Source organism: Pan paniscus, chromosome 1 (genome assembly GCF_029289425.2).
Source record: "Pan paniscus chromosome 1, NHGRI_mPanPan1-v2.0_pri, whole genome shotgun sequence".
Lineage (NCBI taxonomy): Eukaryota > Metazoa > Chordata > Mammalia > Primates > Hominidae > Pan > Pan paniscus.
The window spans coordinates 174165210-174236832 of NC_073249.2; the positions used below are offsets into that span (position 1 = coordinate 174165210).

At 45.7% G+C, this 71623-nt stretch overlaps 1 protein-coding gene across 5 annotated transcripts; it reads right to left on the minus strand.

Annotated features, from left to right (window-relative positions):
• Positions 1–26918: 26918 nt before the first annotated feature.
• SHISAL2A (shisa like 2A) lies at positions 26919–51181 on the minus strand. Of its 5 annotated transcripts, none has more exons than XR_008619929.1 (5): positions 50988–51181; positions 41471–41580; positions 41024–41163; positions 35336–35510; positions 27058–27194 (listed from the first exon to the last, which is right to left on the minus strand). XR_008619929.1 is itself a non-coding variant. In XM_003815031.6 (3 exons), the coding sequence occupies exons 1-3, from the start codon at positions 50531–50533 to the stop codon at positions 26944–26946; spliced, it is 573 nt and encodes a 190-aa protein (XP_003815079.1). In that variant the 5' UTR covers positions 50534–50973; the 3' UTR covers positions 26919–26943. The 5 variants fall into 5 exon arrangements, 1 of the variants encoding a protein (XP_003815079.1); XR_008619931.1 differs by lacking the exon at positions 50988–51181 and adding an exon at positions 50352–50452; XR_008619932.2 differs by lacking the exon at positions 50988–51181 and adding an exon at positions 42911–43946.
• Positions 51182–71623: the final 20442 nt, after the last annotated feature.

Genomic DNA, 71623 nt, shown 5'->3' on the forward strand with positions numbered 1-71623 from the left:
AAGAATTGAAAGCAGGGTCTCCAAGAGGTATCTATACCCATATTCTTAGCAGCACTATTCATAGTAACCAAAGGGTAGAAGGAACCCAAATGCCCATCAGCAGATGAATGAATACACAAAAGGCGGGATGTACATGCAATGGAATATTATTCAGCCTTGAAAAGGAAGGAAATTCTGACACATGCCACAAAACATGGCTGAATCTTGAGGACATCGTGCTAAGAGAGTCACAAAAAGACATGCTGTATAAGCCAGTCACAAAAAGACATGCTGTATATGAGGCATCTAAACTTGGGTATGAGTTGTATATAAACTCAGAAACAGAAAGTAAAATGGTGGCTGCCAGGGCCTGGGGTGAGGAGGAAATGAGTTTTTTGTTTTTGTTTTTGTTTTGAGATAGGCTCTTGCTCTGTCGCCTAGGCTGGAGTGCAGTGGCACTATCATAGCTCACTGCAGCCTCTAACTCCTGGGCTCAGGTCATCCTTCCACCTCAGCTTCCCAAGTAGCTGGGACTACAGGTACACACCACCACGCCCAGCTAGTTTTTGTATTTTTTGTAGAGACGAGGTTTTGCCATATTGCCCAGGCTGGTCTTAAACTCCTGAGCTCAAGTGATCCTTCCGCCTCGGCCTCCCAAAGTTCTGGGATTATAGGTGTGAGCCACCATGCCTGGCCAAAATGGGTTGTTTAATAGGTAAAGAGTTTCAAATTTGTAGGATGAAAAAATAATGGAGATTGTTACACAGCAAATGTGAATATACTTAACACTACTGAACTGTATGTTTAAAAATGGTTAACCCAGCCTGGCTTACATGGTGAAACCCTCTCTCTACTAAAGATACAAAAATTAGCTGGGTGTGGTGGCATGCGCCTGTAATCGCAACGACTCAGGAGGCTGAGGCACGAGAATCACTTGAACCTGGGAGGTGGAGGTTGCAGTGAGCTGAGATTGCACCACTGCACTCCAGCCTAGGCAACAGAGTGAGACTCCATCTCAAAAAAAAAAAAAAAAAAAAAAAAGAGGTTAAGATGGTAAATTTTATGTTTTACCACAATTAAAAAAAAAAAATATTGACTTTTAAAAAATGCAAGGTTTGAAGTTTTTTATTATAAAATTAGTATGTTCTCATAAAATGCAATTTGAAACAGAAGAAACCATCGCCCCTCACTATTCTTTATCACCTATGGGCATTCTTTGGCACAATAGTGTTCTCGCTATTTAACCATTTTTTTAAAGGATCATATCTTTTTTTTTTTTTTTTGAGATGGTGTCACCCAGGCTGGAGTGCAGTGAAGCGATCTCAGCTCACTGCAACCTCCACCTCCCAGGTTCAAGTGATTCCCTAGCCTCAGCCTCTTGAGTAGCTGGGACTACAGGCGAGCGCCACCACAGCCGGCTATTTTTTGTATTTTTAGTAGAAATGGGGTTTCACCATGTTGATCAGGCTGGTCTCTAACTCCTGACCTCAGCTGATCCACCCACCTTGGCCTCCCAAAGTGCTAGGATTACAGGCATGAGCCACTGTGCCCTGCCAAGAATCATATCTTTTCAACTAACAGGTTTTGTAATTTTTTTTTTTCTTTTTGAGATAGGGTCTTTCTCTGTCACCTAGGCTGGAGTACAGTGGTGCAATCATAGCTCACTGCAGCCTCAACCTCCTGGGCTCAGGTGATCCTCCTACCTCAGTCTCCCGAGTAGCTAGGGACTACATGGTGCGTGACACCATGCCCAGTTAGTTTTCATATTTTTTGTAGATACGGGGTCTCGCTGTGTTGCCCAGGCTGGTCTCAAACTCCTGGGCTCAAGCGATCCTCCTGCCTCAGCCTCCCAACATGCTAGGATTACAGACATGAGCCACTTGCCCCGCTGGGTTTTGTAATTTTGAAGAACTAAGTTTGATTTTTGGGTGGCAGATGTACTGGATTTTTTTTTTTTTGAGATGGAACTTCACTCTTGTTGCCCAGGCTGGAGTGCAATGGCATGATCTCAGCTCACCACAACCTCCGCCTCCCGGGTGCAAGCAATTCTCCTGCCTCAGCCTCCTGAGTAGCTGGGATTACAGGCATGTGCTACCACACCCGGCTAATTTTGTATTTTTAGTAGATACAGGGTTTCTCCATGTTGGCCAGGCTGGTCTCGAACTCCCGACCTCAGGCGATACACCTGTCTCGGCCTCCCAAAGTGCTGGGATTACAGGCGTGAGCCCCTACACCCAGCCTTTTTTTTTTTTTTTTTTTTATGGACGAGTTCCTACCCGGGACTTCTGGTACTTGCCTTCCTGAGTCACTTACTTAGTGGGGCAGGGAACAATAGAGTGAGCATTAACTGTGTCAAAATGTTATATTTCCCTAAAGTTATTAAAATGCAAAGAATAATAATTTACTGTTCAGAATGGTCCAAGGCCATTTCATACCCAGGCTGCTGTGGGAAGCAGTAGGTTGGTAAGAGCCAGCATGGATAAATTTCTCACTTTAATGCAGCCTTTGAGGCAAGGTTTGAAAATGGCTTTTCAGACTCTGGTCACAGCAAGCAGTATCATTACTGTGTCTTCTAGACAGCAGGCATTGGATCATCATTAACAACTATTTCCTACATTTTTCCTCCACGCTAGGCTTGGGCTGGATACAGGACATTCAGAGCTGGCCTGATGGTCTGTCTAATGGGGAAGACGGTTCATAATTGACTCTAGTGGTTTGTGTTCTCACTAAAATCTTTTTTTTTTTTTTTTTTTTTTTTTTTTGAGACACAGTCTCACTCTGTTGCCCAGGCTGGAGTGCAGTGGTGCGATCTTGGCTCACTGCAACCTCTGCCTCCCGGGTTTGAGCGATTCTCCTGCCTCAGGCTCCTGAGTAGCTGGGATTACAGGCCACCACGCCCAGCTAATTTTTGTATTTTTTAGTAGAGATGGGTTTCACCATTTCACTATGTTGGCCAGGCTGGTCTTGAACTTCCAACCTCAGATGATCTGCCTGCCTCTGCCTCCCAAAGTGCTGGGATTACAGGCGTGAACCGCTCTGCCCGGCCAATGCTCTCACTAAAATCTGACAGTATGGTGCTCAGTACTGTGAGGAAGGAAAGGAAGAGTCCCAGAGAGGGAAGGGAAAACCTGAGGGTATACAGATTTGGCTTTTATCTTGTGGGTAATGCAGAGTCACGAAAGGGTTTTGATCAGGTTTGGAAATTAGAAAGATCATCCCCAGTGCAGAAAATGAATCACGGGGGAAAGACTGGAGGCAGGAAGACCAATGAGGAGATGGCTGCAGATGTCAAGGTGAGACATGGTGGGGCCTGAGCTAAGGCCTGTCAAGCAAGGAAGGGAGCACAGGTGAGAGGCCAGACAGCTGAATAAGCAAAATTGAGCCATGCAGGGGTGGGAGGAAGGTGGGGTTGAGCATGAGGTTGAAAAATATAAACCAAAACAGGTTTAGCTTGGGCATCTAGGTGGACAGTGGAGCTATTCATATTGATTTGGAGCCTGTGGTGTGGGGATGGGGACAAGAACTCTGAGCTGTTGGGTGATTTTTTAAATTTTATAAATAAACAGCATTTTTATTTGTTTTATGAAGTTGCTTGAAAAATTTTATGAAGGGCAGCGTGGCAGAGGGAAAATGCCTAGACTTCAGATCCTACAGATGTGGACAATTCTGGATTAGTCAAAGGCAGAATATGCATGTATATTTAGGACACCTAACAAAGAATGAGAAATATATACATTTAAAAATAGTAATGTTATATTCCTTTTTTTTTTTTTTTTTTGGAGACAGAGTCTCGCTCTGTCACCCAGGCTGGAGTGCAGTGGCTCGATCTTGGCTCACTGCAAGCTGCAAGCTCTGCCTCCCATTCTCCTGCCTCAGCCTCCCGAGTAGCTGGGACTACAGGCGCCCGCTACCATGCCTGGCTAATTTTTTGTATTTTTTTTAGTGGAGACGGGGTTTCACCGTGTTAGCCAGGATGGTCTCGATCTCCTGACCTCGTGATCTGCCTGCCTCAGCCTCCCAAAGTGCTGGGATTACAGGCGTGAGCCACCGCTCTTGGCCTACATTTCTTTTAAAGCATCAAGTAATCACTTTGTGGGGGGAATGAAGACTTTTTTGGGTTATGTTCATTTTGCAGTTTAGATCTCTTTTATTGTGAATTCTATATTAGTGTTGGTGGGGGCGGGGTGTACCAGACTATTTTCAGTTCTTAGGTCTAAAGGTCTTAGCCTAGGTTCTGACCTGAGTTTTGCTTTTTATTGGCTGTGTGACCTTAGACAAGTTACTCTACCCTCTTTTCGGATTTTGTCACCTCTCAGGTGGGGATAACAATGTCTTCTAGTAGGGTTGTTAGGAGGAGTAAATAGTAACTCTTATCGTAGAATGATAAATGCTGATTTAAAAAGACTTTTGTGGAATGAAATCTTACAATTAGATAATTGTCTTTTTTCTGAGTGGTATTGTTACCTTGTGAGGGAGTCTAGCTTTTAAAACAGCCTGCCTTTGCTGCCATTCTTTGAATATCCAGGGAGCTGACGGTGAGGCTCTCCAGGGGTACTGATGGCACAAAACAGCTGCAGGGGGCATGCCTGGGGCAGGGGAAAAGTAGGGGGCTGCCCCTACTTTTTCCCTTTTCCACTGCCTGAGCACAGTCACTGAGAAGACTTGCACCTGCTGGGGGCCCAGAGTGGAAACTATTCCCAGCTGGTGCCCCTCCCCAGGCTTGAGGAATGGTGATTGTATTACAGTTTATAAATCAGGCCTCCCCACTGTCTAAAGGGGAAAGGCCAAAATTATTTGCCCAATGTGTCTCCCCACTCCCATGAGATGATCCCTGCCTGCATATTTAGCCCCATCTTATTCCTAACTCAGGCATCTTTGCATCAGGGAACTGCTTGTGGTCTCTGCACCACCTGCCCCACCCCCAAAATATCCCTATCTCTCTCTCTCTCTCTCTCACACACACACAGAGAAATTAAGTGGTGATGGATGTGTTCATTAATTTGACTATAGTAATCAGTACACAATGTATATCAAATCATCACACTGTATACCTTGAATATATACACTTTTTGTTTGTCCATTAAATATTTTAAAAGAAAAAGTAACAACAAAATACCCAGGCTGTTTCTTACAGCCAAGCTTTTGCTGATGTCTGGGTCCACCAAGACCTACGGAATGAAAATCTGGATTTTAAATAAGAAAACCACGGGAAATTCTTATTCATACTAAAATGGGCAGCCCACTCAAGTGGTGTAAAGCCGCAGCTCCTTAGCTTGTCACTACAAACCCTCTGCAGTCTGGTTTCCACACCTTCAGCTCTTTACAATTCCTAATAGTCCTTTAAAACTTAGCCCACATGTCACCTCCTCCAGGAAGTCATCCTGGACCCTCAAGTTCCGTGGTCTTCTGATAGTCCTTGTGCTTCTCTCAGTTCTTTCTTTCCTTTTTTAAAATTTAGGGTTTTTTTTGTTGTTTTTTTTTTTGTTTTTTTTTGAGACAGAGTCTCACTCTGTTGCCCAGGCTGGAGTGCAATGGCATGATCTCAGCTCACCACAACCTCTGCCTCTCAAGTTCAAGCGATTCTCCTGCCTCAGCCCCCCAAGTAGATGGGATTACAGGCACCTGGCATCCTGACTAATTTTTGTATTTTTAGTAGAGATGGGCTTTTGCCATGTTGGCCTGTTGGCCAGGCTGGTCTCGAACTCCTGGCCTCAAGTGATCCATCTGCCTTGGCCCCCCAAAGTGCTGGGATTACAGGCGTGAGCCACTTCGTCCAGGCTTAATTTGATTTTTTAAAAACAGAGACAAGTTCTCACTATGTTGCCCAGGTTGGTCTCAAACTTCTGAACTCAAGCGATCCACCTGCCTCAGCCTCCCAAAATGATGGCACTACTATGCCCAGCCTGTCTCTGTCCTTTTCACATGGTTTGGGACAGGCTGTTAAGTGCCTGTCCCAATAGATTATGTCCTAATAGATTATGTCTCATTTCTATTCCCTGTGCCTAGCTCAGGATCTGGTACAGATGAGATACATAATAAATCTTTATTGAAGGAAAGGGAAGGGAAGGGAAACTCTCAGAGACAAATGCTATCTTCCAGTAGATCAACTGAGCATTGAAAAGGTAGCGTTTTGGAAAAGAATCTGGATTTAAATAATTTCTCTGCAAATGTGTTATGTTTCCTCTATGAGCCTCATTTTCCTCATCTCTAGAGTAAGGATAATGTTTACTTTTCAGGGTTAGTGTAAGGGTTAAAGGGTTTAATGAGATAAAGTAAGTGCAGTGCCTGGCTCGATGCCTGGCACATTCTAAATTGTGTAATAACTCACTGGAGGGCTATCTTTCGGAAGCAGAACTAGGCTTGTTCTGTACAGCTCCAGAGAGCAGAACTAGGCCCAATGGATGGAAGCTGCTAGGAGACAGAACTCAGTTCATCGACATCTGAGTGGAAGAAAGCATTTTCTACTTGGCAGAATGAGAAGCTCTGGGAGGAGGTGAACTTCCTATTACAGGGATATGCAAGAAGAGAGTAGATGCTCGCCTGTCAGGGCTGATGCAAAGGGGACTAACTCTATATGAGATTTGGGTGGAGTGAGTATGCAAAATCTGAACGATGGGAGCCAGATAAGGCATTTCCATTCAGTGCCCTCCATAATTCATTATTCATATGGTCAACACTGAGGGCTTCCTCTAGGCTGGGTGGCCCTAGGTTGGGCGCTGGGGATGCAGGGCTGGATTTGACAGAGTCTTTATCATTTAGGAGATTACAGTCTAAATTTTGATCATTTATTGAGCAACTACTTTGTACCAGATGCTCTAATCATCTCAGGAAACTTTCATTCTCACTGTTTTTCAAAGAAACTGAGGCTCAGCCAAAGTGGCTTACAGAAAGACTCACAGACCAATGAGTATTGCAGCCGGGATTAGAACTTAGTCCTGCTTGTCTCCTAAACCCTCTTCATATGACTCAAGGCTGCCTCACATCCTGATGTTGGAAACACTTTGCAGTCTCAGGGAGACCCTCAAACAGCACCCGAGGACCTTTTGGGTACCAAGTAGATGCTGATGAACAGGAGCTAAAAGGCTAAGGTCAGCTGCAGGAGGACATGGACTCCCTGTAGCATGCTCTGTGCCCGAGTTCCCTCCAGCTGGGGCCATGCGGAGAGTCCAGGAGAACTTGCTGAGGTCAGACTTCACTGCTCACATGACCAGCCAAGCTGCCTGGGCCAGGGCTCCCTGAGGGAACTTGAAACCCGGCTGGGTTCCATCAGCTCCAAGAATAGCAGCTGACCCTACTCTCCCCAAGATGATGGTGTCCGATCAGGTTCCAGGAGGCCCCAGTGGACTCCAGACATCAGTGGCATCAAGCTTTGACCTTGAAGCTGCCCTGGGGTGGTGTAATAACAGCAACATTCATTAACTGCCCACTGTGTGCAGGGCGCCTCCTGAAGTGGGGAACATCCTGTAAGGGAGGTCTAAGTATGGAACCCATTTTACAGGTGAGGAAATTGGGGCTCAGAGATAGTGAGAACTTACCCAAAGTCACAGTGAATATGCGGCAGAGCTGGGTTGGAGCCTGGGCTCCCTCTGCCAGTGACCCTGCTTCTGTGAGGAGAGAAGAGCACTCTCAAGACCTCAGAAGACTCCTGGGCAGAGGAGACAAATCCCATCAGCTTCTAAAGGAATGAAGGCAGGGTGCAGTGGCTCACATCTGCAATCCCAGCACTTTGGGAGCTGGGAGTCTGAGGCAAGAGGATGGCTTGAGCCCAGGAGTTCAAGACCAGCCTGAGCAACATAGTGAGACTTCATCTTTACAAAAAAACAAAAACCAAACAAACAAACAAACAAAAAACAAATAAAGAAACTGAAATTAGCCAGGCATGGTGGTGCGCACTTGTAGTCCTGGCTACTTGGGAGGCTGAGGATCATTAGAATCATTAGAATCCAGGAGTTCAAGGCTGCAGTGAGCCGAGGTTGTGCCAGTGCACTCCAGCCTAGGTGTCAAAGTGAGACCCTGTCTCTAATAAATAAATGAATAAAAAAAAAGTTGCAGGCCAGGCGCAGTGGCTCAGGCCTGTAATCCCAGTACTTTGGGAGGCTGAGGTGGGTGGATCACCTGAGGTCAGGAGTTCGAGACCAGCCTGGCCAACATGGCAAAACCTCATCTCTACTAAAAATACAAAAATTAGCCAGGCATGGTGGTGGGTGCCTGTGATCCCAGCTACTCGGGAGGCTGAGGCAGGAGAATCGCTTGAACTTGGGAGGCGGAAGTTGCAGTGAGGGGAGATCAGGCCATTGCACTCCAGCCTGGGAGACAAGAGTGAAACTCTGTATCAAGATTTGAGAGCATCAAATCTTGTGTTTCTAAGAGACACATGAGAGTGTCCTCAGGAAGGCAATGGAAGGTCCCAACTCTTAGTCTAGTGTTTGTACCACTAATCCACCAAACCTAGAGGGCTGCCTCTGACAAAAGGGGCCCGAGAGACGGTGGGCAGCCTGAATCTTATAGCCAGTGAGGTTCAAGGCAGACTTACAGTTAATTGATGGACTTGAGGGCACAAGTGAGCTGTAACTCTCTTGGTGCTAAATGTTTTCTGTGTTTCTCTGGTGTACCAGGAACTTCCCAGGCTCAGCCTCCACATGAGCACATGGTGGGATGGGATGGTGGTGGGATGAGGTGATGAAGAACTGAAGATACAGGATGCTGCTAGGGCTGATTCATGGATGTGAGTCCTGCACATTTGCAAGGGCCCCATGCCTGGTTTAAGCCTCTACTATCACTGTCTTGAAATTCTTAACAATGTTGAACAAGGAGCCCTGCATTTTCACTTTGCACTGGACCCTGCAAATTATGTAGTTTATTTATGTAGCTGTTGGGCTCTGGGGTAGGAGGCAGCAGCCCCCGACCTGCAGTGCTCCTGGGACTTATCAGAGGCTTGTCAATCCATCAACCAATGGCTGAGTCACCAACAGACAGGAAGGAAGCCAGACTAAGCCCCACCAGACAGGTTTGGCCTGTAACTGCAAATCCCTAAGAGACTGTAACAAGGCAAGGCTCTAAGGAGATTCTGGGGGTAGAATTGGAACCCATGGAGGAGGGGCATGGTCTGAGGGGGATTTTAACTCAGTGTCAGAAAGATTTTCCTAACAGTCAAAATGTAATCATAATACATAAAATATACCTCAATAAAGCTGTTGAAAATGTAATCATCTTACTGGCAACTGACATTGAGTGCTTACCGTGTGCAAGGAGCTGTGCTAAACACGTCATTGAAAATATGGAGGATAGGCTGGGCATGGTGGCTCACACCTGTAATCCCAGCACTTTGGAGGTGAAGGCAGGCAGATCATCTGAGGTCAAGAGTTCAAGACCAGCCTAACCAACATGGTGAAACCCCCATCCCTATTAAAAATACAAAAAATTAGCCGGGCGTGGTAGCACACGCCTGTAATCTCAGGTAGACGAGAGGCTGAGGCAGGAGGATTACTTGAACCCAGGAGGTGGAGGTTGCAGTGAGCTGAGATGGCACCACTGCACTCTAGCCTGGGCAACAGAGTGAGACTCCGTCTCAAAAAAATAAAAAGAAAATATTGAGAGTGGTCAAGAAGAACATAGTTTCTGGAGCCATATTGCTCTACTGCTTATTAGCTGTGTGAGCTGGGGCAAGTTACTTGGCCTCTCTGTGTCTTAGTTTCATCATCTGGAAAATGAGGATAAGAATAATACGTCTCTCTCACAGGATTAAATTATTGTGAAGAATGGCCAGGCACAGTGGCTCTGTAATCTCAGCACTTTGGGAAGCCTAGGCGGGTGGATCGCTTGAGGCCAGAAGTTCGAGACCAGACTGGGCAATATGGCAAAATCCCATCTCTACAAAACATATGAAAACTGGCCAGGGATGGTGGTGCATGCCTATAGTCCTAGCTACGTGGGAGGCTGAGATGGGAGGATTGCTTGAGCCCAGGAGGTCGAGGCTGTAGTGAGCCAAGATCATGCCACTGCACTTCATTCTTGAGTGACAGAGTGAGACCCTATCTCAAAATGTTCTTGTGAGGATTAAATGAATTTACATATGTAAACACCTAGAAGAGTGTCTGACATATACTAAGTACCATATATAAGTTAGTTATTATTTAATCCTCAGAACAATCCTATGATGGAGGTATTATTATTATTTTACATTATTCCCATTTAACAGACAGGTAAACTGAGCCTTAGAAGAGGTAAGTGACTTGTTGATCCCAGAGTTATTGGGTGGTGGAGCAGGAGATTCTGCTATGGGAGTTAGGTCAGACTTCACGATCGTCACGCCCAGTGCTTACACTAGAGCAGGCATCTGGTGAGTTTTTGTTAAGTTAATCAATTAATTATTATTTCTTTCAGCTCTGAGATTCTAAACCTGTAAGAAATGTGTGTTCTGGCCGGAGAAGGATGCAGGGACCTAGACATCTTAGGATTTCTTGCCAATTGTTGGCCACAGCATAATCAAATATCAAGTATGTTCCACTCTAGGCCTTCTGAATTAATTGCCTGTTTGCTCCCTCTCCATCCCTGCAGGCACTGCCCAAGTTCTAGTCTCATCACCTCTCTGGACTCTGAATTCAGCAGCACTATATCCTAACTCATGTCTCTCACATCTGCACAGCACTTCACAGTGTACAAAGTGCTTTCAAATTCAATGGTTTGTTGGTTGGTCTGTGTGGCAGACTTTGTGGCACACAGCTCAGTACTCATGCCAGGCCTCCAGACAGATCGCAGCCAGCGAGGGCTTCCTGCCTCAAGAGGCCAGAGCCGACTGCATGGGAACAGGGAGTGCAGTCTGGACATGCCATGTGGGGGTGCTTGTTGAGTTGTTGCTCTCTAGATGGAGTTTGAGGATTTTCTAAGCCAAAGCATGGAGTGAAAGGGGCCAGGCCCTCACCAGGGAATGTTCACTGCCACTCCTCACACTTACCAACTCAGATTCAAGACCCCTGCTTGGGGAGAAGTGGCTGAAGGCAGGCAGTCCTTCAGCTCCTCTACAAGTTTAAATAATATCCCAGCCGGCCGGGCACGGTGGCTCACACCTGTAATCCCAGCACTTTGGGAGGCCAAGGCAGGCGAATCACCTGAGGTCGGGAGTTTGAGACCAGTCTGACTAACACGGAGAAACCCCGTCTCTACTAAAAATACAAAATTAGCCTGGTGTGGTGGTGGATGCCTGTAATCTCGGCTACTCAGGAGGCTGAGGCAGGAGAATCACTTGAACCTGGCAGGTGGAGGTTGCAGTGTGCCAGGAGTTCGAGACCACCCTGGGCAACATAGTGAAACCCCTGTCTCTACAAAAAATAAAAAAATTAGCTGGGTATGGTGGTGCATGCCTGTAGTCCCAGCTACTTGGAAGGCTGATGTGAGAGGATCACCTGAGCCCAGGAGGTCAAGGCTGCAGTGAGCCATCTGCACTCCAGTCTGAGCAAGGACAGAGTAAGACCCCATCTCAAATATATATATATATAATATATGTCTGTGTGTGTATATATATATATATATATATATATATATATATATATATATATATAATATGTATCTCCTGCATGCATCTGCAACTACAAAGGGCTGGTGTGCTAAACCTCATCCCTGCCACAGAATGCATTTTTCCCAAATTGCCATGAAGGATTATATGCAAGATTTTGTAGAAAATATAGTGGAGTGCCACTATATCTACCTTAAATACAGTAAGAGCAAACACTTATAGAGAGCTTACCCTGGATCAGGAACTGTTTTGAGTGCTTTATAAATATTAACTCTTTTGGCCAGGCATGGTGGCTCACGCCTGTAATCTCAGCACTTTGGGAGGCTGAGGCAGGCGGACCACCTGAGATCAGGAGTTCGAGACCAGCCTGGCCAACATCGTGAAACCCTGTCTCTACGAAAATACAAAAATTAGCCGGGTGTGGTGGCGGGAGCCTGTGATCCCAGCTATTCGAGAGGCTGAGGCAGGAGAACCATTTGAACCCAGGAGGCAGAGGTTGCAGTGAGCCAAGATCGCACCACTGCACTCTAGCCTGGGTGACAGAGCACAACTCCGTCTCAAAAACAAAACAAAACAAAACACAAAAACCTAGGTCTTTTAATTGTCACAACCCTATGAAATAGGTATTATTTCTCTTTAGTTTACAAAAACTCAATTATACTTGCTGTGGAGAAACTAGAGATGGAAAGAGAAAGAGTAATACTATATTAAATATTATTTTACTCATATACCATAGGCCCCAAGTGTGTCGTGAAAGAGGTAAATCTGCTGTTCCCCTCATTGGTCTCAGTTCCCAGGTGCCTCATAAAATCTTCAGTGTGTGTGCATGTCGCCATACTAAGTATGGGTCTATTGTGTAAGTCCCCAAGCAAGCCAATCTCTTTATCAGTTATCCACCGAAGAAACAGCAATCTGTTCCATTGCTAGAGGAAAACTTGGCTATGCTATTGGGAGATGGTTCTGTACTTTAGGAGTGATAAAAGGGGTTTCCAAGGATAATTCTGATTATACATGATTTTTTTTTTTTTTTTTTGAGATGAAGTTTCACTCTTGTTGCCCAGGCTGGAGTGCAATGGCGCCATCTTGGCTCACCGCAACCTTTGCCTCCCGGGTTCAACGGATTCTCCGGCCTCAGCCTCCTGAGTAGCTGGGATTACAGGCATGCACCACCATGCCCGGCTAACTTTGTATTTTTAGTAGAGATGGGGTTTCTCCATGTTGGTCAGGCTGGTCTCAAACTCCTGGCCTCAGGTGATTTGCCTGCCTCGGCCTCCCAAAGTGCTGGGATTACAGGTGTGAGCCACCACGACCGGCCCCTAGATAAGTTTTGACTGAACTGTAACTCATAGATAAGGTGACCAACCTTCTCGATTTGCCCGTGACTAAAGAGTTTCCTGGGATTGAGACTTTCAGGGTTAAAACCAAGAAAGTCCCAGGCAAACCAGGACAAGTTGGTCACTCTACCACAAAATACATCTCTGTATCTATTGTGAGGGCTCTGTTGACGCCATGGTCTATTATATTATTCTTTATGAGGCTCTCAGGAGAAATTCTTGTCTGGTCTACATACCAAGAATAGTTGTATATCCTCTAAGGAGTAAGTGGTTTGTTTTTATCCTGTGAACACTGTGAACTGTGTGAGTGAACAGGTTTCCCTTTTTGCCTTGGCTGCTGGAAGTCATAGAACTAAGTATGTATGACACAAATTTAGCTGCATAGGTCACTATGTTCTGTACTTTTTGTATCATTCCAGGCTCCACTTTTTCCCTACCTTGTTTTTTTTTCTCTTTCAATTTTACCTTGCCCTGTCTTAAATTTAATGATCTTGTTTTGTTTTATTTTATTATTTTATTTTATTTTTGAGATGAAATCTTGTTCTGTAACCCAGGCTGGAGTGCAGTGCCACGATCTCAGCTCACTGCAACCTCCACCTCCCAGGTTCAAGTGATTCTTCCACCTCAGCCTCCCGAGTAGCTGGGATTACAGGCGCGCACCACCAAACCCAGCTACACTTTTTTGTGTGTGTATTTTTAGTAGAGATGGGGTTTCCCCATGTTGGCCAGGCTGGTTTCAAACTCCTGACCTTTAGTGATCCACCCACCTCGGCCTCCAAAAGTGCTGGGATTACAGGCGTGAGCCACTACACCCGGCCGATCTTATTTTATTTTAAATGTCTTTCTGGATCAAGGCAGGGTAAAATTGAACAGTTCTTAGAGTCTAGGGACTCTGCCATGAGTCACTGAATATATGGAATGATATGTAAAATTTATGTGTATAAACATATTTTTCTAGGGAGATGGAGCCATAAATTTTAATAATTTCTCAAAAAAGTCTACATTCCCCCCAAATATTAAGAGCCTCTGGTATAGATGAACCAAGAAACAAATAAATGCTTTTAGTTGGAAGCTTGAAAGTTTGACTTACAGTGCTGATATTTTTAAATGTTGCAATGATGGCATGGAGGAATGTTGGTGGGATGGAACATTGGAATGGCAGAGAGAGGAATGTTGGTGGGGTGGAGTGCTCCCCAGAATGGAATGACAACATGACAGAATGTGGTGTGCTGGAACATTAGTGTGTCAGAATATTAGGATATTCTAGAATGTTGATGTAACTGGGCCTACACAAATGTAGCTGTGTAGGTCACTATGTTCTGCACTTTTTGTATCATTCTAGGCCTTCGCTTTTGTCCCTACCTTGTTTTTTTTTTCTCAATAGAACACCACCTTCCAGATGTCTTAGCATCCTCTTTTTTTTTTTTTTTTTTTTTTTGAGACAGAGTCTCGCTCTGTCACCCAGGCTGGGGTGCAGTGGCATGATCACAGCTCACTGCAACCTCCACCTCCCAGGTTCAAGTGATTCTCGTGTCTCAGCCTCTCAAGTAGCTAGGTTTACAGGCATGTGCCACCAACCCCAGCTAATTTTTGTATTTTTAATAGAGATGGGGTTTCACCGTGTTGGCCAGGGTATTCTCGAACTCCTGGCCTCACATGATCCACCCGCCTCGGCCTCCCAAAGTGCTGGGATTACAGGTGTGAGCCACTGCGCCCAGTAGTATCCTCTTGCCTGTAGCTCAGTTGTATCTCAGGGTTGGGCTGCTATCTGATTCAGCCTCTGAATCTTCAACATTCCCTAGCTCAGTGCCCTGTAGGGGTCCAGTAAAGATCCAATTGGTGGTTCACGCCTGTAATCCCAGCACTTTGGTAGGCCAAGGTGGGAGGATCGCTTGAGCTCAGAAGTTCAAGACCAGCCTGGGCAATAAGAGAAGCCCCATCTCAAAAAAAAAAAAAAAAAAAAAAAAAAAAAGATCCAATTGGCTGCTGGTACATGGGCTTGTGTCAGCTTTATTTTACACTGAGCCACTTTTTCCTTTCTGACTGTGCCCACTCTCCTTCAAGATCTGTCTCAACTACCTTGCAGGCTCAGGACTCGGGTAGATTACCTTGTCCATTCCTGTGTTTTCAGAGCCCGGTTCAGGGGCTGCCCAGAGGGCATGCCAACCCTGTGGCTTAGTCAGGGTAGCCTGACTAAGCTCTTGGCCAGAGGCCTGTCTGCAGCTGGGGCTCTTAGGGCTGGAGTTCAGCTTCTGGAGCTGTTAGGCTGAAGGAGACTCAGGATCCTTGAGGTTAGTCAGGAGCAGGGTAGGCCAGATCAGAGTTAGTTGGGGGAAAGGTGAGGCTTCATTACCAGAAGAACCTGATCCAAAGGCCAAATCCAAGAGCTGGGGTAGGGCATAGATTGGAGTCCAGAGTAGGAGCGGATGGGGAGGAGTTGGGGTAAGGGCTGGTCTCCTAGACGTTCACTCCTCCTTTGCTCCATACACTCATTCATGTGGCTGACACTTGCTGAGGCCTCCTCTGAGGAAGATCTGTCCATGCCCTGGAATTAACAGTCCATAATGGTGAGATGGACACATAGAAAATGACAATCCATTGTGGTCGGGGCTATGACACAGAGAAGCTGTGGGAGACCAGAGGAGATCCCAACTCAGCTTGGGAGTCAAAAACAATTTCCTAGAGGAATACTCTCTAAGCTGACGCTGGAAGGAGTCAGGGAGGGGTGGGGGGCATTTTCAAATGGGAAGGCTGCCTCAAAAGCCAAAGTGCATGGAAATTTCCCAGTACCTACCTGTGGGCCTCAGAGCAAGGTGCTAATCACAGACTGTTCAGTTCTTTGGGCCACACATGTTTGGTCTATCCAGGTCTAATTACCTTCAGACTTTCCCCAGCTATTCCAATAACCCACAAATTGAAGTATGTTGCAATCAATTCCAACCAGAAGAGGATAACTGCATCTTAAAGTGTGGAGACTTCCTGATTTTGAGAGAACAGAATTTTCTGGACGTGCAAAGCCTGCTACCTCCCAGCCACCCTGCTGCCATGGCCTTTCTTCTGGGCCCACACATTAGCTATGTACTCATCCCAACAGCTGGGTGGGCCATTTACTCCCGGGGTGACCATCTCAGTTACTTCAACTTTGAAATGAGCTCCATAATGGTGTGGGGAATGCTTACTAAACTGGGTGGCAAGAGAACTATATTCAAACCATGGAGGCTTCACCGATGGCACTGTGTGAGGTTGGGCAGGGCATTTCTCTCTAGAACTCAACTTTCCTACCAGTGAAAAAGCAGAAAGGATGCAAAGGGGCTAGGATCTCCCTGCCTTGATGGTCCATGTCTACGTCAAATGCTGTATGTCCTGTTTTTGGCCTGCTTCTTTGAAATAGAGGCCACGTGATAGAGTGGATTCTGCAGACAGAAGATTTAGATATGATTCTGGTTCTGACTTGCTTGTAAGTCTGGGACAGCCATGAAACCCCCTCCGAGCCCCAGTTTTCTCATTTGGTAAACTGAGGTAATACCTACCTCACAGGGTTCTGTGAGGCTCCAGTGAGCTAAAAGCAACATAATGATGACGATGACAATGATGATGATGGTGGTGGTGGTGATGGTGATGGTGATGGTGATGGTGATGGTGATGATCTGTCTCCACAGCAGTCAATCTCTTTGAACGAATTACAATTGTGGTTGTTGCCAGGAAGTTAGGAACCACCTGCAGGGTCATAGAGAATGTGAACAAATCTTTGAAAGACTTCCCCATGGTGGAGCAAACATTCCCAGCAAGAGCTATTACTGAGGGGAAAAGAGGAATGAACTCGTGCTGACTAACTACGCCCATTTACTTCTTCCATTCCTGCAAGGTAGGTGTTCGTGTACCCATACTAGCTGGGTAACCAGTATATAAACCTTTCAGAGCCTCAGTCTCTTCACCTGTAAAATGTAATATTACCAGACTCAGAATTGGTGAAGCCTATAGTGGACATTGATTGCTCTGGGCCACCCAGCATCCAAACACTCCCTATCTGGAGGAATTCCAAGCTATGTGGGAGCTGAAGGAGGCAGCAACTCCTCCTGACCCTTGTGGGCTTGTGATTGGCCAAGTCAATGCCCTACATGGGCTGAGTCTGGTGGCGGTTAGCAGAGGGGCAAGGACAGTCAGAGATTACTTCAGGTGGCTGCGATGGGGCAAGAGCCTAGCAGTGCAGTGGTGATCAGCAAGTATCTGTGTGGCTAGAGGCAGAGTCTGTCCTAAACACATAGTTCCCATGGCAGGACTTTGGCTGTGCCCACCTGCCCTTGATTCTCATCTAGCTTTGTGGTCTCCCTGTCATTTCAGTGAGACATCCAATAGCTTTCCAGTAAAGACTCTTTTTGCTTAATTTTGCCAGAGGTAGTTTCTGGCAACTACCTCTGAGAATTTGTTTACAACTGAGAATCTTGACTGGTACAGCGTAAACCCCATAACATGCCAGACACAATGCTCAGCATATAGTAAGCACTCAAAAAACTATAGACACACACACACACACACGCGCGCGTGTGCACAGAAACAAAAGTTCAGAGAAGTAAAATGATCTGCCTAAGGTCACACAGCAGGTGGTGCTATGGGGCTGGACATGGACATCTTGGTGGTACACTGCATTTAATTAATTAATTAATTAATTTGAGACAGAATCTCACTCTGTTGCCCAGGCTGGAGTGCAGTGGCGCAATCTTGGCTCACTGCAACCTCCGCCTCCTGGGTTCAAGTGATTCTCCTGCCTCAGCCTCCCAAGTAGCTGGGACTACAGGCGCCCGCCACGACGCCCAGTTAATTTTTGTACTTTTAGTAGAGGCACGGTTTCATCATGTTGTCCAGGCTGGTCTTGAACTCCTGACCTCAAGTGATCCCCCCGTCTCAGTCGTCCAAAGTGTTAGGATTACAGGCGTGAGCCACCGCTCCCAGCTGGTACACTGCATTTAGATATCACTTTACTTCATAACACATTGTAGAACAATGTATTATTAACACATTTGTTCCTAAGTATCCAAACAACCTAGTGAGGCCAGAAGGGCTGGGATATTCTCTAGAGACAGAGAGGAAGGCATTAGCTCAAGGTAACCCTGTAAATAGTGGTGGCCTAGAATCCAGGTCTCAAGTCCACAGCCCAGGGCTGGTGCTCTGGTCATGTTCACACATGTGAGCTCACACATGCACACGCTGCTACATTTTATGAAGCAGCTCCATCGGAATACATGGCTACCTGATGCATTAGCAACCTGGGGTGAGTCAGCAGCTGCCTGTGAGGCCATCAGGGAGGGAACACCATGTACCAGAACTTGCAGAAAGGAGTGCTTCTGCAGCTTCCATGTGATCTGGGGTACAGGGAAGTGGGGGGGGGGATGGTGCTTGAGAAGAAGGATGGGAGGGAGGAGGGGATGGGTAGATTTGTCCTAACTTAGGGCCTCCTCTGGGCCCCAATAGGGCCCATACTTATTGAGGGAGATTTTGGTTCCTGCAGTGTTGGCAAAGTGGCTTAATTCGACTTAATGGAAGAAAAATGTGTAATGAATATGGATAATGCATACAATGAGGCCCCAGGGAGGGCTGGGTGGAGGAAGGGTGATGAGCTCATGATAAGTCTGAATGATAATGAGGCTGTAGCTCCAAGGGTGAGCCCAGGTAGAAGACATCGGGGACAACTGCTCCTCCCTAGGGGAGTGGGATCCTCCTGCTGACCTCTGTCCCCACCCTGCCCTGGCCTTCAGACCTTGACCTCCCACTTGGATAGAGTTACAGAATGTCAGATTCACAGGATTCTGGTTTCACAGGATTAGAATCAGGCTCAGGATTCCACAATCACAGACCTTTAGCACCACATATGTTAACAATAGAAAATTTCAGAATTGAACAATCTGACAATTGGAGCCCCTTGGGAAGAAATCTAGGAGATCCTTCCCCAACTTTCATTTAATAACAATAAATAACATCTGTCGAGCACATCACAACTTCCAAAGTCCTTTCACATCTGTACAGACATCGCATAGGGGTGGGTGGTATTATACCTTCAGCTTAAGTATTGTGCAGAAGATCAAAATGGGCTGGCTGGCGGATTGCTTGAGCCTGTGAGTTCGAGACCAGCTGGGCAACTTGGCAAAACCTCGTCTCTACTAAAAATACAAAAATTAGCTAGGCGCGGTGGTGTGCGCCTGTAGTCCCAACTACTCAGAAGGCTGAGGCAGGAGGATCACTTATGCCAGGGAGGTCAAGACTGCAGTGAGCCATGATCGCACCACTGCACTCCAGACTGGGCACAGAGCAAGATCCTGTCTTAGAATAAAAATAGCCGGGGTGCGGCGGCTCATGCCTGTAATCCCAGCACTTTGGGAGGCCGATGCAGGCAGATCACGAGGTCAGGAGATGGAGACCATCCTGGCCAACACAGTGAAACCCCGTCTCTCCTAAAAAATACAAAAAATCAGGGCCAAGCGCGGTGGCTCACGCCTGCAATCCCAACAACTTTGGGAGGCCAAGGCGGGCAGATCACCTGAGGTCGGGAGTTTGAGACCAGCCTGACCAACATGGAGAAACCCCGTCTCTACTAAAAATACAAAAAAATTAGCCAGGCATGGTGGCACACGCCTGTAATCTCAGCTACTCGGGAGGCTGAGGCAGGAGAATCGCTTGAACCCGGGAGGTGGAGGTTGCGGTGAGCCAAGATTGCGCCACTGCACTCCAGCCTGGGCAACAAGAGCAAAACTCGGTTTCAAAAAAAAAAAAAAAAAAAAAAAAAAATTAGCTGGGCGTGGCGGCCGGCGCCTGTAGTCCCAGCTACTCGAGAGGCTGAGGCAGGAGAATGGCGTGAACCCGAGAGGCAGAGCTTGCAGCGAGCGGAGATCGCGCCACTGCACTCCAGCCTGGGCGACAGAGCGAGACTATGTCTCAAAAAAAAAAAAATAAATAAAAATTAAAATTAAAAAATAAATAAATAAAATGGGCTAGTCTTGCAGGACAAATTCTATTTTCCATATGCCAAGGTTTCGATACCTTTGTCTTCTGTAGTTATATAAACACTTCTATTTGGTATAATGTGTTCAAATTCTCTGTTGTGTAAATTCTGCATGGTCAAGTATGGCTTTTCAGAATGCATTTTGGCATATTGCAATGCTCAAAAATATGACTATCATTGTTGCATCAGCATAATCAGGGTTGGTACATTCTGCGATAGCTTTTTGGCAGGTTTTATCATCCAGCACTATTTTCAGTTCACAAAGGACTTAAACAACATATCCAAGAATAGATTTAAGTCACTAATGTAAAGACTGAACTTCAAGTTACTTCAAGGGTTAGTCAGCACATGTTCTGATCTTCTTTCTTTCTTTTCTTTTTTTTTAGATGCAGTTTCGCTCTTGTTGCCCAGGCTGGAATGCAATGATGCAGTCTCAGCTCACTGCAACCTCCACCTCCCAGGTTCAAGCGATTCTCCTGCGTCAGCTTCCCGAGTAGCTGGGATCACAGGCATGCGCCACCACGCCCGGCTGATTTTTGTATATTTAGTAGAGACGGGGTTTCACCATGTTGGCCAGGCTGGTCTCGACCTCATGACCTTAGGTGATCCACCCATCTCGGCCTCCCAAAGTGCTGGGATTACAGGCGTGAGCCACCGCGCCCGGCCACATGTTCTGATTTTCTTAGAATAAGAAGTTAAACTACCAAAGATACGGAAAGAAGAAAAAAAGCAAACATAAGCTTTGGTGGATAGGAGCGCATAATGAACGCCACACAGAGGGGTGGTTGCGGGGAGGGCGGAGGAGGTGCTTGGAGGGAACCTGTGCTTGGGATTCTGCCAGTAACGGGCTGCGAGGGGTCTGGGGCAAATCCCTCACGCCTCTGGGTCTCAGTTTTTCCCTATTTCAAATGGGGATAATAATTCTCACCCTGGGGAAAGTTCGGGAGTTGATCAGCCCGGGAGGACATCTGCAGCCACAGGACAAAGAGCTAAGAGAGATGGAGAAGGGGGAGGGGTGTGGAACCGCAGGGAGCTGCGAGGGGCTTACGGCTTCCATGGTAACCTACAGCAGACAGGAGAGAAGGCGGGGTTTGAGAACCCGGAGCTGGAGGTTTAGAAGATGAAGGTTTCACAATGAAGCTCCCTACTTCCCGGAGAAAGGCCTCCTTGGAGATAAGGCTGGCTGCACGACAGCAGCCCTCTGTGCTGGACAAGTAGTGATTTTGCCCTGTGCTTGAATAAACAAACCATGGCACTTTCCACAGTGTATTTAACTGTCTATTTAACCTAGCAGTCTTCCTCCAGTAGCCTGAGAATTCCCTGAGGGCAGGAATTATGACTGATTCATTTCTTTGTTCCTAGAGCCCAGGACAAGACCTGGCACACAAAAGATAGTCTGTTGGTTAGCGGACTATGGCTGAAGGTGGGGCTAGAGAGATCTACTTGTCCAGAGCCCTTGGAGCCCTAAGGGGTACTCTCTTTAAAACAGAAAGTGTGTGGGTGGGGGGGCGGTACCTCACGCCTGTAATCCCAGCACTTTGGGAGGCCTAAGTGGGCAGATCACTTGAGGTCCGGAGTTCAAGACCAGCCTGGCCAACATGGTAAAACCCCATCTTTATTAAAAAAAAAAAAAAAAAAATTAGCCGGGCATATTGGCAGGGGCCTGTAATCCCAGCTACTCACAAGGCTGAGGCAGGAGAATCACTTGAACCCGGGAGGTGGAGGTTGCAGTGAGCTGAGATTGAGACATCGCACTCCAGCCTGGGTGACAGAGCGAGACTCTGTCTCAATAAATAAATAAATAAAATAAAATAAAATAGAAAGTTGACAGGATAGAATGCTTCCTCTACCTGGATGAGACCCTTAAAGTATTGCCATGGTCCATCAAGGTTAAGTTCAACCCCTGCTTCCTCCATGAAGGCTTCCAGACTGTTTCTTTTCTCCTGCCTTAGAATCTTTGCAACTCTAATGGTCCTTACCCCACATCTTGGCATTTGTTTGGGATCTCTCTCTGACTGTTCTCTAGGGGTTTCATGGGTCAAACCTACTCTTCATCTCTAGTAAGTAAGGTCTGAAGGGCGGGGTTGCAGGATTTTTTTTTTTTTTTTTTTTTTTTTTTTGAGACGGAGTCTTGCTCTGTCACCCAGGCTGGAGTGCAGTGGCGCAATCTCAGATCACCGCAACCTCCTCCTCCTGGGTTCAAGCGATTCTCCTGCCTCAGCCTCCCGAGTAGCTGGGATTACAGGCGCCTGCCACCATGCCTGGCTAATTTTTTGTATTTTTAGTAGAGACAGGGTTTCACCATGTTGACCAGGCTGGTCTGGAACTCCTGACCTCAGGTTATCCACCCTCCTTGGCCTCCCAAAGTGCTGGGATTATAGCTGTGAGCCACCATGCCCGGCCGTATTCTATTCTAAGGGCTTGTCACAGTGGTGGGCCCACAGTGTGTCTTCAGTCAACTCTCTCGGAGTGGGTCATCTGCTCTGGGTGGCCTTGATCCTATGAGGGATGGAGAAGGTATGCAAGGAGCCCTTCACACCCCTGTGAGTGTTCCACACACGAGACTTCCCAGGTGGGACCCAGGGTTCTGGGACTGAGCAAGGCATGGAGCTCTCCTGGGCTGTGGCCTGCAGCCTGGCTTTGGCTGTCTTGTGCCCTGGCCCCTGAGCCAACAGGCACAGACCAGGAGGAGCAGTGTCATGAGTCAGTCAGGCAGTAGAATGGCCTCCCCCTGACCGGAGGACAGATGTCTAGGGCCCAAGTCATTTCTTGTGGATACATGAGCCATCACTGTCCTTTAGACTTCTGAAGGATCTGCAACCAAAGGGCCCCAAAGGCAGAGATCCTGAATGGCAAATTTCACTTCAATGTTACACAGAACAGGGAGCAAGTGCTCACAAAAGGTGTTGTCGAGTTCCTTTCCATGCTTGAAACCCTTTCCTGTGGCTCCCTTTTGCCCTCGGGATAAAGACCAAGCCCCTTAATATGGCAAAGGCTTCAGGACTTGGCTCGTCTACCCTTCCAGCTTCATTTCTCACCATTCCCACCTTGTGTCTACCCAAACTGAATTACTTATTGTTACCTGAAAGAACCATATGGTCTCTCTTAGCCATAGGTCTTTGTGTATGCTGTTCCTTCTGCCTTAAATGCTGTTCCTCATCTTGTACCAGAAACCTCCTTTCACCTGTCAGTGGGTCCTTTAAACTTAATCCAGTTATTGCTTACTCCAGGAGGCCTTCCCAAAGTCTTTGGCTAGATTAGGGATCTTTTGTAAATGCCTGTAGCCATGAGCTTCTTGAAGATAGGGATTGGGACCTCATTTAGCCAAGATTCTGGCAGAAAATCATTGTCAATCAATGTTGAATGGACAAACAAATGTGAACGTCTGAGAAAAAACACCTAGCAGGATAGCTGTAAAGGGGAGTGGAATGTTCTAACGTTTCCAAGTTCCAAGATTCAACATTCTCTAATTCTGGGCTGAAGATTCACTCCCCTCCATCCGAAGCCCACTCTCCAGCTAGCTCCTCCGCCCTGTGCCCTCTGAGTGTTTGTTCTCAGGCAGGCACACACACATGTTCTGAACATAACCGGGAAAGCAATTTACAAGAAATAATTGCCGGTCGATGTGTGCTTGGGAACAGCGGTGAGCTCAGACTATTTCTGTCTGCGCATCAGCCCACCCAGCTTCCTCCCACTGCGGCTGCCCTGGGGGAGGGGCTCCTATCACACAGGGTGGGCAGTTTGTTTCTAATGCAGGACCCAGACTAGCCAACCCCAGTGACAGCCGGCTCTGAGCCTTGATTGAATTCAAAGGAGAGGAGCTGTTGGGGGGCAGGGAGGAGCTTTATGAGGCCTAGGATGTGTAGGTCAGCAAAAGCAGCACGTACATTCCCTTTCTCCAACTGTTGGGGAAATTCTACCAGGTCTTCAGGGCCTTGCTCAGTGTGCGGTCTCCCCCACATCTCTCTGGCTCGGAGTCCTCAAAGCTTGTTTTTGTTCTTGCAGAGGCTGTTGTGCTCAAAGGGTGGTCTCAGACCAGCATCATCAGCATCACCTGGAATTTGTTAGAAATGCAAATTCTGGGGACTTACTCCTGACCTACTGAGTCAGACACTGGGGTAGGAGGCCAGCATTCTGTGTTTTAACAAGCCCTCCACACAGCTGATTCTGATGCAGCCTCGAGTTTGAGAACCACTGCCTTAGGCCGCGGATGACCACTTGAGTGTTTGGAATGCACACAGCATCTCCCCCTTCTGACTGCTAGCAGCCTAAAGGCAAGGGCATTATCAGATTCTTTCCTGAAACCTCCCAGTCTCCCTTGAAAGTGTTCAGAGAAAAGTTGGATTTTTCTGATGAGGATACCAAGGACAGAGAAGGAATTCGTCCTGTGAAGGGTCGCACAGAGCGTCAGGGACTAAACATCCCAATATCACCCAGCCCCACCACATATATACAAGTACCCTAAGCTCTTTCTATAACAAATAACTTGCAGGTCCTGGGCCACAATGGCTGTCTCTCACTATTGTGAACAAGCTGTATTCTGACCATAATGTTTTCCGTTCCTGTCTCACCTGGAAACTTTGAGTCATCTTTGATGATTCAGCTCAGACATCATTTCTTCCTCCCTAAAGCCCCATGAAGGGCCACCACTGGGCCTCCTGGCCATTTGTGTGCCTGCCTTGTCCTCCATGTGAGCCCCTTGAGGGCGAGAACTGTCTGATTCCTCTTGTTTGTGGCAACCTGCACAGGTCCTAGAATAGAATGGATACCACTAAGTGTACAGTAAATGGACAAGGGTGCTGGGTTTTAAGTGCTGAAAATAGGCTGGGTGCAGTGACTCACACCTGTAATCCCAACACGTTCAAGACTAGCCTAGGCAACATAGCAACCACCCGTCTCGATAAAAAAAAAATTAAAAATTAGCTGGACACAGTGGCACGCACCTGTAGTCACAGTTGCTTGGGAGGCTGAGGCAGAAGGATTGCTTGTGTCAGGAGTTTGAGGCTGCAGTGAACTATGATCTCCACTGCACTCCAGCCTGGTGACAGAATGAGACTGTCTCAAAAGAAAAAAAAAAAAAGAGTGCTGAAATAAAAGAGCACACACACACACACCCCACCCCACCACCACCACCACCACAACCAACAACAAATGAAGCAAGACCAGAACCAAAATCTCTTGACTTCCAGCCTAGAACACTTCTGTGGGTGACTCACCCTGTCTTGCCACCCCATCATGTACCCTTTGGCTGGCCTCAGGCACAGGTATCTAAGAGTGACTCTTTCACTGTTGCCAAATCCAGCAGCAGGTCATGTCACTGTCTGAAATGTCAAGAGCTGCTTTTGGTGGCTGCTGAGCTGTGTCTCCACAGTCCTTGTCTTGCATTCCGAAGGCGAAGCCTAAAAGCCATTGCCAAAGCTAGGAGAGCAGCCAGGAGGGAGGGCTGGCAGTCAGCATCTTGCCCTAAGATTCCTTTGCGATCAGATTAATAATAAGACATGTTAAAAATAATAATAATAGCTAACACATAGTGCTTTCCATTTGCCAACACTTTTCTATGTACTTGCATGGACTTAGTAATTTAGTCCTTCCCCAAGCCCTATGAGGAAGGTACTACTAAGATTCCAGCTTATATAGATGAGAGGACTGAGGCACAGAGGTTACCTAGCAACTAAGTGACAGGGGCAGGATTTTAACCAGGCATTTGGCTCCAGAGTTTTTCAGTATTACATAGTTTACTGTTATTGTCCATTTGTAATTTAAAAAGTCTTTTAGCAGGAATACTATGTTATCATCCATTGGTAATTTAAAAAGTCTTTTAGCAGGCCAGGTGTGGTGGCTCACATCTGTAATCCCAGCACTTTGGGAGGCCAAGGCAGGCAGATCACTTGAGGTCAGGAGTTCAAGACCAGCCTGGCCAACATGGTGAAACCCCGTCTCCACTAAAAATACAAAAATTAGCCAGGCATGGTGGCACACACCTGTAGTCCCAGTTACTTGGGAGGCTGAGGTGGGAGGATCACTTGAACCCGGAAGGCGGAGGTTGCACTGAGCTGAGATCATGCCACTGCACTCTAGCCTAAGTGACAGACCAAAACTCCGTCTCAAAAAAAAAAGTCTTCTAGTAATTTAATGTTTACGAAGTGAGTTCAAATCCATCACCTCATTGAACACTTGCAATAACCCAGCAAGGGGACTGAGGCTCAGGAAGACAAGGGACTTTATCAAGGCCACACAGTGGCAGAGTCCACCTTCTGGAGCCTGTATTCAGTCTGATAACCATTCATTCATTCATTCATTCATTCTTCTTCTTTTTTTGTGATGAGGTCTTGCCCAGGCTGGAGTGCAGTGGTGTGATCATAGCTCACTGCAGCCTCGACCTCCAGGGCTCAACTGATTCTCCTGCTTCAGCCTCCCAAGTAGCTGCAACTACAAGTATAAGCCACCCCATGTGGCTAATTTTTTAATTTTTTGTAGAGTCTGGGTCTCACTGTGTTGCCCAAGCTGGTCTTGAATAAGTGGGCTCAAGTGATCCATCCACCTTGTCCTCCCAAAGCTCTAGGACTACAGGCATGAACTGCCGCGCCCTGCCCCTATTCATTCTCTCACTTAGCATTCACTCCTTCATCTACCTAAGAAATAGAATGATGCCTGAGCCCTGTGCACAACATACTCCCTCTCTATCCGTCCCTCTGCAAGGGGCTTACTCCAGGATGGCGCACTCCAGGGTGAGGCAGAGCTACTGAAGAGGCAGAGATCATCCCCCTCTGAGGGCTAATCATCTTCTCAGGGGCTCCTAAATACACCTACTGTGGGGCAGGAAAACCATGTCAGAGTTCTCTGACTTCCCAGTTGGGTGAGGGGCTCCTCTGTGCCTTCACAGGCCCCAGGCTTCCACCCGATTGCATGGAGTTGTTACCGACCATTTTTCCTAGGAGTCATGTCAAAGTTCCTTGGCCCACAATAGGCCAAGCAGAACAGTATGGCAGGGTCCACAGCAGGGCTGGGTATCTTTGCTGGGAGAAGCCCTCATTTATCATGCTAGGCTCTAAAGTCCTTTCCCACTCCCACCTTTCACTGAAGAGACTCCAGAAGGGGATGGTATGGAGACATTTATTGAATGTTTATGGGACTGGTCCACATAGGTCAGGGTTGGGTACAGAGGCTTCCTCAGGGCTGCCTGGAATGTCACTGGTGGTCACTGTGGCCATGAAGCAATGATGGAGGAGGCGTTTGGAGTTCACAGCCTGCCCCTCATTGCTCTCCAGCTGTGGGTTCAAGCAGGAGTAACTCTGCTGGAGAGGGCTCACTCTTGGCACTTCTGCCGCCATGCCTGTGTTCACACCTTGGCAGTCAGGAGAAACCTCCTCAGGGCCTGGAAAACAGCAAACTGAGGGTGTGCGGCTCTCTTCTTCCCCATCGGGATCACACTCCCCAGCTGACTTCTCTGGTGCTTACCTTGGGCAGTGCACTGTGGTCAGAGCCTTAGAAGCATCATTTGTTTAACATGTATTTATTAACAATACACCACATTATGCACTGAGAGCTGTCAGTGTTGCTCATGAACTTGTAGTTTGGTGGAGGAAACAGATAAGAAACAATTGTTAAGAGCTATGAAGACTTGACCTTCACCATAACCCTATGAGGTAGGTACTATTAGAAATCCATTTTATAGATGAGAACACAGGATTACCATACAGCTAGTATGGAGAAGAGTGGTGGACATTTTTAAAACATAGATTGTTCTCACTTTGAGAATAGATTCCATGCTTCTCTTTGTTGAGTGACTTATCTTCTCTCTTCCTCTTAAATCAAAGCTTGAAAGGAAGTCCACTTGGCCTTATTATTCTCTACCTTCCATTCATGACTTGTTCAGCTGCAACTTACTTTGTTCTGCCCCCACTATACCTTCAAACTATTTGTCACTAAACCCATGGTCACTTCTAAATCCTTATCTCCCTTGACTTATCAGGAACATTTAACATTATTTATTTATTTTAAATTTTACTTTACCAGTTATAGGACTCTGATTCTTTTTTCCTTTTCCTTTTTTTAATCAGGAGCATTTGACACAATTGAACATTTCTGTCTTTCTAGATAAAAAAATGTATGAAGTGTTTAAGCCAAAAATTTGAGTCATCTCTCACACCTTCTACCTCGGCCCTTTCACAAAGCCAGGTCCTGCTGGTTCCACCTAATAGTCATCTGTGGTATCCACCCATTTCTCTCCAACCTCAAGGCTACCACCTTAGGTCAGGCTTTCATCTTCTTCTGCCCAGACCCCTGGAACAGCCTCCAGTGGGGGCCCCTCCATCACATCCTCCATGCTGTAGCCAGAGAGATCTAAGATCTTTCTAAGATCAAGTGAGTCTATGTACTATTCTTTCTGAAAGCTTTCAATCTCTTTCCATTACCTGTGATCCTTGAGATGGCATCTCATTGTGGCTTTAATCTGCATTTCCTTAATGACTAATGAAGTTGAACATATTTTCATGTGCCTATTTGCCACCTATATATCGTTTTTTAAAAACATTATTTTATTTTGAGATAGGGTCTTGCACTGTTGCCAAGACTGGAGTGCAGTGGCTTGAACATGGCGCACTACAGCCTTGACCTCCTGGGCTCAGGTGATCTTCCCACCTCAGCCTCCTGAGTAGCTAGGTCTATAGGTGTGCACCACCACATCCACCTTTTTTTTTTTTTTTTTTTTTTTTTTTTTTTTTTTTGTAGATACAGGGTCTCATTATATTTCCCAGGCCATCTTGAAGTCCTGGGCTCAAGTTATCCTCCTGCCTTGACTTCCCAAGTTGCTGGGGTTACAGGCCTGAGCCACCATGCCTGGACATTTTAAAACATAGATTGTTCTCTGTTCGTCTTTAATGAAGTGTCTGTTCAAGTCTTCTGCTCATTTTCTAATGGGATCATTTGTTTTCTTAATGTTGAGTTTAGGGTGTTCTTTATATATTTTGTTTTATTTATTTATTTATTCATTTATTGAGACATATCACTCTGTCACCCAGGCTGGAGTGCAGTGGCGTGATCTCAGCTCACCACAACCTCCATTTCCTGGGTTCAAGTGATTCTCCTGCCTCAGCCTCCTGAGTAGCTGGGATTACAGGCTTGTGCCACAAGACCTGGCTAATTCTTTTTGTATTTTTAGTAGAGACGGGGTTTCGCCATGTCAGCCAGGCTTGTCTTGAACTCCTGACCTCAAGTGATCCGCCCACCTGGGCCTCCCAAAGTGCTGGGATTACAGGCATGAGCCACCACACCCGACCAATCCTTATATATTTTGTCAAATATGTGAATATATTCTCCAGTCTGAGGCTTGCCTTTTCATCCTCTTAACAGGATCTTTCACAGCATTAAAATTTTGAACTTTGATGAATACTGGCTTATCTTTTTTAAAATGTATTGTGCTTTTGATGTCTTGTTTAAGAATTCTTTGCATAACCGCATGTCATGCAGATTTTTCCCTGTTTTCTTCTAAAAGTGTTAGAGTTTTTTGGTTTACATTTAGATCTTTTTTGAGATAATTTTTGTACAAGGTGTGAGATCTAGGTAAAGGTTTATTTTTTACTTATGGAAGTTTAGTTGTTTTAACACCATTTATTGAGAAGACTATTCTTCCCCAGTTGAATTGATTTTGCACCTTCATCAAAAATCTGTTGGACAACCTTATGACATCAGTCTACTTCTGGACCATATTTTGATCTATGCATGTGTCCGTCCCTCCTCCAATACCACACTATCCTCCTTACTGTTTATTATTGTTGCTATACAATAAGTCTTAAAATTGAGTAGTGTGATTTCCTCCAACTTCATTATTCTTTTTCAGTATTACTTTAGTTATTCTAGTTCCTTTGTCTCTCTATATATAAATTTGAGAATTAGCTTATCTATCTATCTATCTATCTATCTATCTATCTATCTATCTATCTATAAAACTGCCATTTTGGCCAGGCACAGTGGCTCACACTTGTAATCCCCACACTTTGAGAGGCCAAGAAGGGAGAATCGCTTGAGCCCAGGAGTTCAAAACCAGCCTGGGCAACATAGCAAGAACCCATCTCTACAAAAATAAAAAATTAACAGGGTGTAGTGATCCCTCTCCAATTGTGGGGGTCTGAGCAGCTGCCAGCCAAGCCTTCCAGAAGTTACAAGACCTTGGCTCAAGTCCTCATTCTGGTATTAAACGTTGTGCTACTTTGTGCCAAACCCTTCTCTTCTCTGGCTCTCGGTTACTACTTCATAAAATGGAACAGAAAATACGACTGGCCTCATTTTCTGTGAATTCTTTTCCATTGAGCTCCTTGGGAGGCTGAGGTGGGAGGGTCACTTGAGCCCAGGAAGTTGAGGCCAGATTGTGCCATTGTACTCCAGCCTGGGTAACAGAGCAAGGCCCTGTCTCAAAAAAAAGGGCGGGTTGCAATTTTTATGTTTACTATGTTGAGTTTTGCAATTCATGAACATAGTGTATTTCTCCATTTTAGGTCTTCTTTGATTTCCTTCATCAGCATTTTGTAGTTTTTTTTTTTGTTTGGTTGGTTATTTTTAGAGACAGGGGTCTCCCTCTGTTGCCAGGTTGGAGTATAGTGACATGATCATAGCTTACAAGTGAGCCTTGAACTCTTGGGCTCAAGGGATCCTCCCACCTCAGCCACATGCCATCATGCCCGGCTAAGCATTTTGTAGTTTTCTTTTTTTTGAGACAGAGTCTTGCTCTGTCACCCAGACTAGAGTGCAGTGGTGTGATCTGGGCTTATGGTAGCCTCCGCCTCCTGGGCTAAAGCAATCCTCCCATCTCAGCCTCCCAGTAGCTGGGACTACAGGCACATGCCACCATACCCTGCTATTTTTTTTTTTTTTTTTTTTTTTGTAGAGACAGGAGTCTTGTCATGTTGCCCAGAGTGGTCTCGAACTCCTGGGCTCAAGCGATCCTCCAGTCTTGGCCTCCCAAAGTGGAGGGATTTTGTAGTTTTTAACATACAGAACCTGTACATGTTTTGTTAAATTTTACCTAAGTATTTCATTTATTTTAGAGTAACTGTAAATGGTATTATTGTGTTTTTAGTTTGGGTTTCTAATTTTTTGTTAGTAGTATATATAAATACAATTGATGTTTGGTTTTGACTTTACTGTGACCTTGCTAAACAAACTTAGTTCTTTTTTTTTTTTTTTTTTTTTTTGAGACAGAGTCTCACTCTGTCGCCCAGGCTGGAGTGCAGTGGTGCGATCTCTGTTCACTTCAAGCTCTCCCTCCAGGGTTCATGCCATTCTCCTGCCTCAGCCTCCCGAGTAGCTGGGATTACAGGTGCCCGCCACCAAGCCCAGCTAATTTTGTTGTATTTTTAGTAGAGATGGGGTTTCACCGTGTTAGCCAGGATGGTCTCAATCTCCTGACCTCATGATCCACCCTCCTGGGCCTCCCAAAGTGCTGGGATTACAGGTGTGAGCCACTGCGCCCGGCCCAAACACACTTTGTTCTAACAGGTTATTTTGTGCATGTTTTATAGACTCCTTGGGATTCTTTGTTATTTAAGCTTTCATTTTAAGGCATTCCAACTTGTACAGGGATTTACTTCAACCTTCTCTTCAATACAAGAATCCCCTTAGCTGAATCCCATATTTAGCCTTTTCCTGATTACCTTCCATGGATAGAGGTGCTTTTTTAAAAAACAAAACAAAACAATTTAACAAAACAAAAAAATTTGTTTGTTAAAAAACAAAACAAATTTGTAAAGGATTACGAATTTGTGAGTGAAATATGGCCCAGAGTGATGGAGTTCTTTTTGCAGTATTTCAGGTATACTCTAAATAAGTTCTACCTTTATTGACTCAACATCCATCTCCCTATGGCTTTCCCCACTGATTTCAGCTCTGTTCTCTCGCTTCTCATAAAAATGTCTGATCCTCTTGTCCCAGAACAACCTTGCAGAGATCTGAGGCCCTAGGCTGTGAGCCCAAAGTCTCCTCTGTTCAAGGCCAACTATCCCCAGCTCTTTACCTAATCCTCACATGACCTCGTTCCCAGATCTGAAGTAGTCACCTGCCTCTGATCATCTGATTGGTCAAAGTCCATCTCACATTATGGGGCTCTGAGCAACTGGCCAGCCAAGGCTCTGGGGAATCCCTTGGGCTTCCAGGAGTTACAAGCCCTTGGCTCAAGTCCTCATTCTGGTATTAAATCATTGTGCTACTTTGTGCCAAACCCTTCACCTCTCTAGATCTGTTACTACTTCATAAAATGGTGTAGAAAATACAACTGGCCTAATTTTTCTATTTCTTTCCCTTTGAACTCCAAGTTCTGAAGGATTCTGTCTACATAATAGACTGCATTTATTAAGTACTAATTTTTTCCATTCTGTATTAATCAAAGAGCTCTGATCAGCAGGAGAGCACCTATGTTAATTACCCCCCTGGAACTGATATAATTCTAGCTCAAAGAGAAGAAACTTGGTCCCTATAAAACCTTTGCAATATTGTAGCCAGCTGAGGCAGGAGAATTGCTTGAACCTGGGAGGCAGAAGTTGCAGTGAGCCGAGATGGCAACATTGCACTCCAGCCTGGGCAAGAGGGTGAGACTCCATCTCAAAAAAAAAAGAAAACAAAAATTGTTGGGCCAGGCACAGTGGCTCACACCTGCAATCCCAGCACTTTGGGAGGCTGAGGCGGGTGGATCACGAGGTCAGGAGTTCAAGACCAGCCTCTGGCCAAGATGGTGAAACCCCGTCTCTACTAAAAATACAAATATTAGCCAGGCGTGATGGCAGGGGCCTGTAATCCCAGCTACTCAGGAGGCTGAGGCAGAGAATTGCTTGAACCTGGGAGGCAGAGGTTGCAGTGAGCAGAGATCACACCACTGCACTCTAGCCTGGGCCACGGAGCGAGACACCGTCTCAAAAAAAAAAAAAAAAAACCTTTGCAATATTGGAGATTGCTCAAGAATCCCCACTGCTATGTTTGGGGACCCTCAGGAAATTGGAAACCGAAGTTGGGAACCTACAGAGTAGACGATAAAAAGTTATTTCCGAGATGTGATGGCTGGTGAGTTCTATCCAACTGAAAGTTAATATAGATCATCACTCCTTTGCTTCCAGACCTTATACTCTGTTAATGTGACCTGAGGTTCCACTCACTTTTTTTTTTAGCAATTACATTACATTTTTGGCTTATGTGGGAAGCTGTTAAAAAAAAAAAAAGGTTAGGCCAGGCGTGGTGGCTCATGCCTGTAATTCCAGCACTTTGGGAGGCTGAGACGGATGGATCACCTGGGGTCAGGAGTTCAAGACCAGCCTGGCTAACACAGTGAAACCCCGTTTCTATTAAAAATACAAAAATTAGCCGGGTGTGGTGGCAGGTGCCTGTAGTCTCAGCTACATGAGAGGCTGAGGCAGGAGAATTGCTTGAACCCGGGAGGCGAAGGTTGCAGTGAGCCAAGATCACACCACTGCACTCCAGCCTGGGTAACAGAGGGAGATTCTGTCTCAAAAAAAAAAAGGGAGGGTTTTAAAAAAAAGAAAATGGTATATTTGAGATTGCCAACATGTAAAAATTGAAGCGCCTAATAATAATGAAAATGACAGCCACTAATTGTTAAAAGCCTACTATGTGTTTGAGACTAATTAAATACCAGTAAGCATCATTTCTAGTTTTTGCAACAACTTTCTTAGTAGCTATGATGGTACACATTTTAGAGTAAATTGAGGCCGAGAGAAAAATGACTTGCTTAAGGCCACACACTGATAGCAGCAAGGCCAAGATTAGAACCAGGTTTTCTGGCATCTCTGCCCAGCGCTGTGCCTTCCCTCCTTTCTCCAAGGACCTCTGTGGCCAGTCCCCCATTACCTGGGGTTCTCAACCCTGAACATGGGCCTAGCCTGTGATGACCAGCTTGGAAAGGAGTTCTCAGGTTTTCCCCGTTTGGAGGAGTCAAAACAAACTCATCACTGACTGAAGCATGTTTGGTTCCTCGGTGTTACCTCTCAAGTATGGTTAATTAAAAAGCAGTGGGCTCTGGGGTGACATGACTGAGCCTTCTGTGGAAGGTGGGAGGGGCTGATGAAAGTCATTCTGCAGTATAGGGGCAGCTGCTGCAGGGAAAGGTCTCTGGCTGGGAGGCAAAGGCTTGGCCACCAATTGGCTGGGTGACCTTAGGCACATGACTGCCTCTCTCTGGACCTCAGCTGCCCCATCTATACAGTGAGAGCATCAGACTTTATTTCTAGGAGCTTTTGAGTTCTAGTTGATGAGAATGGCTAATGACCTCTTCACCAACAACTTTCAGAAGAGGATAAGAATTGGACTCCTTAATTTTCCCCCCAGTGTTTTAGTATCTTATTAAATGTACCTAGATATCACCTCTACACTCACCTCACTGACCTCATCTGCAAAATGGGAGTTGATAATAATCACCAGGCAGAGTAGTTGAGCAGGTTAAAGGGGATGATGTATTTGAAGTCCTTAGCACAGTGCCCGGCTCAACAGTAGGAACTCACTTTTCTGATCTAGCCAGTTCCTCACAAAGTACCAGAATAAGAAAGTTATGGTCTTCATTGCCATCCCAAGTGTGGGGATGGGATGGGTGTGACGGTGATGGGACAGAGTACAGAATGCCTGGGCAGGGAAAGAAGCCTATTTCAGAAACTGCTTTTCCATTTACACTCTGCTCTTGCCAAGGACTCCCCACCCCACCCTTGCCTCCATACTCAGAGCTAAGGAACCGAAGGGACAGTGCAATCATAGGCTTTAGAGTCTGGGAGATCTGGGTTGACATCGCAGTGACACATGCTCACTGGCTATGTGGACTTAGTTCATTTCCCTTGGCTGAGCCTTGGTTTCCTCTGCTATAAAATGGGGGTAAAGACCTCTCTCCATGTCCTATTGAAGCGCAAGAGAGCAAACAGAAATGAAAGTCTATCAACAGTAAAGCTCTGATGAATGTAAGAGAGTGGGCCTGTAACCATCTCAGATGCAGAAGGAAGCTCCTGGGTTGATGCTTTGGGTGCAGAGGAAAGGAGAGGACAACACTTAATGAAGAAGAAGGGTAGGAACTAAGAGCTGAGTTTGAGCAAAAGGCAGAGAGAGCCTAAAGCTGTTATTTAGTAAAAGGTCAGGCAATGCACTTTTCTTCTTAAAAATAAGAAGCAAAAATCAAGAGGACATGCTGTCTCAAATTCTCGTGACTGAATAATCCAGCTGGTGGCTGAGCAGTGAAAAGCGGGAGGATGGTTTCCATTCACAGGGCCGAGGGATGAACTGTATTCCCCTTGAGCCAGAAAAGTAGGAATTAGGGGATGGGTAGGGTGGGGTGAGACTAGGAGCACAGAGCACAAGCCAGAACACCCCACAGTCCTGCTCTAGGAGGATGGAAAGAGCAGGACTTTGGAGGCAGAAAGACACATGTTTGATTTCCAGCTCCACAATCACAAGCTATGTATGACCCCTTGTGCAAATCATCTAAGCTCTCTGAGACCTGATTTTTGCATCTGTAAAATGGGTTATAATGAGACCTACCTCACTGGGATAGCTGGAAAGATTAGAGGAGATGGTGCGTGTGAAATTTCAAACAGTGTCTGGCACATTGTAGGGATGACCCTTTCACAGCAACAGGGATAAGGAGAGGAAGGAGGGTGAAGGGGAGAGTTGGCTCTGTCACTCATTCGGTGACTTTGGGTCTCAGTTTCCTCACCTGTAAAATGAAAGTAATAACATGATCTATACCCTACCCAGTTACCATAAAGAGCAAATAATATGGTACATTTAGAGCTAGTTCATTCCTTTTACCTATATTGTATCAATATTTAATTATTCTATTATACCACAGTTTATGATCCATTCCTCTACCTATGGACATTTTGTTTCCAATATTACAGGTTCTTAAGATGTCTGTCTTTACGAAGCCTCTCCTAATGCAACTATTTAAGGCAGCTAATTAGAAGTAGAATTACTGAGTAACAGGGTATATATATAAAACTAACAATTATATAATATTGATAATTATGTAATAATGAAATATATTATATAATAATATATTTATATATAATTATATATTAGGTACGTTAATATATAATTATATATGATATATTAATATATAATTATATATATTATTTAAATAGATATTGCCAAAATTCTCTGTAAAGTGGTCGTACCAATGCATACTCTTACCAGCAGTATATGAGAGTACCTGCTTCCCCCATCCCAACCTTCCAACCTTCTCACTTTTAATATGACACATTTTTGGGCTTTTGCCAATTTGCCAATGTAATTTTTTTTTTAATGAAGATTTTTCTTTTTTTCTTTTTTTTTTTGAGACAGGGTCTTGATCTGTCGCCCAGGCTGGAGTGCAGTGGCCGATCTTGGCTCACTGCAACCTCCACCTCCTGGCCTCAAGCAATCCTCCCACTTTAGCTCCCCAGGTAGCTGGATCTACAGGCATGTGCCACTATGCCTGGCTAATTTTTGTATTTTTTGTAGAGATGGGTTTCACCATGTTGGCCAGGCTGGTCTCGAACTTCTGACCTCAAGTGATCTGCCCGCCTCCACCTCCCTAAGTGCTGAGATTATAGGTGTGAGCCACAGTGCCTGGCCTGGATGTATCATTTTTGAATTGCATTCCCCTGATTATTAGTAATGTTGAGCATCTTTTCCCGTGCATTGGGCATTTGCATTTCTTTTTTAACAAATTACATTTTTCTTATCTTTTAAGGTGTACTTATATCAATCCTGCCTTGTTTTATATACAGTTGATTCTCATTATTCACGGTAGTTATATTCTACAAAGTCACAGCAAACACTAAATTAACAAATACTGAATTATTGCTCCTAGGGGAAATACAAGGTTATGTTCCTGTGAGCCTCTGGTCACATTTTTGTCAACTGATCAATATGTAACTTTGTTTTTCTATGTGTGTTTCTGTTTAAAGTGACCTTATTTAATATGTTATTGATTCATTAACATTGAACTCATGGCCAACAGCACTATAACCTAAAACTCATGTCTCTAAAACAAACAAAAACAGGCCAGGCACAGTGGCTCACACCTGTAATCCCAGCACTTTGGGAGGCCAAGGCGGGCATATCACCTAAGTTCAGTAATTCAAGACCAGCCTGGCCAATATAGTGGCCAATATAGTGAAACTCTGTCTCTATTAAAAATACAAAAAAAAATTAGCTGGGCATGATGGTGGGTGCCTGTAGTCCCAGCTACTTGAGAGGCTGAGGCAGGAGAATTGCTTGAACCTGGGAGACGGAAGTGGCAGTGAGCTGAGATCGCACCACTGCACTCTAGCCTGGGCGACAGAGCAAGACTCCATCTCAAAAAATAAAAATAAAAATAAACCAAAACAAAACAGTGAAATCACCCATTAAAAATAAAAAAATACAAAAACCATGGCACTAAATAGACTGAGAAAAAGACACTTGCTTATACCATGAGAGCTGCAAAGAGAAGGCAGAGCATACCTTATTCAATATCACCTAGGATACATGTGTAAATCAAATTTTTTGCTACTCTGTGTGTGCCCACATTTACAAATGACCTCAGAATTGCCTTGAGTATTGATGCTGACGTTACAAGTAAATTTTAGCAAGTAGGGAAATTTGCAAATACAGAATTGGAGAATATGAGGACTAATTGTGTCTGTGTGTATGTGTGTGTGTGTGTGTGTGTATAGATATTTAATGTAATATAATATCTTTGCAGCCCATCATTTGTTTTTTAACTTCACATACAGTGTCATATTATTTGTACTTGATGTAGGGACATTTGCCAATCTTTTCCTTTATTTTTTAGAAAATTATACATTTTATACAAATTCCTATATTTTAATTAGTCTGTTTCTGGACTCTTTCTATTCTAGGTTTTTCAACTTTAGTACTCTATTCTCTACTCTAGGGTTTCTCAACTGGTACTATTGACATTTTGGGCCAGATAATTCTTTGTTGTGAGGTACTGTCCTCTTTATTGTAGGCTGTTAAACAGCATCCCTGGCCTCTACCAATAGTTATCAATAGTATCCCTTCCCCGAGTGTGACAACCAAAAATGTTTACAGACACTGCCAATTGTCCTAGGGGAACAAATTTGTACTCAGTTTAAAACCACTGCATTGCCCAATTCTATTTGTCAATTTCTGTGTCAATATCACAAAACTTATATTTTTAAACAGAAATCCTTTATTTTAAAAAATGTCCTGCTGCCTGATAGAGCAAGTCCCTCCTCTTCTTTGTTTTCCAAAATTGTGTTGTTCACTCTTGCACCTGTATGCCTCTAGATTAACTTTAGAATTAATTTGACAAATTCCATGAAACATTTTTATTTATTTTTATGTATAGGTTAATTTAGGAAGAACTGGCATTTCTATGATATTTAGCCTTTCTATCCACATATGTGCCATATCTTCCATATAGTCAGGTTCTTTTATGTCTTTCATTGACCTCTATAAAAGTTGAAACCAGCTGGGTGTGGTAGCTCACACCTGTAATCCCAGCACTTTGGGAGGCCAAGGCAGGTGGATTGCTTGAGGCCAGGAGTTTGAGACTAGCCTGAGCAGGACGGTGAAACCCCATCTCTACTAAAAATACAAAAAATTAGCCAGGTGTGGTGCTACGCACCTGTAGTCCTGCTATTCAGGAGAATGAGGTGGGAGAATCACCTGAGCCCCGGAGTGCAAGGCTGCAGTGAGCCATGATTACGCCACTGCATTCCAGCCTGGGCGACTGGAGTGAGACCTTGTCTCAAACAAAACAAAACAAAACAAAACAAAACAAAACAAAACGTAACGTTGAAGCCTCAGTTGTCTCTGGTCTCCACCAGGCTGGTTCTATGTGCAGACGTTTTTCTTTTCCCCTGCCACTGCCTCTCAGGTCTTTCTCACTCCAAGAGGAGCCAGCTGAATCCTTCCACCCTCAAAAGTGACCCCTCCTGCTTTTTGCTGCTCAGTCACAGCTGGATTATCCACAGTCATCAGGATCTGAGAAGGGTTCTTGTGCTGTTGCTTGTTGTATTTTTATTGTTAACTTGGAAAATTCTTGTTTACAAATGATGGCATTCGGCCCTCTCTTTCTCTGAGACTTAGCTACTACCCACCTTGCCCCTTCTACCTCCCCAATGCCTCCTGTCACCCTTACTTCTTCTTCTTCTTTTTTTTTTTTTTGGAGACAGAGTCTTGCTCTGTCGCCCAGGCTGGAGTGCAGTGGCGCAATTTCTGCTCACTGCAAGCTCCGCCTCCCGGGTTCATGCCATTCTCCTGCCTCAGCCTCCTGAGTAGCTGGGACTACAGGCGCCCACCACCAAGCCCAGCTAATTTTTTGTATTTTTAGTAGAGACGTGTTTTCACCGCATTAGCCAGGATGGTCTCGATCTCCTGATCTTGTGATCCGCCCGCCCTGGCCTCCCAAAGTGCTGGGATTACAGGCATGAGCCACCGCGCCCGGCCCCACTTTTTTCTGAGACACGGTCTTGCTCTGTCTCCCAGGCTGGAGTGCAATAGCACAATCTTGGCTCGCTGCAACCTCCGCCTCCCGGGTTCAAGCGATTCTCCTGCCTCAGCCTCCCGAGTAGCTGGGATTACAGGTGCCTGCCACCACACCCAGCTAATTTTGTATTTTTAGTAGAGACAGGGTTTTGCCATGTTGGCCAGGCTGGTCTTGAACTCCTGACCTCAGGTGATCCACCTCCCTTGGCCTCCCAAAGTGCTGGGATTACAGGCATGAGCCACCACAACCGGCTGTCACCCTTACTTCTTTTGCTTAGCTTAAATTTCTCCCCCAGGCTGCCTGGCTTTATTCCCTGTGGTGCCCCAGTGTGAATGACCCTGTCACTGCAGAGGGCTCACTCAGTCCGGTCCACACACATGTACCCACTACTTACCCTACGCTGGGACAGCCTTTCTCTTTTTTTTTGCCTTAGCAACTTCTTCACTAAACTCAACACTAACTCAAGTATCCTTCCCTGTTTGAAATCTTCCCTACACTTTGTATCAAACAATTTTGTGCTTAGTTATATACTTGCACAGACCCAGTGTGGTGACTCAAGGCAGACAGATGTGAGCTGTATTTCAGCCCACCACTTATTAGCTATGACACCTTAAGCAAGTCATCAAAACTCTCTCAGTCTTGCTTTTCTCATCTGTAAAATGGATTTAATAATATCTATTTTGAGCATTGGCTACCAAACTATACTGAAAGATCTTTTGCCAATAGAGACTTCCTTCCTCCCTTCCTTCCTTTCTCTTTCTTTCTCTCCCTTCCTTACTCCCTCCTTCTCTTTCTTTCTTTCTTTCTTTCTTTCTTTCTTTCTTTCTTTCTTTCTTTCTCTCTTTCTTTCTTTCTTTCTTTTCTTTCTTTCTTTCTTTCTGAGACAGTCTCGCTCTGTCGCCCAGGCTGGAGTGCAATGGCGCCATCTCGGCTCACTGCAACCTCCATCTCCCAGGTTCAAGCGATTCTCCTGCCTCAGCCTCCTGAGTAGCTGGGATTACAGGCGCCTGCCACCATGCCTGGCTAATTTTTGTATTTTTAGTAGAGACAGGGTTTCACCATGTTGGTCATGCTGGTCTTGAACTCCTGACCTCGTGATCCACCTGCCTCGGCCTCCCAAAGTGCTGAGATTACAGGCGTGAGCCACCGCGCCTAGCCCAGAGACTTGTATCTTTCATAATACCTTTCAGGAAGTTGTCAAAATGTGTGTAAAAATGGCTTGTGAAAAAGCAACACTTTATTTTTGGCCCCTTAGAGGCACTTGATAACCTATACTAACGAAGAAATGGGTAGTCTGGAACATCAGATTATTTAAAAAAACGCATACACACAATAAAAGTGCTTGTATTTCATTTCTGATAAATTATGAGTTTGGAAGCAGCAAATTTTAAAAATTAATTCTATTTTGTTTGGGTTAATATTAAAATCAGTTTGCATTCCCCAAGGCTAAAATTAAAACATCATCTTAAACAATCCACAACATGGATTAATCTTTGTGTGACAAATGGAGTGTTGTCTACATTAAATTATTTTGACAAACAATGTAAACATGAAGAGTTTAGGATGGAAATGTTTAGATCACGAATCTCCTGAAAAATGTGCCGCTGCTTCTGCATATTCCAGGAATAGTCATGAGGCAAATGTTCCAAACATCATTTCTACATTTCTCCCCGCTGAAAAGGTGCTAGTCTACCGAATACAAGGACATCACCTGGCAACTTCCTTACCTGCTGTCTGTAAGCTCAAGCCCAGGTCCAACTTTGTGTGGGGCTTAGAGCTGATGAACAGGTAGCAGAGCACACAGGCGGTAACAATGAAGGCGAGAAGAACCACTGCTGCTATGGACAGGCCTATGAGAGCGCCAATGCTGGGAAGAGAAGACCACATGGGAGCTGAGAGTCAGGAAGGGACTTGGGAGACAGATGTTATAAAAGTGTTGTAGCTAGGCTAGAATGAGCCTGCTGGGAAGAAAATGTACAGAATAAAAATATTAAAAAAACAATTTTAGGCCAGGCATAGTGGCCCATGCCTGTAATCCCAGCAATTTGGGAGGCCGAGGCGGGCAGATCACTTAGGGTCAGGATTCAAGACCAGCCTGGCCAACATGGTCTAAACACTAAAAATACAAAAATTAGCCGGATGTGGTAGTGGGCTCCTGTAATCTGTAATCTCACCTTCTCGGGAGGCTGAGGCACGAGAATCACTTGAACTTGGGAGGCGGAGGTTGCAGTGAGCCGAGATCGTGCCACTGCACTCCAGCTTGGGTGACAGAGCAAGACTCCATCTCAAAAAAAAAAAAAAAAATTAGTGTTGTGTTGTAGGAATCAGCTTTGACTTTTGTTTTGTCCCTACTTGTCTTAAAGAAGCTTTCTATGCTTCAGCATGGGAAAGAAAGTGCACCAACTATATGCCAAGGACTCACCACCAAGGACTCATACCTGACCCCGCTTGGCAGCACCATCTCCTTCCCTCCCTACTTTCCTCACCTGCTCCCACCCCAGGGACCTGGAGATGGTCTTAGGGGACCCCCCATACTGCTGTTTCTTAAGAATCAAGACACATATAGTAGGCCTTAGTTAAAAGCCAGCTCTCCTTCCAGCCTTAGGTAATTTCTTTTCATTTTGTCTTAAGACAAGTTCTTGCTCTGTCACCCAGATTGAACTGCAGTGTTGCCATCTAGGCTCACTGCACCCTCAACCTCCTGGGCTCAAGCAATCCTCCCACCTCAGCCTCCCAAATGGCTGGGACCACAGGCATGTGCCACCACGCCCAGCTATGTTTTTGTATTTTTTGAAGAGATGGGGTTTTCCCATGTTGCCCAGGCTGGTCTTAAATTCTTGAGCTCAAGCAATCTACTCACTTTGGCCTCCCAAAGTGCTGAGATTACAGGCATGAGCCACCATGCCTGGCACCCCCTCCCACTCACCCCCGCCTCTTTTTTTTCAAAAAAGAAAATAGAGACCAGGTTTTGCTATGTTGTCCAGGCTGGTCTCAAACTTCTGGCCTCAAGCAATCCTCTCACCTCAACCTCCCAAAATGTTGGGATTACAAGCATGAGCCAACCGTGCCCAGGCAAGCCTCAGGTAACTTCTGACCCAACCTCCATGGTTCTGCTGACAACGTCAGTGTCAACTCCATGTCTCAAATACCTCCACTGCTGGTCCCTCACCCTCCAACCTCACTGCCTCTGGCCCCAAGTCAGGCCTTGGTCACCTGGTCTGAAGGAAGAAACAGCTTCCTTTTTTCCTCCCACAACACTCAACACAACACTTCTGACACCAGATGTATGGGGGGTTTTTCCCCACACATCAAGCAATTCTCCAGCAGACACCATCAATTCTGGCACCATCTCTAGGCAAATAGTGTCAGCTCCCACAGGTTACGGGCTCAGTCCCACAAGACTCCCTCCTGCCCTCCCATACCAGTTGCAAGTAGTAGGTTGTCACCTATACTTCTGACCCACCAGCTATAAATCAGTGTGCCCATTGCCCCTTCCTTGGGGTTGATTAATTTGCTAGGACAGCTCACCGAACTCAAAAAAACACTTATGTTTACCAGTTGATTAGGAAGGATATTACAAAGGATACAGTTGAATGGCCAGATGGAAGAGATACCTAAGGCAAGGTATAAGGGAGGGGCGTGGAGCTTCCATCTGGTCTCCAATCACACAACCCTCCAGGGACCTCCACGTGTTCAGCAATCCAGAAGTTCTCTAAACCCTGTCTTTGGGATTTTATGGAGGCTTCATTACATAGGCATGATTGATTACCATTGGTGATCAACTCAACCTCTGGGCCCTCTCCCCTCCCTGGAGGTTGGAGTGAGGTGGGGCTGTAAGTTCCAGAGCTCTAATCACATGGTTGGTTTCCCTGGCAACCAGCCCCCATCCTAAGGCTCTCCAGGAGCCCACCATGAGTCATCTCATTAGAACAAAAGATGCTCCTATCACCCAGGAAATTACAAGGAATTTAGGAGCTCTGCGTCAGGAACTCGGGGTTCAGAGACCAAATTTTAGAACAAATGATGCTCCTAGCATCTCTATCTACAAGGGCTTTAGGAGTTTCAACTCAGGAACCAGGGGCAGAGACCAAATATGTTTTTTGTTTTTTTTTTTTTTGAGACAGAGTCTTGATTCTCCTGCCTCAGCCTCCCTGGTAGGCGGGATTTCAGACCTCAAGTGATTCCCCCGCCCTTGACCTCCCAAAGTGCTGGGATTACAGGCATGAGCTACTGTGTCCGGCCAAGACCATGTTTAATCAGCCTTATCCTCCCATTATCTAGGCCCTGGCATGTGGTAGGCAGTTGGTAAATATCCTTTGGTACCTACTATGTGTCAGGTGTTATGGAACACTCTCCCAATGAGAAGGTATAGGTGGCATCAGGCTTTGTCCTTGCCTACCCTTTCTTCTCTAGCTCTCCTGCCCATTTTCTTCCCTGACTCTGGCCCCAGACACCTGTCCTTGCCACTTCTGCAGGATTTCGCTCCCTGTTAGTTAATGGCTAATTTCACTCAACCAAAACACCTGAGAGCTTTGAAGAGTCTGCCTTCCCATGGCTAAATAAATTATTGGACATCTCTGCAATGGAACAGTATAGCATATATAGAGACCTTATTAATGATATAGATGTTTTCAGGCAGGGCGATGTGGCTCATACCTGTAATCTCAGCACTTTGGGATGACAAGGCGGGCCGATCACTTGAGTCCAGGAATTCAAGACCAGCCTGGGCAACATGGTGAAACCCCATTTCTACAAAAAATACAAAAATTAGCCTGTCATGGTGACCACATGCCTGTAGTCTCAGCTACTCAGGAGGCTGAGGCAAGAGGGTTGCTGGAGCCCGGGAGGTGGAGGCTGCAGTGAGCCATGATGGTGCCACTGCACTCCAGCCTAGGTGACAGAGCAAGACCCTGTCTCAAAAAAAAATGTTTTCAGATCTTTTAGATTTTAATATGTTTTGTTTTGTTTTATGAGATGGAGTCTCACTCTGTCACCTGGGCTGGAGTGCAGTGGCGCAATCTTGGCTCACTGCAAGCTCCGCCTCCCGGGTTCATGCCATTCTCCTGCCTCAGCCTCCCGAGTAGCTGGGACTACAAGCACCCGCCACCACGCCCAGCTAATTTTTTGTATTTTTAATAGAGACAGGGTTTCACCGTGTTAGCCAGGATGGTCTTGATCTCCTGACCTCGTGATCCGCCCACCTCGGCCTCCTAAAGTGCTGGGATTACAGGCGTAAGCCACCACGCCCAGCCTAGATTTTAATATCCAAGATAATGGATAAATTTTTATGAACTTATTGATAATATTAATTGAAAAGAGCAGGACACACTACTAATTACATGGCATAACCCCTATTTAACTAAATAAGTATACATATATGCATAACTATACACATGTATACATGTAAGGTTGATGGAGATACACCAACTAACAGACTGTCTCTGGGTATAGTTCAGGATGTGGATGTCCTGTCTGGGGCCCCTTGGATCTTATCATTGTGGAATATTCTGATACTCTAGCCAAAGTTTCCTTCTTTTTTTTTTTTTTCTGAGACAGGATCTCACTCTATCACCCAGGCTGGAGTACAGTGGCACCATCATGGCTCACTGCAACCTCAACCTTCCGGGCTCAAGTGATCCTCCTGCCTCAGCCTGTTGAGTAGCTGGGACTACAGGCATGTGCCACCACACCGAGCTAATTTTAATATTTCTTTTTACAGACTGGGTTTCACCATGTTGCCCAAGGTTGTCTCCAACTCCTAGGCTCAAGCAATCTGCCCGCCTTGGCTATCCTGGCCAAAGTTTCTATTGCAAACAGCTGTTACCTCTTTGTCTGAGGGGTTTCTTGGGCCCAGAACAGGCTCTGTGGACACACTGGCAAGTCAATAGTGCAGGATAATCAATACCTTCCTTACCCCACTAGCCCATGACCGATGACTGACAGAAATTGTTAGCTAAATATCCAGCTTCCTGGCCGTCAGGTGGGATAACCCTGAGGAGTACATTCTACACTGGCTGGCAGAGTTTAAGCTCCAGTTACCTCGGGTGTAATTTGCTTGGTAATACACCCATTGTTGGCTTCTTCCTCTCCCTGTCTCACTTTCTTATCCTCTACCAGTGATTTTTGGGATCACTTTCCACATAAACTACTTGCCATCAAATCCTCATCTCAGAGTCTTCTGGTGAATCCAAGCTTAGACACTGGATTACTCATGACTTCTTTCTCTTTTCATTTCTCTTGTCCTTTTCACATTTTTTACATTGAGTATGTAGGGCTTTTTAGTTCTTTAGTTACTTTAATTAAACATTGTTTTCTCATTTGAGATATGCTTACTGTTCGTAGGGCTGTTATCTAGGAGAATTGTGCTTTGCTTGGGACCCGTGTGTGGGACAACTCTGGGTTCCTGGATGGAAAGGGGCCTCTAAGAGAGGCCCTTTGAGGAGTGAGGGGGAGAGTTTTGTTTGTCCCTGTCTACCATTCTTTCTCCAGCTTTCTTGCCCATCCTCTTCCCTGACTCTGGGGTGATACATTCCAGATCGGAGGTCAGTCAGGGGGCAGGCACTGTCTCTGCTGGTCTGTCGTGGTGACAGAGGAACCAAACTCCAAGGACAGAGTTGGGAACAACAGGGTAGGCTCCAAAGAAGGAAAATCTGTGCTTAGCATGAGATGAACTTCAAATGATCCGAGTTGTTCCATGGTGAATGTACTGCCTGAAGCAGGGATGAGTCCCTGTCATGGGAGAAGCTTGTGCAGGACACATGAATGAGTTATATCTTTCAGTGAAGTTAGAGATTCCTACCCTGGGTAGGAAATTGGATTAGAGAGCCTCGAGTCTTCGAGGATTTTACTGTTCTGACTCTGAAAGATAAAAACCCACTGTGACTCCTAAGAAACAATTGGAGAGACAACCTAACAACCAAGGGTTTGGAGTCAGGTAGTTCTAAGTTCAAATCCTGGTTCTGCCACATTTAAGCTGAAAAATCACTTTACCACTCTGACCTTCATTTTCTTCATTTATAAAGGTTTCTATCTCACCAGGTGGTGGGAAGGATGAAATGAGGTGCTGTAGACACGGTCTGACCACAAACTCTGCCTTCCGGCAAGGCTGCTGTCTTCTGGCTCACACCCTCGTAAAAAAACAGAACTAGTGATGGAGGAGGGTGTTTGGCAAGTGGACCAGACGGTGTGACAGCACCAACTGCTTCTCCACAGGGTGTCTTCACTTCCTGAGGCACAATTTTAAAGATAGCAATTCTCCTTGAGCACTGTCTCTCCCAGGAAACAGTGCTTACCTGGAGATTTTGATGTTTTTAAGGACTGACTTTCATGAAAAGGGCCAAACGGAATTTACAGCAAAACAAGGTCTCCACCCTGCAATATCCGGGCTCTGTTAGGAGCATGCCGGAAGAGTTATTTCAAGGTTCAGAGCACGTTGATGCCCTAGACATCCTGAGGACTTTCGGTTCCTCTCCTGCACTTTGCAATTGTCTGTGGTATTTATGAATCACATTATGTCTGAGTCCAGGAAGAGTCACCCTAGAGCTTTTTAGCCACCTTGGGGTCACAGAATGGGAACACACTGACATGGGATGTTACCTCAGAGATCAGCCCATCCAACCCCCGAAGAAAGCATTGTCTGAGCCACTAAAGCATGCCACGTCAGAGTTTCCAGGGCAACGGAAGGGACCACAAGACACAAGAGCTGTGTAGGGAAGGGGTTAGTGGAAGAGGGAAAGGGGTCCTGGCTGGGTGCTGAGAGAATTACTCACCTCTGTGTCCCCAGGGGCCAGCACAGTGCCCAGAAGACACTAGAGGGTCAGTGAGTATTTTTCAGATGATCTGAGTGGATCAGGTTATAAGAGAGATTCAGACAGTAGTAGACAGGACAAGCCAGGGCTTGAGATGAGACAGGCCTGAGTTTTCAACCCAGCTCTGCCACTGCCTCTCACTGGGACACTCCCAGATAGTAACTTAACCTTTCTCAAGTTTTCTCATGTGTAAAATGAGAAGTGCCAGGGTTGTGAATGTGTGAGAGCATCTAACCCTTGGATAGTCTTAGGTAATGTTCTTTAAGTCTCAGTCTGCTATGATATTGCTAGGAGATCTCGGACAATTCACTTCCACACTGAATTTCACTTCCCACACCTATGAACCAAGGAAAGGGAACTCTCTTATTGAGCACCTACTATATGCACTGGTCACTTTCATGTGCGTTATTTCTCTTAGTTCTTACAATTCCATCACACAAATATCTCTATCACCATTTTAAAGTTGAGTGAAAATACTAGGAAGTTAAATAACTTTTCCAATCCACATAGATAATAAGTGACAGATTCTGACCAGCCCCAAAGCTCCACACTGTCTCTGTACTATCACACAAATATCTCTATCACCATTTTAAAGTTGAGAGAAAATACTAGGAAGTTAAATAACTTTTCCAATCCACATAGATAATAAGTGACAGATTCTGACCAGCCCCAAAGCTCCACACTGTCTCTGTACTATCACACAAATATCTCTATCACCATTTTAAAGTTGAGAGAAAATACTAGGAAGTTAAATAACTTTTCCAATCCACATAGATAATAAGTGACAGATTCTGACCAGCCCCAAAGCTCCACACTGTCTCTGTACTTACAAGGGAGGTCAGTGCCATCTTATTTCAGAGCCTAGCTCAATGCCAACTACACAGTGGGCCTTCAACAAAACTTCATTGTTTCACTTTAGGTGAATGTTGTGAAAGTGCCCTAGCGAATATTATCACAGTAAGAGAAATGTGATACAGAAAAATTATCACAGTGAGAGAAATCTGACATAGCTGACTCCATCTTGTGTCTAACTTTACGAGCTGTCTTTCTTCATTCCTGGGCACAGGCCAAGTTAACTATAAGAGGAAATTAGTTTATAGTTTAACTTTAAAACAAAGATGATAACAGCCCCTTCCTAAAACTAACACCCTCCTTGCTCAGGGACTGCAACTGCCTTTGTTAAACTAACAAATTAACCACAAGGTTAGAATTATGGTTCAGGAGTTGTGTAGCTGGAGGTCACATGATTTGTAATCTCCTCAACTCCTCCTATAGGAGGAGTTGTAAAACCTAAAACTGGTGTTTGAGGTATCTTTCAGACCTTTCATTTTGATAGACCAGTTGGTGCCACCTGGACCAGTAACCCATACCAATAAACTGGCTCAACTGGTCTTGTGAGCTCCCCTACCCAGCAACTGACTCAGTGCAAGAAGGTAGCTTTGATCCCCTACGATTTTATCCCTAACCCAACCAATTGGCATTCCCTATTCCCTAGCCCCATCTGCCACCATTCCTTGAGAAACCATAGTCTCTGAATTCTCTGGTGGGGTGGGGGGTGGGGAATGAGGGTGTGGATTTGAGAATTATGTCCTATTTTGCCACTTGGTTGGCCCTGTGATTATTAAACTCTTTCTTTGCTGCAAAACCTGTTGTTCTCAGTTCATTGGTTTTTCTGGGCAGCAAGCAAAATGAACTTGTCAAGTGATTACCATTGTATCTCTAAATAAATTGTGAGTTCCTCAGGGGCAGGGAATAATTGATTTTTGTGTCTCCAATACCTTGCAAAGTGCCTGGCACAAAGTAAAGGCTAGAATGAATGAATGAATGAATGAATGAATATATGGATGAACAGAAAATACATTAATATAATTCCCTGGGTTATAGATAGCACAAATATGTAGGATCTGATAACCTGGCCATCTGAAAATCATTTAGAATTGTGGATCGAGTCACCTAGAAAAAGCAATAATATTTGTAATTGTCATTGGCATATGTCAAGTTGATTTCAGCTCTGTTATGTATGTCATTTGACCCTTACCACTGCCTTAGTCAGAAATCAGGGCAATGATTGATCATCCTACTGCCCGTTTGATAGATGAAAAGCCAGAGACTTGAGAAGTTTTCGTGGCATAGGACGCTGTCCTTTCCCACCCAGAGGGCAGCAGCCTCTGCTCATATACCTCCAGGGACAGGAAAATCACTAACTACTGAGATGGCCCACTCAATTTTTGCTGATGCCTGTTTCCCAAAGTAGGCTGAGGATCAAGTTCCATTCTCCAGGTGAGGCCTTTGGAGATCCAGGGGGATTGAGACCTATTACCCTCTCAAGCCAACACTTAGGCTCCAGGAATGCAACCTCTTCCCTGAACAAATGGGGAAACTGAGGTCCTATGGGTGGAGAGTCAACACTTCTATGAATATGGCCTGAGCTAGCTTCTGCACTATGCCATTGTCTCATGATGAACTTGGAGGCAGCTCTGACTCCCGAGTCTTCTGCCTTAGCTTGAGGATGGGGTACATCCCCAGCACTCACCACAGGCCTTGGCACACACCAAGTGCTCAGTAAAGAGTGCCCGAAAGAATGACTAAATACAAAAGGGAACCAAGGGTTGACGCTGGGCTGAGGCTGGGGTTGGGGTGTAGCACCAGGCGAGGGTTAAGTCTGGAGGTTGAGGTTTGGATGTAGATCTAGATATTAATAATATTTGGAGTCAGGATGTGGGAGAAGAGCTGAGGTGGGACTGCAGGCAGGACAGAAGAGGAGGTTGGGGCTGGTGATAGAATAAGGTCTGGGGTCAGTACTGGGGAGTGTGGAAAGTCAGGGATAAGGCTGGTGTTGATATTAGGAAGGGCACCTTGGTGGGATGATGATTGGGGTGGAGTTGGGCTGCCTGTGAATGTTTGAAGATGGAAGTTGCTGTTAGGGGGAGGCTTGATATGTGATTTGGGGTTGGGATGAGGGTGGTGATGGAATGAAGTTTGGGGTGGGGATAGAGTGAGGATTGTTTTGGGTTACAGGAGGGGGAGGTCCGAGCATGGCTCTAAATAATGGTTGGGGTCAGGATGAGGAAATCGAGCTGAGATGGGGTTTCACGGGGTGGTAGGGTTGATGCTGTGGGCATGAGGACGGTAAGGACTAGAGCTTGCTGCTGATGTTCAGGTGGACACTCGGATGGGGGCTGAGGCTGGGGTGAAGGCGCTGAGACTGGAGTGGGGTTCAAGGTAGGGTGAGGGCCAGGGACGGTACCTGAGCCACCACATGTAGCTGTGCTCGTAGGGGAAGAAGCTGTGCGGGTCGTCGCAGCAGTACTTGTGGTCGCGGAAGCCGCAGCAGAAGACAGCGGCCGCCTCACCCCCCGGCCGCGGGCAGCTGAAGCCGCGCACCACCTCCTGCTCTGCGCTCACGTAGCTCGTGCAGGCGCCGCTCATCGCGCCCCGCGCCCGGCCCGCCGCCACCTCGGGCCACCAGACGGCCGGCTAGAGCCCGGCGGGGAAGCGAGGGACCGAGCGAGACGGAGCTGAGCCTGAGAACGGCAGAGACGAAGAGACCCAGGGGCCGAGAGAAGCCGAGACAGAGACAGCAGCGCGGGGCCCCGAGGACCGAGCGGCGGCCAGGTGCGCGGCCCGCGCGGAGGGCTAGGGGCAGGCGGGGCGGGCGGCGGGAGTCGGCGGCGGGAGTGACGGCTGCTGGAACGCGGCAGGAGCCGGAGCGGACGCGGGGAGCTGGGCCGGGAGCCGCGTGCTCGCCCGGCTCTGCCTGCGCTTCCTGCCCCCTCCCCACTGCGCTCCCCCTGCCTGCACGAGGGCGCTGGGTGCGCAACGACAGCACGACGCGGCCAGAGTGGCGGGGCGGGAATTCGAGGCCAGGGCGCGGGCGCCTTACCTGCACCGAGCCGGCGCCGGGAGTCTCGGGGCATTCGGGGCTGGGGCAGACAGACAAGGCACCAGCCGGCGACCACACGGCGGGGTCAGTGAGGAGAGTGAACACAACCTCACCCAACCTCCGCAACAACCCAGGGGCCCGGGGATGTTCGCAGCCGTGTTAAAGGTGAGAGCTGAGGGCCAGAGAGAAGCCATTTCCCGGAGTTCCTAAGCCCACGAGATTTTAACCGGGGGCGGCCTAGTAGGAAGTCCTTGCTCTTTCTGCGGCTTTCATGGTGCTTCTTTTCTAGCGGGCTTTTAGATGTCCTCATCATCTGGAGTCCCTGCTAGTCTCGCTGAGAGCTAGCTCGTGCACGGACAATGTCCACACTCTTCTGTTCATACTGCCTGCCGCTGGCCTGGGACAAGGAGCCGAATATGGGTGTGGATGGGCCCAGACGGTAACCTCCTTCCCCACACTGACCAGCAAAGAAAGTCAGCAGACCTGTCCATTTTGAAAAATTACTTACAGAGAACAAGGGCAATGTTCTCACTAGCATCAGAGAACCACAGTCTGAAGGGGCTCTCAGCGCCTTGGCTTCCCCCATGTACCCTGTTGCCTTACGCCATCTGGAAGGGCTTCATACAGCACCTTCAGTGCCTTAGCTCTACATTTTTCACAGCAGTGGGTAGGGTAGGAAATAGTTACTGTGGTGCCTCGGGCACCCCCGATTCCTTCGCCCTTGCTTTGGACTTGTGGGGAACGGGCCGTGGGTATCAGGGGATCTGGGCTCCAGCGCAGCTCTACCCCTTCCCTGCTGTTTCTCTCTGAGCTTCGGGTTCCTTGTCCTCACCCAGGCCAGCTCCTCAGATGCTGATTGTGCCGCTGCCCTGACCTGGGCCCTAGGGCCCCTGAGAGGGATCAGATCTGGGCCTGCCGTTGAGAAACACACAATCTGATGGAGGAGTCAGACTGACTGACGATCATAGCACAGGGCAGTAAAAAGGGAAATGCAAGGACCTGGACACAGAGGGGCACCATCTGAGGAAGCAGGGGAGGGCTTTGAGGGAGGTGGTGTCCTCAAGAGTCACTGTAAGGTCAAATATGAAAGCTGGAGGGAACTGTTATTATCCTCCAGAACATTCCTCCCCTAAGCTGTGGGTCTGTGCAGACTGGGAGCTGGAGAGCCTACACTAATGAGGGTGCCCTTCAGCCTCTTTATCAGATGGAGAGTACAGGGGAGGAATCCTCTGGGAGGGAGAGGCTTCCTGGAGGCCTGGAGATCAGCTGGGAGGAAGAAAGCGCTCTGCCCTGGCTTTTGGCAAAACTAGAAAGCCTCCAACAATTTCCAAAACCCTCTCCCAGCCAAGAATTAATTTGTTCCTCCCAACAGCCCTCTGGGGCGAGCCAAGCAGGGGTGAATGTGCCTGAAATAACAAGTCCAATACCACACAGCGATCAATGGCCCAGGCAGGGCTGATACCCATGTCTGTCTCCATGTCCCCCTTGGCAGTCTGATGAAGCCTATGAACCCCTATTCAGAATAGTGGGGTTTTTTTTGTTTTTGTTTTGAGATGGAGTCTCACTTTGTCATCCAGGCCGGAATCTCGGCTCACTGCAACCTCTGTCTCCAGGGTTCAAGTGATTCTCCTGCCTCAGCCTCCCAAGCAGCTGGGATTACAGGCATGCGTCACCATGCCTGGCTAATTTTTGTATTTTCAGTAGAGACAGGGTTTCACCATGTTGCCCAGGCTGGTCTCGAACTCCTGACCTCAAGTGATCCACCCACCTCAGCCTCCCAAAGTGCTGGGATTACAGGTGTGAGCCACCGCACCAGGCCACAAATAATGTTTTTAACTAAAAAAAAAAATTATTTAGGGTTACAGAGGATACCAATTATATTGAATCATGATTTGTCCTACTTTTTAAAAAGTGTCAATAAGATCTAGAGATGAGTCTATTAATTACTATAATTTTGAAGTGGTGAATGAAAATAACTAGTATTTCAATATGTCTCTACGGTAATACAATATGAAAATATCTGTGATTTCTATTGGTGACAAAGTCACAAGTACTACTAATACTATCGTGGGTTTTCTTGCCAATATGCATGATGAAAGAAAATACTGAATTTCAGTTAGAGGTAATGCATACCAAGGATGTGATTTTTCCCACATAAATTCATGAACCTTCTACACTCTATCCAGAGGCTCCTTGGGCTCCATGGACTCTATGTGAACATCCTCTCATGTCTCTGTTCTAGCTCCTACTTTAATGCTTTTTCCTTCATTATATGCATTGTGTTCCTTCATTCTGTTCTCCTGCAGATACTTATTACAGAGCTATGATGTGCCAGGCAATACCCATCCTGTATGTCATGTAGTCCTTGAAAACTTCCTTTGAGGTAGGTGTTAGTCTTCCCATTTTGCAGACAAGGTAACTGAGAGAGAGGTTAAATAATTTACCCAAAGCCGCGTAGCCAGTAACTGATTAGAGTCCTGTACCACCTCTTCCTCCCTTCCCAAATGAGGCCTGGGGCCAGAGTCCCCAACTCCAGAAGGGAAAAAAGGCATAGGAGGGAAGCGTGGGCAGGGAGAAATATTTATGGAGAACACACTGTGAATGGGAAATTGTGCTCTGTGCTTTTCATTATCTATCTTTACACCAACTATGTGTAGTATTACTTTCTTCATTAAGAAAAATTAAAAATAGGCCAGGTGCAGCAGTTCATGCCTGTAATCCCAGAACTTTGGGAGTCTGAGTCAGGAAGATTGCTTGAGCCCAGGAGTTTAAAATCAGCCTGGGCATGGTGGCATGCACCCGTAGTCCTAGCTACTTGGGGGGCTGAGGCAGGAGGATCACCTGAGCCCAGGAGTTTGAGGCAGCAGTGAGCTGTGATGGTGCCATTGCACTCCAGCTTGGGTGACAGAGTGAGAAGACACCCTGTCTCTAAAAAAAAAAAAAAGAAATAAAAAGAAAAAGAACAAAATGCACATTCGTTATAAAACAACAAATTAGAAAATACAGATAAGCCAAAAGGAAAAATAAAAATCACCCATAATTTCACCACACAGAAATATCTATCATACACCCCCAAACCCTGCCCCCATGCACACAATTATGCACCCACTTTATGGGTAGGAAAACTGAGACCCAGAGAGGTTAAGTAACTTGCTCAGGGATCTACAAGTCAGAAGTTCCAGTCACCTTCTGTGTGAACTTAGGCTGGTCACGGTCACTTTCCCTCTCTGCATATAGGGCACTAGCTAAGATTACTCCAGATGGAGGATCCTAAAGTCTGGTACTGGGCCAGCCTTAACAGGACCCCTTTCTGCAGGGTACACAAAACAGTGCCCTCAAGACCTTGGCAGCTTTTGCTCCAGGAGCCGAGTTCCCTCAGAGAGGGTCGGGAAAGAAATGTCCCCTCGCTATGGTCTGCTGCACAGCCCAGTGACCACAATCCCGGGGACAACCCCTGGCTGGAAGAGCCAGTTCTGCTCGTGTCACATGGCAACCAATGGCCCAGGCGGAACTAGTACCCTGGCTGTGTGTGTGGTCCCTGGCCTCTGGCCCTGGCAGAGTGAAAGCAGCCCCTCCTCTTCTCCTCCTGCCCTGGCTGCACTGGTCTGAGAGTGTGTACATGGCCACCGAGCTTCCCCCTGGCCAGGATCGGGTACCAGTTTGCAGTACCAGCTTCTGCAGCTGGAGAAGCAAAGAAAGGATGCGACATGCATCAAATCCCTCTGAGTGCCTGGTCAGGAAGGATGTTTTCTCTTTTCTTCCAGAATGAGGCTCTTGTGTCTTGATCAGAGAGAAGCGACCTACATGGTTGGACAGCAAATCCAGGAACAAACCAGTGGCCCACATACCAGCCAGGCTCTTCCTCACTCTTTGTGGCCACACTTTCTGTTTAGGTCTTCGTTGGTTTGCTGTCTGTTTGTTTTACTAGGTGATGTTTCAGACACACAAAGCAACATGAAGAATAATACAGGGACCACCCACATAGTTTACAAAATAAAAAAATTGGCTGACTCTGGGTTCACTGCTTGGGAGTTAGCCCTGCTCTGAAAGGAACAGCTTAAAAAATAAAAAAGTAAATAAAATAAAATGTAAAAAAAAAAAATTTGATTGATCCGGTTTGAAGTCCCTTGCATACTCCTCCCTCCTCCCCAAGAGGTACTACACTCCTGAATTTGGTATTTATTATTCCCATATTCTTATTTATGCTCACATATGCATGGATCTTTGAGCAATGTGTGGAATTGCTTTGCATGTAATTAAATTTTAAATAAATAGCATCATGCTGCATGTATTCTCCTGGAACCCCCTTTTTCACTCAGCCTTCTGTTTGCGAGCTTTGTCTATACTGATATGTATACTCTATTTAGCTTATTCATTGTGCTATATCGTTCAGTTATTGAATATGTGGTGATTTATTATCCATTCTCTTGGACATTTAGGTTTCTTCCAATTTTTTATTGCTATTTCAAACAATGATACTTTTTTGAGTTTTTTTTTTCTTTTAAAATCAACTTACCGGCTGGGTCTGGTGGCTCATGCCTGTAATCCCAGCACATTGGGAGGCAGAGGCAGGTGGATCACCTGAGGTCAGGAGTTTGAGACCAGCCTGGCCAACATGGTGAAACCCTGTCTCTACTAAAAATACAAAAATTAGTCGGGCATGGTGGCGGGTGCCTGTAATCCCAGCTACTTGGGAGGCTGAGGCAAAAGAATTGCTTGAACCCCAGAGGCGGAGGTTGCAGTGAGCCGAGATTGCGCCACTGCACTCCAGCCTGGGCACAGAGTGAGATTCTGTCTCAAAAAAATAAGTAAATATAATAAAATCAACTTACCAGCCTGGGCAACAAAGTGCGATCCCATCCCTAAAAACAGAAAAGAATTAGCGGGGCATGGTGGTATGTGCTTGTAGTCCCAGCTACTCGGGAGGCTGATGTGTGAGGATTGCTTGAGACTGGGAGGTCAAGACTTAAGTGAGCTGTGATTGTGCCACTGCACTCCAGCCTGGGTGACAGAGCGAGACTCTACCTTGAAAACAAAAATCAACTTTATTGAGGTCTATTTTACAAACCATAGAATATGCTTAAGTGTACAGCTTGGTGAGTTTTGACAAACATGTATATCCATGAAACCAACACCACAGTCAAAATACAGCAGTTTTCCATCACGTATCTCCGCCCACTGTGCCCGTTTGCAACCAGCTCTCTTCTCTCCGAGCCTTGCTTTAGGTACCACTGCTCTGCTCTCTGTCCATATAGATTAGTTCTGCCTTTTCTTGAATTGCATACTAATGAAATCAAATTGCATGTCCTTCTTTGGGTCTTACTTCTTTTTGCTCATCACAACATCCTTGAGATACACAGAAACTGTTTTATGTACAAGTAGTTCCTTCCTCTTTATTGCTAAGTAATACTGTATTATATAGAAATACTACAGTTTGTGCATTCAACTGTTAATGGGCATTTGGGTTGTTTCTAGTTTGGGGCTATTATGGATAAAGTTACTATAAACATTTTTGCAAATATGCTTTGTTTTGGGACATGTGTTTACATTTCTCCTAGCTGGATACCTAGGAGTGGAATTTCTGAATTATAGGGTAGATATATGTTTAACTTTATAAGAAATTGCCAAGCCTGGGTAACACAACGTGACCCCATCTCTACCCCCCCCAAAAAAAAAAATTAGCTAGGCATGGTAGCGCAGGCCTATAGTCCTAGCTATTCAGGAGGCAGAGGCAAGAGAATCACTTGAGCCTGGGAGTTCAAGGCTGCAGTGAGCTGATTGTGCCGCACTGCACTCCAGCCTGCACAACAGCCCTATTGAGAAAGAAAGAACAAAAGAGAGAAAGAGAGAAAGAAAGAGGAGGGGAGGGGAGGGGAAAGAGAGAGAAATTGCAGACATGTTTTCACTAGCACTTGATATTGTCAATATTTTCTACTTTAGCATTCTTACAGGTGTAAAGTGTTTTCTCATTGTGGCTTTAATTTGTATTTCCTTAACGGCTAAGATAAAAGACTTTTTTTTTTTTTTTTAAGAAAGGGTCTCAACTGCCTCACCCTTTTGCCCGGGCTAGAGGGCAGTGGTATAATCTCGGCTCACTGCAGTCTCCGCTTCCCAGGTTCAAGTGATCCTCCCACCTCAGCCTCCCAAGTGGTTTAGCTGGGACTACAGGTACATGCAGCCACATCCGGCTGATATTTGTATTTTTTGGTAGAGAGGTTTCACCATGTTGGGCAGGCTGGTCTTGAACACCTCACCTCAATTGATCTGCCTGCCTCAGCCTCCCAGAGGCCTGGGATTACAGGCGTGAGCCACCGTGCAGGGCCAACTAATGATAAAGATCTTTTCATGAACTCATTAGCTATTCAGATACAGTCACAGTTCAGAAATACTGCACGTTCAGTTCCAGACCACCACAATAAAGTGAATATCACAATAAAACAAGTCATAGAAAACTTTTGGTTTTGCAGTGCAAACGAAAGTTACTTTGCCAAGATCCATCAGTGGAATCATTATCTATGGCAGCTATAGCCTTAGGAAATGTATTTATTCAATAATATGACTTAAAAGTCAAAATTACTCCTTGATCTATGGGCTGCAGAATGGATGTTATATTAGCAGACATTAAAACAACATTAACCTCCTTCTTTGTACATCTCCATCAGAGCCATTGGTTGACTAGGTACATTGTCATTGAGCAGTAATATTTTGAAGGGAATCTTTTTTCTGTGCACTAGGTCTAAATAGTGGGCTTAGAATTCAGTAAACCATGCTATAAACAAATGTGCTGTCATCCAGGCTTCGTTGTTCCATTTACACAGCACAGGCAGAGTAGATTGAGCTTAATTCTTTTTTTTTTTTTTTTTTTTTTGAGATGGAGTCTCACTCTGTCGCCCAGCCTGGAGTGCAGTGGCACAGTCTCGGCTTACTACAACCTCAGCCTCCTGGGTTCAAGTGATTCTCCCGCCTCAGCCTCCCAAGTAGCTGGGACTACAGGCACACGCCACAATGCCTGGCTAATTTTTGTATTTTTAGTAGAGTTGTGGCTTCACTATGTTGGCCAGGCTGGTCTCAAACTCCTGACCTCAGGTGATCCACCTGCCTCGGCCTTCCAAAGTGCTAGAATTACAGGCGTGAGCCACCATGCCTGGCCAGATTGAGCATAAATTCTTAAGAGCCCTAGGATTTTCTGAGTGGTAAAGAGGCATTGGCTTCAGGCTGGGCATGGTGGCTCATGCTTGTAATCCCAGAACTTTGGGAGGCCAAGTCAGGTGGATTGATTGAGCTCAGGAGGTTGAGAGCAGCGTGGCCAACATGGCAAAACCCTGTCTCTACAAAAAATACAAAAATTAGCTGGGCATGGTGGCGTGCACCTGTAGTCCCAGCTACTTGGGAGGCTGAGGGAAGGATTGCTTGAATCCAGGAGGCAAAGATTGCTGTGAGTTGAGATTGCACCACTGCACTCCAGCCTGGGTGACAGAGTGAGATCCTTTCTCAAAAAAAAAAAAGAAAGAAAGAAAAAAAAGCTGGCAGTCACAAGCTACATTAACCCCTAATAAAAGAGAGTCAGCCTGTCCTTTGGATTTGAAGCCAGGCATTGACTTCTCCTCTCTATCTATGAAAGTCCTAGATGGCATCTTCTGATAAAAGGCTGTTTTGTCTACATTGAAAATCTGTTGTTTGGTGTAGCTGCCTTCATCAATTATCTCAGCTAGAACTTCTGGGTAACTTGCTATAGCTTCTGCATCAGACTTTGCTGCATCACCTCACACTTTTATGTTATGAAAACAACTTATTTCCTTGCTTTTTTTTTTTTTTTTTTTTTTTTTTTTTTGAGACGGAGTCTTGCTCTGTCTACCAGGCTGGAATGCAGAGACGTGATCTCGGCTCACTGCAACCTCTGTCTCCCTGGTTCAAGTGATTCTTCTGCCTCAGTCTCCCAAGTAGCTAGGACTACAGGCGTGCACCACAACCCCTGGCTAATTTTTGTATTTTTAGTATAGACGGTGTTTCACCATGTTGGTCAGGCTGGTCTCAAACTCCTGACCTCGTGATCCACCCACCTTGGCCTCCCAAAGTGCTGGGATTACAGGCGTGAACCACTGCACCCAGCCCACTTTTTTGTTTTATTTTATTATTATTATTATTAATTTTTGAGACAGGGTCTTGGTCTGTTGCCCAGACTGGAGTGCAGTGGCATGATCTTAGCTCATTACAATCTCAACCTCCCAGGCTCAAGTGATCCTCCCATCTGAGCCTCCCAAGTAGTTGGGACTACAGGTGTGCCCCACCATGTGTGGGTAACTTTGAATAATTATAATAATAATTATTTTTTGAGACAGAGACTCGCTTTTTCATCCAGGCTGGAGTGCAGTGGTGCAATCTTGGCTCACTGCAACCTCTGCCTCCCAGGTTCAAGTGATTCTCCTGCCTCAGCTTCTCAAGTAGCTGGGATTACAGGTTCTCACCACCATGCCTGGCTAATTTTTGTATTTTTAGTCTTGTTCTGTCTCCCAGGCTGGAGTGCAGTGGTGTGATCTTGGCTCACTGCAACCCCTGCCTCCAAAGTTCAAGTGATTGTTGTGCCTCAGCCTCCCAAGTACCTGGGACTACAGGTGTACACCACCATGCCTGGTTAATTTTTTTGTATTTTTATTAGAGACGAGGTTTTGCCATGTTGGCCAGGCTGGTCTCAAACTCCTGACCTCAGGTAATCTGCCCACCTCAGCCTCCCAGCATGCTGGGATTACAAGCATGAGCCACCCCCCTGGCCTTGAGTTGATTTTTGAATATGGTGTAAGACCAATTCATTCTTCTGCATGTGAATATCCAGTTTTTCCAACACCGTTTATTGAAGAGGCTTTCCTTTTCCTATTGTGTGGTTTTGTCTCCTTTGTTAAAAATCAATGGGATGAAAATGTGTGCATTCATTTCTTGGCTTTCTGTTTGGTTCTGTTGGTCAATATGTCTATTTTTATACCACTACCATGCAGTTTTAATTATTATAGCTTTGTAATATAGCAAGAAATCAGGTAGTGCGATGCCACCAGCTTTATTCTTTTTGCTCAAGATTGCCTTGGCTGGTCAGAGTTTTTCTGTGGTTCCAAATACGTTTTAGAACTTTTTTCTATATCTGTGAAAAATGACATTTTAATTTTAATAGGGATTACATTGAATCTATAGGTTTATCTTCTTATTGAGTTATAACTGTTCTTAAATATTCTAGATGCAAATCTCATTATCAAATATATTATTGTAAATCATTTTTTCCAGTTTGTGGGCTTGCCTTTTTCTTTTCTTTTCTTTTCTTTTTGAGACAGAGTCTCGCTCTGTTGCCCAGGCTGGAGTGCAGCGGTGCGATCTCCGCTCACTGCAAGCTCCGCCTCCTGGGTTCATGCCATTCTCCTGCCTCAGCCTCCCGAGTAGCTGGGACTACAGGCGCCCACCACCATGCCCGGCTAACTTTTTTTGTATTTTTTTAATAGAGACGGGGTTTCACCATGTTAGCCAGGATGGTCTCGATCTCCTGACCTCGTGATCCACCTGCCTTGGTCTCCCAAAGTGCTGGGATTACAGGCGTGAACCACTGTGCCCGGCCTTATTTTCTTTTTTTTAAAAAGTGTCTTGTTAAAAGAAAAATTTTTAATTGTGCTAAAGTCTTCTTTATCACCTTTTTCTATTAAAGTCAGAGCTTTTGTGTCTGTTTAAAAAGAAATCTTTGCCTACCCTAAGATTACAAAGATTTCCTTCTGTGTTTTCTTCTGGAATATTTATAGCTTTAGATTTTGCATGTATGTCTTTGGTCCATTTTGAGTTAATTTTTGTGTATGGTGTAAAACAAAGGTCAAAGTTCACTTTTGACACATGGATATCCAGTTGTTGCAGAACCATTCTCTGAAAAGACTAGCCTTTCCTCATTGAAATAACTTGACAACTTTGTCAAAAATCAACAATACATGTCGGATTCTGGATTTTCTATTCCATTTTATTAATCTTTTTTTTTTTTTGAGATGGAGTCTCACTCTGTCACCCAGGCTGGAGTGCAGTGGCACTATCTTGGCTCACTGCAAGCTCCACCTCCCTGGTTCATGCCATTCTCCTGCCTCAGCCTCCCAAGTAACTGGGACTACAGGTGCCTGCCACCATGCCTGGCTATTTTTTTCTATTTTTTAGTAGAGATGGGGTTTCACCATGTTAGCCAGGATGGTCTCAATCTCCTGACCTCATGATCTGCCCACCTTGGCCTCCCAAAGTGCTGGGAGTACAGGCATTTCATTAATCTTTGTCTGTCCTTCTATCCATGAGCCAATACCACTCTGTCTTAATTACTGTGGCTTTACAAATAAATCTTGAGGCTGGGCATAATGGCTAATGCCTGTAATCCCATAACTTTGGGAGGCTGAGGCAGGTGGATCACCTGAGACCAGCCTGGCCAACATGGTGAAACCTCATCTCTACTAAAAAATAGAAAAATAGCTGGGCTTGGTGGTGCCCACCTGTAATCCCAGCTACTGGGGAGATTGAGGCAGGAGAATCACTTGAACCCAGGAGGCAGAGGCTGCAGCCAGCTGAGATTGGGCCACTGTACTCCAGCCTAAGTGACAGAGAGAGACTCCATCTAAAAAAAAATAATAACTTTAAATCAGGTAGTATAAGTCCTCTAACTTTGCCCTTATTTTTCAAAGTTGTTTTTGTGGTTCTAGGGCCTTTGCATTTCCATATAAATTTTAGAATTAGTTTGTCAAATACAGAAATACTTGCTGGGATTTTGCTTGGGATTGCATTGAATCAATAGATAAATTTGGAGAGTGTTAACATCTTAATATTGAGTTTCCCAATCCATGAACATGGTATATCTCTTCTTTCCTTCTTTCTTTCTTTCTTTCTTTTTTTTTTTGACAGAGTCTCGCTCTGTCACCCTGGCTAGAGTGCAGTGGCATGATTTTGGCTCACTGCAACCTCTGCCTCCTGGGTTTGAACTAGTCTCCTGCCTCAGCCTCCCAAGTAACTGAGATTACAGGTGGATACCACCACACATGACTAATTTTTTTGTATTTTTGGTAGAGACGGGATTTTGCCATGTTGGCCCAGTTGGTCTTGAAATTCTGACCTCAGGTGATCTACCCACCTTGGCCTCCCAAAGAGCTGGGATTACAGATGTGAGCCACCGCACCTGGCCTGTCTCTTCATTTATTTAGTTCTTTAATTTACCTCAGCAATATTTTATATTCAGTGTATAGGACTTACAGTATTTTGTAAAATTTGTCCCTTTTTCTTATTTTTGGTACTTTTCTAAATGGCGTATCTTTTTTTATTTTTTATTTTTTTTTATTTTTTGAGACAAAGTCTCTCTCTGTCGCCCAAGCTGGAGTGCAGTAGCACGATCTCAACCCATTGCAACCTCCACCTCTTGGGTTCAAGCGATTCTCCCAACTCACCCTTCCGAGTAGCTGGGATTACAGGCATGCGCCACCACAACACCCGGCTAACTTTTTGTATTTTTAGTAAAGACAGGGTTTCGCCATGTTGGCCAGGCTGGTCTTAAACTTCCAACCCCAAGTGATCTGCCTGCCTCAGCCTCCCGAAGTGCTAGGATTACAGGCGTGAGCCACTGTGCCCAGCCTTGAAATGGCATTTTAATGTCATTTTCTAATTGTTTGTTCCTAATATATATAAATACAGTTTACTTTTGTATATTCACCTTGTATCTTGTCATCTTGATAAATTCACTTATTAGTTCTAGTAGCTTCATTGTAGATTACTTAGAATTTTTTATGTACGTGATTGTGTTGTCTGTGAATAAAGGCAGTTTTACTTTTACTTTTCAGGAGGTGCCTTTTATTTATTATTCTTGCATTATTACATTGTCCAGTATAATGATGAAGAGAATTCTTTTGATTTTGGAGGTAAAATTGTGCTATTGTTTTTTCTCTGGACAATTGTGTGTTTTTACCACTTGATTCTTTCCCACCACACATTTGTCAACAGAGAGCTCTTCTGAAGACTTGATCAGAGCTTTTGAAGTAGCCCCAGTTACTCCAGTCTGACCTCTAAAATCTGAACTCTCCCTATTTCTCCAATATTCCCACCTCATCTTTCCTACAGGAAGCCTCTGATTCAGCTAGTCTGACTGGGGAAAGGAGCCTTCTTTCGTAGGTTTTTGTCCACGTGATTTTCCCTCCTTCTGCTTACTTAAATCGTCTCTCATTCTTCAATGCCTGGCTTGAAGAAACCCCTCTTGCAGCAAGCTCTTCTGTGACCAACTTTCAGCACATCATTCTTTCTTTCAGTATCTGCTGTCTTGACTGTATGTATACCATTCATTGAGCACCATCTGTGTGCCATCACCTTACTTAAGAATCACAGCTTCAGACTCTGGCTTTCTCTAGAATAGAGAAATACAGCCAGGAATGGTAGAAATTGGGATTTGTCCTGGGGATGCCTGTCCCCAAAGTTCAAGGAGACACCGCCTCTGCCTACCTCCTTCTCTGATCTCAGCATGAGTTCAGCACTTGACACATTATTAAGCATTTATCATGTTCATGGTTCTTTTTCATCCTGATATCAGCCACTTCTGGAACTTACTCCAAGACTTTTGTGCCTTGGGTGAATGGCCCTTTCCTAGAATCAGTGTCTTTAACTGCAAACCAGGGGTGTCCAATCTTTTGGCTTCCCTGGACCACATTGAAAGAAGAAGAATTGTCTTGGGCCACATATAAAATACACTAACACTAACAATAGCTGATGAGTTTTTGTTTGTTTGTTGTTTGTTTTTTGTTTGTTTGCTTGCTTGTTTTTGAGACGGAGTTTTGCTCTTGTTGCCCAGGCTGTAGTGCAATGGTGCAATCTCGGCTCAACGCAACCTCCGCCTCCCAGGTTCAAGCAATTCTCCTGCCTCAGCCTTCCGAGTAGCTGGGATTACAGGCATGCGCCACCATGCCTGATTGATTTTGCATTTTTATTTGAGATGGGGTTTCTCCATGTTGATCAGGCTGGTCTCGAACTCCTGACCTCAAGTGATCCACCTGCCTTAGCCTCCCAAAGTGCTGAGATTGCAGGCCTGAGCCACCGTGCCCGGCCTTTTTTGTTTGTTTGTTTAAGCAAAAAAAAAAAAAAAAAAAAATCATGTTTTAAGAAAGTTTACAAATTTGTGTTGGGCTGCATTCAAAAGCCATCCTGGGCCGCACGTGGCCCATGGGCTACAGGTTTGACAAGCTTGCTGTAAACCCTCCCTCCCCTTGCTGGAGTGTTACCAGAGTCCAGGAAACAAGGAATATAGGGAAAGGCCAGGACTTTAGGATCAGATCAGCCTGGATTCCAGTTGCTACTTGGCAACTGACTTGCTGGGTGATCTTGGACATCTCTCTCTGTCACTCAGGCTGAAATGCAGTGGTGCAATCATGGCTCACTATAGCCTCGACCTCCTGAGCTCAACCAGTCCTCCCACCACAGCTTCCCAAATAGCTGGAACTATAGGCACACGTCACCACGGCCAGCTGGAAAAAAAAATCTTTTTTTGAGACAGAGTATCGCTTTGTGGCCAAGGCTGGAGTGCAGTGGCAGGATCTCAGCTCACTGCAACCTCCGCCTCCTGGGTTCAAGCCATTCTTGTGCCTCAGCCTCCTGAGTAGCTAGGACTACAGGCACCCACCACCATGCCCAGCTATTTTTTTTTTTTTTTTTTTTTTTAGTAGAGACAGGGTTTCACCATGTTGGCCAGGCTGGTCTCTGTCTCCTAGCCTGAAGTGATCTGCCCACCTCAGCCTCCCAAAGTGCTGGGATTACAGGTGTGAGCCATTGTGCCCAGCCTTTTTTTAAGTGTAGAGACAGAGTTTTGCCATGTTGCCTAGGCTGGTCTTGAACTCCTGAATTCAAGTGATCTTTCTGCCTTGGCTTCTCAAAGTGCTGGGATTATAGGTGTGAGCCACTGTACCCAGCCCAGATAATTTTTTGTTGTGGGAAGCAGTTCTCTGCATTGTAGCATGTTTAGCAGTATCTCTGGCCTTTGCCTATTAAATGCCAGTAACATCCACCGCCCAGTCATAACAACAGAAAATGTCTTCAGATACTGCCAAATATCCCCCAAGAAATAAAATCACTCCCGGTTAAGAACCACTGCTCTGGCCGGATGCAGTGGCTCATGCCTGTAATTCTAGCACTTTGGGAGGCCAAGATGGGTGGATTACTTGAGGTCAGGGGTTCCAGACCAGCTGGCCAACAATGGCAAAACTCCATCTTTGCTGAAATACAAAAATGAGCTGGGCGTGATGGTGCAAGCCTGTAGTCCCAGCTACTTGGGTGGCTGAGGCAGGAGAATCACTTGAACCCAGGAGGCAGAGGTTGCAATGAGCCAGGATTGTGCCACTGCACTCCAGCCTGGGAGACAGAGAAAGACTCTGTCTCAAAAAAACAAAAAACAAAAAACAAAAAAACAAAAAAAGAACCACTGCTCTATAGTCTAGAGTCCTGGACAATGACGTTCTTCCTCTACAATATGATGGAACTAAGGAAGCTTCTTTCCTGCTAAGGGGCAGTAAAAGAAATAAACTGGAGACAGATATGATACTAACGGTAACACCATTTTACATTTGTTACAGCCTATTCCCACATACAAAGTGCCTTCTCAGACAGTATTTTGTCTGATTGTCCTAGGCAAGAGATCTCATAGAAGGAAGTGTCTACACAGTGCCTGGCATTTATTAGATAAAATCTCAGTTTCCTTTCATTGGCTAAATGAAGCAATGGATGTTCAATGAGGTTAAGTGACTGTCCCAAGGTTACACAGCGAGTAAGGGGGTATTGTCATTTGTTATGTTAATTCACCTGTTAGTTATTGTTCTCAACTCTTTTACTATAATCCTAAGAAGAGTTTCTGCTTTCACTGGAAGGAATAAGGCAAACTAGAAGAATCTTAGGAGCCAGGTGTGGTGGCATGCACCTGTAATCCCAGCTACTTGGGAGGCTGAGGCAGGAGGATCGTTTTAGCCCAAGAGTTCTAATCCATCCTGGAAAACATAGTGAGACCCCCGTCTCTAAAAAACTAAGTAAATACAAATTTAAAAAAGAATCTTCGAATCTTTGTTTCCTGGAGTTGAGAGGGTTCTATAGGCTATCTAGTTCAATTCCCTACTACATGGTTCTCAACCCTACATTAGGGTTGCCAGATAAAATACAGGATGATCAGTTAAATTTGAATTTCAGATAAACAATGAATACTTTAAAAATATAAGTATTTCCCATGCAATCGTCATGAATACCAGGTCTCTTGTGGCCCTGGGACTCCCCTCTGGAGAATGATGAGTGGGGCTTGATTGGCCTTGTGATCAGAAGAGAGAGCTGATATTCTAAGGGATTAGGAAGAAGGGGCCTCTGCTTGGGCTTTTCCATCTCACTGAGAGTGGTCAACCCCCTCCCTGGGAGGAATTGAGTCTTTCATGGGGAACCTAGGTGGTACAAGAGTTCAGATAGTTCTTGGGACATTCAGAAACAGACATGGATGATGACAATAAGGTTAGTCAATCAGCAAATGCATGTTGAACACCTACTATGGGCCACGCACTTGCTAGGTTAAAGGAATACCAAACGCCCAGCAATTTCAAGGCAAGGAAAATAATTTCCACCTGTGCAATGGGAAGAAGGTGTAAAAGAGAGCACAGCAAGCAGTTTGGTGTTGGGAGCACACTGAAACAGACAGCTGATGTGTTCAGATTTGCTTTTTAGAACATTCAGCTTGCAAAGTGAAAGATGGATTGGAGGAGGGAGCTGGGGCCAAAGAGATAATCTAGAAGGATGATAAATCTCCATGTCTCCTTCAATCCCTACATCTTTTATTTTTTTATTTTTATTTTTTGAGACAGGGTCTGGCTTTGTCACCCAGGAGGGAGTGCAGTGGCGTGATCACTGCTCACTGCAACCTCTGCTTCCTGGGCTCAAGCGATTCTACTGCCTCAGCCTCCCAAGTAGCTGGGACTATAGGTGCGTGCCACCATTCCTGGCTAATTATTTTGGTATTTTTTGTAGAGATGGGGTTTTGTCATGTTGCCTAGGATGGTCTCAAACTCTTGGGCTCAAGCAATCTGCCTGCCTCAGCCTCCCAAAGTGCTGGGATTACAGGTGTGAGCCACTGTGCCTGGGCAATCCCTACACTTTAACCCTTACCTGTGGCTTCTATCTCTCTGTGTGAGGATAGTGATTTGGCTGCTCTAAAGGAACCCAGGTTGGGCACGGTGGCTCACACCTGTAATCCCAGCACTTTGGGAGGCCAAGGCGGGGGGATCACTTGAGGTCAGGAGTTCGACACTAGCCTAGCCAATATGGTGAAACTTCATCTCTACTAAAAATACAAAAAATTACCCTGGCATGGTGGTGGGTGCCTGTGATCCCAACTACTCGGGAGGCTGAGGTGGAAGAATCTCTTGAACCTGGGAGGTGGAGGTTGCAGTAAGCCAACATTGCTCCACTGCACTCCAGCCTGGGTGACAGAGCGAGACTCTATTTCAAAAAAAAAAAAAAAAAGAAACACAAAGTAAACAATCTGAAATGAAGATGGAGGCAGAATGCAGCAGAAAGAAGGAGACAGGAGAGATGTGAAAGATGTTAAGGTGTGGGGCAGTAATGGCCCCTCAACATCTGTTCTCCCCCTCTGCTGTGTTAACGGAACCCCTGATTTTCATTTGGGCACATGGCCACACAGCATAAAAAGTTTATTTCTGGCCGGGCGCAGTGGCTGATGCCTGTAATCCCAGCACTTTGGGAGGCCGAGGCAGGTGGATCACAAGGTCAGGAGTTCAAGACCAGCCTGGTCAACATAGTGAAACCCGTCTCTACTAAAAATACAAAAATTAGCCAGGCATGTTGGTGCATGCCTGTAATCCCAAGGAGGCTGAGGCAGGAGAATTACTTGAACCCAGGAGGCGGAGGTTGTGGTGAGCTGAGATCGTGCCACTGCACTCCAGCCTAGGTGACAGAGCAGGACTCTGTCTCAAAAAAAAAAAAAAAAAGTTTATTTCCTAGTGATCTGGGTGTGGCTATGTGACTAAGTTCTTTTGACCTGTAAGATGTGCTGTAGTGCCCTTAAAAGAATATGGTCAAGGTGGTCAGCCATCTTGGGTCATGCAGATGGTGGCAAGATCCTAGGGATGGCAGAGCTATAGGCCTCGGCCCCTGAGAGTTCATAGAGCAGAGTAGAGGTCTGACTTTCACATGGGATAGAAATAAACTTCTACTTCATTTGAGACTCTGTTTCCTCTGAGTTCCTGTTATAACCACCAAATCTCTATCCTCACACAAAGTGGTAGAAGCCACAGGTGAGGACTAAGATGTAGGGATTAAAGGGTATGTGGGGAGGAAGCTGTAGACTTTTTGTTGTACCCAGGCAGTGTTTCTTTCTTAAAATGTGGTCTTTGGGCAGGGTGCAATGGCTCAAGCTTAGATCCCAGCACTTTGGGAGGCTGAGGCAGGAGGATCACTTGAGGCCAGGAGTTTGAGAGTAGCCTGGCCGACATGGCAAAACCTCATCTCTAATAAAAATACAAAAAAGTTGGGCCAGGCACAGTGGCTCACACCCGTAATCCCAGCACTTTGGGAGGCCGAGGCAGGCAGATCAACTGAGGTCAGGAGTTCAAGACCAGACTGACCAACATGGTGAAACCCCATCTCTGCTAAAAATACAAAATTAGCCTGGTGTGGTGGCCCATGCCTGTAATCCCAGCTATTTGAGAGGCTGAGGCAGGAGAATCCGCTTGAACCCAGGAGGCGAAGGTTGCAGTGAGCCAAGATAGCGCCATTGCATTCCAGCCTGGGCAACAAGACTAAAACTACATCTCAAACAAAAACAAAAACAAGGTAGCTGGGCGTGGTGGCACGTGCTTGTGGTCCCAGCTACTTGGGAGGCTGAGGCATGAGAATCACTTGAACTGGGGAGGCAGAGGTTGCAATGAGCCAAGACTGCACCACTGCACTCTAGCCTGGGCGACAGATCGAGACTCTGTCTCAAAAAAAAAAAAAAAAAAAAGGACTATCTGCAATGTAATCACTCCAGGGGTGTCCAGGAATCTGTGAAAGCAGGTGGTTAGTAGGGACTCCAGTCTTGGCAATCTTCTCAGCTACCCCTTGGCTGGCTCAGCTAGAGAGCTGGGGAATTTCAGGGCTGCTTGCTTTTCACAGGTGTCTCCGTGGTGACCTGTCCTCCAGGCAGCCCCCAGGGCAGAACAGCCTACTCCTTTTTTTTTTTTTTGAGATGGAGCCTCACTCTTGCCCAGGCTGGAGTGCAGTGGCGAAATCTGGGCTCACTGCAACCTCCGCCTCCCAGGTTAAAGCAATTTTCCTGCCTCAGCCTCCCCAGTAGCTGGGACTACAGGCAGAAGCCACTGCCCCCGGTTAATATTTGTATTTTTAGTAGAGACAGGGTTTTGCCATGTTGGTCAGGCTGGTCTCGAACTCCTGAACTCAGGTAATCCACCCTCCTCAGCCTTCCAAAGTGTTGGAATTACAGGCGTGAGCCACCGCATTCAGCTGCAGCCTTCTTCTACCAGTGGTTCAATGACTGCCTCTGCCCCAGGGTTTATTTCTGGCCGTCAGATTTGGGACTCTAAGGAAGATCTTCTTATACCAATAGAAGACAGATGCTTCATGCTAGGCCAGGTCACATCATTTCGCACTTAGATTCCACAAGGCCTTGCACGATCTGGCATCTGCCTACCTCTCTGGTCCTTCTCCTTATCGTGTGGCTCCAGGCAGCACTAGCTCTATCATATCAGCCTTTTCCTTCCTTTAGGCTTTTGCCCAAGCCACTCTATCTGCTTAGGACTTCCTTACCATTTTTTCCCTAACTCTTATTAAAATTTCAGCTTTCAGCTTTAACGTCATTCCTCAAGGAAGTCTCTGAATCCCACAATAGGTCAAGTGCCACTTTTATACACACTCACAGCTCCCTGTACTTATCATAATCCCTGTGCTTATCATAATTGTAATCACATAATAATCAGAATAACTATTTGTTTAATGTTTATCTTTTCCACTATTCTCTAAGAGCCATAGCAGCTGGGAACATGCCCATTTTGTTTGCTGATGTACAGTTAGAACTTAGGGAGAACTTGACAGATATGCAGTGCTCAAGAAATATTTGTTGATGAATGAAAGTCCCTGCCAATCACAACATTCCAGGAAGTCCCCTCCAGCCTGGCTCAGAGAAACAAATAAGCAATTAGGATGGGACCTCCTTTTCTCTCAGGACCTGGGGCCCGGTGATGTTGAAAGAGAATCGTTTGAGGGTGATAGGAGAGCTCAGTAAAAGACAAAGGCCTGTATTTTTCCATATTCAGAAATGACCTCTTCCCCAAACTCCTAACTGATGGTTTCTGACTTGCTAATCTACTCTAAACTCAGCAGAGAGCTAAGGGATCAGGTAACTAAAATATTGATTAAGGCTGGGCGTGGTGGCTCACACCTGTAATCCTAGCACTTTAGGAGGCCAAGGAGAGCAGATCACTTGAGCCCAGGAGTTCAAGACCAGCTTAGGCAACACGGCAAAAACCCATCTCTACAAAAAATACAAAAATTAGCCAGACATGGTGGTGAGCATCTGTGGTCCCAGCTACTCAGGAGGCTGAGGTGGGAGGATTGCCTGAGCCTAGGAGGTTGAGGCTGCAGTGAACTGTGATTGCACCACTGCACTCCAGCCTGGGTGAGAGAGTAAGACCTTGTTTAAAAAAAAAAAAAAAGAAAGAAAATTTGATTAATAACTAAGACATAGCAAATACTTTTAAACTACTAAATCCTAAGATATAACTGAATAAATAAAATATTGGCTTGTAAATAAGGTGTTAGAAGATAACTAAGGTGGTGTTAGTAGATAATCAAATATTAACTACTCAAGTGTTATTTGATAACCAAGGGATTAATTTAAAACCAAGATCTTAGCAGATACTGGTTAACCAATGACTAAGGTGACTGTTGATAAGGATTTAAAGTAACTTTTTCCTAGGGGACTCCTGCATGTATTAGAGGGGGGTTGGGAACAGCAGAAGCTGATGAAGTCCACAGAAACGCAGGGCTAATTGGGAGCGTAAAGTCCTCAGATGGACTCTAAATTTCTGAGGAAATGGGCTTGCTCATCTTTGGTTTCCAGATAGGGCTTAGGCAGGAGCAGGCATGGAGTTGGTGCTCCAAAGGCTTATGACATAATTTAATTTCATCTATTAAGGGCCTAGCACTGTGCTCAGGAGAGGGAAGGGAGGGCAGTTTCTTAAGTGATGGGAATAGAGTGTGATAAGTAAGTGGTGTATGAAAGAGAAAGCTCCAGGGGCTGCCAAGGCAGAGTGGAAGGGAGAGCAGATGTGTTGGGGAAAGATGAGGGTGAATTTATTTCTGGCCATGTTGAATTGAGGTATCTGTAGAGATGCCCAGGAGGCAGGTGGATGGGAGTCCTGCATGGATATAGAGATCTGGGTGTCAGCAGGGTGTAGATGGTGGTCAAAACCATGGGAAAAAAATGAGCTGGCTACAGAAGGGTATATGGGGTGAGAAACTAGATCAGACTAAAACCCCATGGAAGACCAACAGGGAAGGGGTGGATAGAGAAGGGAGAGACATTGACACTGAGAACGAAGGAACACTTAGAGAGATGGGGGAAACTAAGA

Coding starts and splice junctions, on each gene's coding strand:
- SHISAL2A (XM_003815031.6), bottom strand. CDS start 50,533: ATGAGCGGCGCCTGCACGAGCTACGTGAGCGCAGAGCAGGAGGTGGTG. Junction 41,164..50,351: donor AGCTACATGTGGTGGCTCAG/GTACCGTCCCTG, acceptor TTCTCTTCCCAG/CATTGGCGCTCTCATAGGCC. Junction 27,195..41,023: donor CTTGAGCTTACAGACAGCAG/GTAAGGAAGTTG, acceptor GCTGTTTTCCAG/GCCCTGAGGAGGTTTCTCCT.